The 68,684-nt window shown below is 50.5% G+C and overlaps 4 protein-coding genes and 1 pseudogene across 7 annotated transcripts in view; 1 reads left to right on the top strand and 4 right to left on the bottom strand.

Moving 5' to 3' along the window:
• P2RX6 (purinergic receptor P2X, ligand-gated ion channel, 6) overlaps positions 1–3,598 on the bottom strand; it is a 13,286-nt gene extending 9,688 nt beyond the window's left edge. Inside the window, exons 1-3 of the mRNA XM_006894610.1 lie at positions 3,465–3,598; positions 2,786–2,936; positions 1,168–1,239 (exon numbers count right to left, since the gene is read on the bottom strand). Of these exons, the coding sequence (XP_006894672.1) occupies positions 1,168–1,239; positions 2,786–2,936; positions 3,465–3,598 (357 nt within the window). The remainder of the gene's footprint in view (positions 1–1,167; positions 1,240–2,785; positions 2,937–3,464) is intronic.
• A 4,582-nt stretch (positions 3,599–8,180) lies between these two features.
• Positions 8,181–8,683, bottom strand: LOC102859202 (annotated as a pseudogene).
• Positions 8,684–30,881: 22,198 nt separating this feature from the next.
• Positions 30,882–32,592, top strand: THAP7 (THAP domain containing 7). The gene is made up of 4 exons (XM_006894572.1): positions 30,882–30,961; positions 31,317–31,472; positions 31,786–31,914; positions 32,034–32,592. Exons 1-4 carry the CDS (start codon positions 30,882–30,884, stop codon positions 32,590–32,592), a joined length of 924 nt encoding a protein of 307 aa, XP_006894634.1.
• A 1,816-nt stretch (positions 32,593–34,408) lies between these two features.
• LZTR1 (leucine-zipper-like transcription regulator 1) lies at positions 34,409–52,334 on the bottom strand. 2 transcript variants are annotated; one of them, XM_006894570.1, is made up of 21 exons: positions 52,130–52,334; positions 51,836–51,898; positions 47,385–47,441; positions 44,584–44,663; positions 44,083–44,191; positions 43,674–43,757; positions 42,933–42,990; positions 42,113–42,252; positions 38,863–39,064; positions 38,438–38,593; positions 38,043–38,153; positions 37,856–37,948; positions 37,639–37,734; positions 37,401–37,563; positions 37,111–37,280; positions 36,854–37,010; positions 36,061–36,187; positions 35,767–35,916; positions 35,071–35,176; positions 34,647–34,727; positions 34,409–34,537 (listed from the first exon to the last, which is right to left on the bottom strand). In XM_006894570.1, the coding sequence occupies exons 1-21, from the start codon at positions 52,327–52,329 to the stop codon at positions 34,421–34,423; spliced, it is 2,520 nt and encodes an 839-aa protein (XP_006894632.1). In that variant the 5' UTR covers positions 52,330–52,334; the 3' UTR covers positions 34,409–34,420. The 2 variants fall into 2 exon arrangements, with proteins under 2 accessions (XP_006894632.1, XP_006894633.1); XM_006894571.1 differs by lacking the exon at positions 47,385–47,441.
• Positions 52,335–59,194: 6,860 nt separating this feature from the next.
• Positions 59,195–68,684, bottom strand: part of AIFM3 (apoptosis-inducing factor, mitochondrion-associated, 3) — a 13,707-nt gene continuing 4,217 nt past the window's right edge. The window contains exons 2-20 of one of the 3 annotated variants that reach the window (XM_006894568.1): positions 67,054–67,267; positions 66,807–66,916; positions 66,505–66,614; positions 66,376–66,420; positions 66,080–66,176; positions 65,865–65,977; positions 64,656–64,742; positions 64,159–64,250; positions 63,946–64,076; positions 63,745–63,860; positions 63,565–63,636; positions 63,421–63,484; positions 63,019–63,095; positions 62,818–62,935; positions 60,518–60,616; positions 60,187–60,262; positions 59,741–59,845; positions 59,441–59,461; positions 59,195–59,234 (exon numbers count right to left, since the gene is read on the bottom strand). In XM_006894568.1, coding sequence (XP_006894630.1) covers positions 59,195–59,234; positions 59,441–59,461; positions 59,741–59,845; positions 60,187–60,262; positions 60,518–60,616; positions 62,818–62,935; positions 63,019–63,095; positions 63,421–63,484; positions 63,565–63,636; positions 63,745–63,860; positions 63,946–64,076; positions 64,159–64,250; positions 64,656–64,742; positions 65,865–65,977; positions 66,080–66,176; positions 66,376–66,420; positions 66,505–66,614; positions 66,807–66,916; positions 67,054–67,267 — 1,787 coding nt within the window. Of the gene's footprint in view, positions 59,235–59,440; positions 59,462–59,740; positions 59,846–60,186; positions 60,263–60,517; positions 60,617–62,817; positions 62,936–63,018; positions 63,096–63,420; positions 63,485–63,564; positions 63,637–63,744; positions 63,861–63,945; positions 64,077–64,158; positions 64,251–64,655; positions 64,743–65,864; positions 65,978–66,079; positions 66,177–66,375; positions 66,421–66,504; positions 66,615–66,806; positions 66,917–67,053; positions 67,280–68,684 lie in introns of all 3 variants that reach the window. The other 2 variants (XM_006894567.1, XM_006894569.1) reach the window with 2 other exon arrangements.

Here is a 68,684-nt window from a genome sequence, read left to right as displayed (position 1 = left end):
AAAGTAATTCTGTGCTGTTAAGGATTTACTGTTCAAAATGGCTTCCCTAACCATTGACATTGACTTTGACTTTGTCATGGAATATATGACTTTGACAGGAATATGTGACTTTGACTTTGACAGGAATATGTGAATAGGATGTGAAACTATCCACAAGGGGATTGGTTAGTCTTGTCATTAAAGTGAGCAGATTCAGTGGAAAAGGCTATTCAGAGGGAGAGGCACATCATACTTGAAAAGGTGGAGGGACAGTGAAGAAGAGGAAGCTCTGCAACCAGGTGGTGACATAGTGATTGCAGCAAAGGGATCCAGTGTGTCAGAGATTGTGAGGAATGCACAGGACGGGACAGGGTTCAGATACGTTGTTCGTAGGTTCGCTATGAATTGTGCTTGACTACATAGCACAGCACCTAACAACAACATGACCAGCAAAGAAAAAACAGAGACTGCAGCCCACCCTTCAGGGATCATAGGTTCTTGTGCCAGCAGGTCCTACAGGAGAGCAGCAGCAGGAAGCAGCAGAGAACCAGAGACCCAGCGTGAGATGAAGCTGACTTTGGGACTGCTACCCCATGAACCAGAGCAAGGAGCGTTGGCCCATGTTTGTTGGAGGACTGGGGAGTGGGGGAGAGATGCCATAATTGGAAGGACTGAGTTTTGTGACAGTAGCGTGAAGCCATTGAGCATGCTTCAGAAGCTATCATGAGGAATTACATCATGTTGCCTAATGGAATTATATCCTGTTAACTTCCATAATTAAAAACCCAAATTCACCCACGTGAGTATGATTGTGTGTTTTATGAACTAGTGCAATGGATTTGGGACTTAGCAGAGTAGTGAAATTGGTGCTGGAATTAGTAGTAAGAGATGCGGGAGCATAGGGGACATGTCTGATCTCACGGGAATTGGTTTTGTGCTGCGGTTGGTAACAGTGGAGACAGTTCCTCATTGAGTAGTGGTGAGGTCAGATATGGTCAGATACATGCTCGTTTTACACATTCCTACCACAGATGTTGTTTGCAAAGATGAAGTACAAAGAGTCACAGAGAAAGTTAGCCCAGTGCGTAGGATATATGAAAAATAATGAGCTCATGGTCACATGGGAAAGAAAAGAGGACATGACTGGGGGTGGCAGGAGTGTCCAGGGGAGGATTCCAGCAACCTTACCTCTGGGCACCTGCCTTGAACTTGGGGCGGCATCACAAGAAAATTGGTCACCAAGAAGAACACGTTTTCTCCCTAGGAGGTAAGTTGAAGCATTAATCCCTGCTTGGCTGCCTTCACTGGACAAGTCAGAGGCCAGCAGCCTGCTGTTTGAGGGCACTGGACTCAGGCCCAGATAATCACCAATGCTGCCTCCCCCAGGGAAATGCTTCCTAAAAGGCAGGCTGAGGTGGGGGCTAGGAGGCTGGCTGGGTTCAGGGCCATTTCTAAGTCCAGGGATCCTCAAGCCAGGACTCTTCTTTGAGATGAAGCTATTTCCTTTCATTCAAACTTCCTCACTCAACTGAAATTCTCCAGAAGCCTCTTGCTTCTAGATACTGGAAATCCAGAGCTAAGGTGGGCCTGACCCCTGCCAGGAGAGTCAGAGGGTAACCAGGAACATGGAGAAGTCTGACCACAGGGCTGTAGGGGGAGCTCTGCATGCCTCAGAGTGCATGACCAGGGAAGGTGGTGAGGGAAGAAAACAGTGGAGGGTATTGTAGTGGCCAGCAGCATGTGGCGGCCTTGGTAGTAGTCATTATGGAGGGCAGCAGTGACTGGCACCATCCTAGGCTGGCTGCTGTGGACACTATACCTGGGATGGGCATGGCCAAGAGGGGAAGTCAGGGACTCACTGAAAATCCACAGCTTCATCCTAGGCTAGCATGGGCAGTAGTGAAATGTGTCACTGTTAGGCTGCGGAGTATCTCTCCTTCCTTCCTTTTCCAGAACAGCCACAGAAATGATCAAAGCCGCAGCTGCAACTCCGTTTATCTCTGTCAGAGCTGCAAAACTATTCCACCTCCCTTTTCCACAAGCCCTGACTTGCTCCCTTATCTTGTACCAAGCAGTTGTGAACATCTTAACTTCCCAATTTCCTTGTAAGACAATATAAAATTCCACTCTAAGTAGCTGCTTTAAAGCCAGCCTGGCAGTTTCCCTTCAATAAACTGTCTTTCTTGGTCTGAACTGAGTTCTGTCCTTCCTTGATGACCTTACAGTCAGAAGATGTGTTTAACGTGAGAGACAGAAAGGTGTGCAGGCCATATCCCAGGTCTAATTTTGGCACTGGTGGATGTCACAGCCCTGAATGCATGAGGAAAAGGCAGCAATGGCCAGGATATGCCTCCTCTTTGCACATGTTACAGCTGGGAGGGTCTCAGGGGCTTAGGGGTTTAGGGAAATAGAACCTGGGGCTACCATTTGGGCATCAGCAGAATAGAGCTCACTATGCTGAGGGACGAGGGCACTCAGCGGCCGTAGCCCAGGGCAGGAAGGGAAGAGATAGAGCACAGGACCCCCAGTCCCTCCCAGCCTCCCCCTAGCTCAAACCTGCAGTTGCTCCCAGACATTCCATTCCCTCCTAGATGCAGACCTTCCTGCCTGGCTTCCTGGGGTCCTCTCACAGGTTCCCTGTCCCCCAAGAAAACTCCTACTTGTATCCGAAAGCCCTGACCAGGCATTACCCCAAGGAGATCCCAATGTTGGCACCTTAAGCTCTCAGACACACTCAGGAGCCTAGAAGGCAGTGACAGAGGATCTGAGGTGAGGACAGGGCCTGGCCACCAGACCCAGGGCTCACCTGTGGCGGCTTCACAAAGTCAGCCACATCCCACAGCCGGTTCCCTAGCTCCTTGATCTGTGTCACAGAAACGCCTTTGAGTTTGGTGATGATGGCAATTTGAGGGTCCAGGTCCCGTTCCTGGTAGCCTTTTCTGGCAAGAAGGGCCCACCTGGGGAGGAAGAACTGGGCAGTGTGGTGTATGCAGGACACATCCATCCCTCCCCACAGTCACATCCTTGTCTTTTCTCCCACACATTCTTCTCGTTGTCTTCTGCTCCAAAACTCTGGGCCAGATGACAGTGCTCTGCGCAGAAATGGCCCCACCACCACCACCACCCTGGCCCTGCCAGGCCCAGCTCCCTCCTAAAAATTCTCCTGGCCCCAAGCTGGAGTCAGTCTTCTCTCGGTGGGCAGGGGGCTCAGCAAACAGCCAGCACAAGGGTCCAGACTGCCTCCTGGCCTGCTGTGCTGCCCCCCCGCCCCAGGTTAGGGCAGGAACTGCTCTGCTTTGTGCTGGGCACTAAGGGGCAGGTGGGCAAAGGACCAAGCTCTTAGTTCACTTTCATATGCTGCCAGCCCCTGGTCAGAGGGATACATTCTATCTATCTGCACCCACCCAGTCACACCCTCCAGTTAAGCCCCTAAAGAGCTCAGGGTCCAAGCTCTCCAATCACCTAGCAAAGAGCACGTATCTTACCCCACCACATAGACTGCAACCCCAAGCTGTAGCAGCCTCTGCAGGACACCCACTCGCCAGTTCCTGGTCATCACATACTTCTCCGTTTTGTAATCCAGAAGCCCCCAGCCAGCCACGGTCCTGAGGGCACCCATGCTGCCTGTGCCTGCAGCATACTACTTGCCAGGACACATGAGTCAGCACAGCAGCTGCAGGCACAGCCTGCAGCATCCAAGCCGGGACAGGCTTGTGGTTATTAAAGGGACACTTGCACACGGCAGTCTTCAACCTCTACCCTCAGCCCTGGGTGCAACCCGTAGCCCCATCTTCTCCGGATTCCTCTGCAGGCCCTGGGCACTCAGGGCATCTGACAGCACCCTTACACCTGACCTCTGGTCAGAGGTCCCTCTTTGAGAAGGGAGGCTGATAGAGCTAAAGTTTCCTCTTTGTCCCAAGCAGAGAACAATGCAATAACTTAAATGCACACTGGAGTCAGCGAAATAAGGGCGAAGGCGAGCTTCAAGGAGAGGCTGAGAGACTGAGTGTTCTTAAGGCTCCCAGACACTGCGCACGTGGATCGTTCTGTGCAGTTAGCTACAGTGTGCAAAGTTCCCGGCTGGAGGTGGCCCGAGGCTACTTCTGCAGCAACAACAACATTGGTTACCCGGGAGACCGCCACGCGGAGCCCTGCGGCGCGCTCCTGTTCTTGGGAGGCTGCGCCCCTATTGGTGGGTACGTCCGGAATCCGGCTCACTCCCCTAGGTGTGCCCAGCTCACGGCCCCTGTGCGCAGGTGCATCAAAGGGGTGTAGCCCTGGGAGGTTCCCTGCAGGACACCTGATGCGAAGAAGGAGGCAGCAGGAGGTCTTTCAGAGGCCAGGGAGGTGGAGGAGAGTGTGGACATGGCTTCGAACTCTGACCAGAAAACGGAAGATGCCCTTGAGCTGGATAGATCAGGCCTAACTCCTTATTTCTAGGGCCTCTTCTAAGACGGAACAGGCTATGGCCGAGTGGGTGGGGATCCTTGACTAGCTAAGACCCCACCATCAGAGCACGCTACCAGAATAATTTTAGGATGCAAGAACTCTGCAAAAATGTGAAAGAGGTATTCCAGCCTGAAATGGATTCAGGACTGGATTTTCTCAACACAGAAAAAGAAGCTGAAGAATGTTGTTGTTATTGTTAAGTGCCAGCAAGTTGAGTACAACTCACAGGGATCCTATGAAGAGCAGACCTGAACTTTGTCCTATCTTGTGCCATCCACATCATCTTTGACACACTTGAGCCCATAGCTGCATTCACTGTGTCAATCCATTTGGTTGAGGATTTTCCTCACTTTTACCCTCCCTCTACCTTTCCAAGCATGATGTCCCTCTCCAAGGAATGGCCTCACCTAGCTACATCCCCAAAGTATGTGAGGTGACACTTTGTCATCTTTACCTCCAAGGAGCACTTTGGCTACACCTTCTCCAAGATATAATCTGTTCTTTCCACCCGTTCACGGGATATTCAACACACTTCTCCAGTATCTGTCTTCTGTCATCCTTATTCATTGTCGAACTCTTAACTACATAGCAACTGATTGGAAAGACCATAGCCTGAATAAGGTGCACCTTAGTTCTCAAACTGGCATCATTGCTCCTCAGTAATTTGGAGAGGTCCTTGCTGAAGACTTTCCTAGTGCCTTATGTCTCCTGATCTCCTGACTGCTGTTATCAAGTGTATTGATTGTGGATCCAAGTAAGATAAAGTCATTGGCGGTTTCATTGTTGTCTATCCGTCCAGTGGTGAGAATTTTTGTTTCCGTTTTCTGGTCAGAGTTGGAAGCCATGTCCACACTCTCCTCCACCTCCCGGATATTGTTGTTAGGTGCATGGATATTAGCATGGGCTCCAACTCATAGCAACTCTTGCGTACAACACAACAAAACTTTGCCTGATGCCGCACCATCCACAATAATCTCTCCAGAACTAAAGAAATGAATGGATAAAATTTACAATTGTTTCTGCCTCCTCTCCCAAAGTGTGCACAGATTATTGGAGACAACTGTCACCTTTCTAACATGCTTCTGTTTTGGCATCAAATAGGCCAGATCCTTGTCCTTCTATGCTACCTCCCAGTAGTGTTGCCTTCTTAGAGGGGACTTGCTTTTTCAGAGCCTTGATGCTCTCAGGCACAATATGGAGGCTATTCCTTGCAGAGGGACATCATATTTGGAACGATGGAGGGTCAGCAAAAGAGAGGAAGACCCTAACTAGATGGATTGATACAGTATATGCTGCAGCGGGCTCAAGTGTATCAGAGATGATGAGGACAGCACAAGATCTTTTTTTCATGCGGTTGCTGTGAGTCATACTCTACTTAACAGTACCTAACAACAACAACACTTGTATTGGAGTTCTGGTGGCCTAATGCATAGTGTTTGGCTGCTAGCTTACAGCTCAGCTTGTTCAAATCCATCATCAGCTCCATGGGGTGAGGATTGACAGCCTCAGAAACCTGGTGGCCATTATGAGTTGGATTCCACCCCATGAAAGTGGGTTTTGGTATTCCCCACTGGAAAAAAAAACCCAAAAAACAAAACACCCTGGTAACAGAGTGGCTAAAATGTTTGGCTGGAAACCTAAAAAGGTAAGTAGTTCAAACCTCGCAAAGGCCCTGTGGAAGGACGATGTGATAGGCTATTTATATAAAAATTAGAGTTGTGAAAAGTCTTTGTTATTCCCTCTCTGGCAGAGTCACTATGAGTTGGAATCAACTTGACTACAAAAAGTTTATGAGTATCCCAGAGATTGTGAAGATGGCACAGAACAGAGTTCAGATCTGTTGTTCATAGGCTTGTCATGAGTCATAGTCACCTTGCTGATACCTAACAACAACTACTGGTACAGACACATATTCAGGGGTGGTGATGGAGGCCAGGGATAGAGCAGATGACTGTGTCCAAGGTGGAGTCCATGTTTGTCCCTGTCTTCTCCTAGACACTGTGAGCTTGCAAACCTTGTCAAGGGGCCTTTCTACCTGAAGCCTCGAAGAGCTCACAATATCTTGATTGCTTCCTGCTTTGGGCACCAAGGGAACACTCCAGAACTGATGTTATGGCACTGTGGCCTGGGGCCCGGTACTTCTCAGGGACCCTGGGAGGCTGGCTCAGTGGAGTGGAGGCTAGCAGCTTTGGGAGGGCCTGTTTTCTCCCTGGGGGTTGTTCTGTATCCATCCTTTGACTCTTGACCTTCTTCTGTGTTGCCATGGCCCCTCTCCTACATCTGGAGCCACATGTGAACAAGGCTATGGCAAAGGTAGACACTATGGCAAGGGTAGATGTTAGAGCTGGGGAGACTGCATGCCATGCTAGGGAGTCAGGAAGGGCACTATGAGTGAGGTCTGGGTGGAGCCTAGGAGGAGAACTCTTGTGTCCTCAGCAACACTCCAGAATGGCCACCCACTCAGTGATCATAGAGAGGAGTGGGGCTTGAGGACAGCAGCCAAGGTCACGTCCAATTGTGTCTTCTCTGGTCCAGGGGGACCAGAATCAGGCTTCTGCATTGCTTTCCAGCCCCAACATCAAGCACCTAGACTTTCAGGACAATAGCTTTGTGCCACAGGAGCAAAGACCCTGGTCAGGATCCTTAGCAAATACAGCATCTCTGGTAGGTACCAAGCAGGGGAGAGGAGTAGACTTGAGTCTTTTCTTGCCTGGACATATTGGGTCTGATAGTCAAGGTTCCTGCTAGTGTTAGGTGCTATAGGAAAGGCTCTAGGGATGGGGGGGGGAGGATAGGGTTAGACCTTCTGAGGTACACCCATGCTGGGATCCTCTCCTGGCCTGCTCCCCTGCACACCTCTCTTCATCTACATTGCCTCATAGACTTCTTTTTTTTCTTTCCTTTTCTGAAAATTAATTTTAATGAAAGTTTACAGAGACTTTGGATTTCCATTTATTCATTGTTGCACTTTTCTCCCTGCCCAACCTCCCCTCCCCTAGTTCACTCTTCTCTTTGAAAAGTAAAAGAAAATTTCATTGTTATACAATCCCTCCCCAGAAGTCCACTCCACAAAGCAGCCTTCATTCTGGACTCCTGTCATGACAATAATACCTAATAACATATCCCTTTTAAACAGTTCTATCCATCACCTGTTTAAATGAAGTATGCATAATTTATCCCATCTTTCTTAGTCTCCCCCCAACCGAAATGTCAGTCCTGTTTTACAACAGTGGCACTATGCAGTATTTGTCCTTTTGTGACTGAGCATATTCACTCAGCAGGATTACCCATTTTGAATGATATTTCATTAGTTCCTTGTTTTTCAGTGCAGCGTAGTATTCCATTGTGTGAATATACCGGAGCTTCTCTATCCATTCGTTTGTTGATGGGCACTTAGATTGTTTCCATTCCTTGCTATTGTGAACAAAGTCATGATAAACATGGGTGTGCATATATCTGCTTAGGTGGCGGTTATGGTTTCTTTAGGGTAAATTCCCAGTAGTGGAATTGCTGGGTCAAATGGTATTTCTATTTGCAACTTTTTGAGAAAGCACCATACAGCCTTCAATAGTGGTTGCACCTGTTACAGACCAAGGGTAAAGAATTTTTTTTTGAGGGAGGAAAAAAGGTACTTTTCCGTTTGAAAGCCACAGTTTATCTTTCTATAATTAGATTAGGAGAAAATGAAGAACACACTGGTAGCAGGAAGAAGCAGAAGTCTTCTTAAGTCTGGCTTTTGATGAGATATTCAGTTACTCTGCACTTCCATTGTTTTTCCATGGCAGAACATATGGCAGAGACTTGGGAACTCGCATGCCTGAAGCCAGGTTACTCTTATGTTCTGTAACTATGCTGGTTACAGGGCTGTTGTTGCCACAGTAGTTGGCTGTGCCCCAGACAAATGGGGTACTGGTCTGTTCTCACAAATCTTTATCCCAGTCTTCATCGCAAGGAGGACACTGCCATGTGCTCTCAGTGAGAGTCTCTTGTCCAAGGTTCCTTGTCTGGTTGACAACATCCTGCCAATACAGCTCTTGTCATCACAGCTTGAGATATGATGACTGATTTCAGCCCGAGGAGCCTGGTGACAAGCATCGAAGGGACAGGTGGCTAACTTGTTTGCGACATCAGGATGATTCTTTCTGCACTTGATAAGATGATAAGGAAACCGGGAGGCCCTGATCTGGTGGTTTTTATCATAGGGGCACTGTAAAAGCTTTTCAGGGCCCAGGGAATTAGTGTAAGTTTCTTCCATGTTGGAAATGAAGGAGCCGAATCTTTTTCCTGTGATGCTTTTCCTTCTCTCCCCTCAAAGTTCCTATGCTTTTCAGTATTACACCTTGGTGAAATGGACAAACTATGAGAAGAAGTCAAGTGTGGGGCCTGGGTGTAGTTGGCTCTAAACAGAACTCAGGACTTCAGGAAAGGAAGCGGTCCTATTGTATTTTCTTCCTCGTCCACATGCTCTCACCACACCAAGGGTAAATAATTTTTATGATTATTAATAATGAGACAGACAACCAGGAATGAGATAGAACTGAGAGGTATAAACAGGAGGCCAGCAGTTCTTGACTTTCTCCCCTACAGAGCCATGGCATGGTCTTCCCCCGCCACCGCCACCTCTGCCTCCAGCTGCCAAGGCCACCCGCCTCTTCACTGCCTCAGCCAAGCCAAACCTCTGGCTGTCACGTGTGGCAGTGTTTCAGGAATAGATTCTTTTAATCTGCGGCCCTCAGGCCTGGTTTTAATTGGTTTTGGTCAAACATTCTTCTAAGTAGTATAGCACTGGTCTGTCCATTTGCTGTACAGAGGTAACTCGTGGTTGCTATGATGCTGAGCACTGTGACACTGATGTGTCAAATGTGATAATGGTTACCCATGGTGGACAGTGTTTGGTGGAGCTCCCTGAATAAAACAAGCTTGGAAGTAGGAGTTGTTACTGGTATCTCCATGAAAACTATACCCTTGAAACACCATCATTTTACACTCCCACCAAGAGTAAATAAGGGTTCCAGTTTCTCCACAACCTCTCCAGCATTTGTTGCTTGCTGTTCTGTTAAATTTTGCTAATCTTACTGGGGTGAGATGATATCTCATAGTTGTTTTGATTTGCATCTCTCTTAGAGCTAGGTATTGGAACATTTCTTCATGTGTTTGTTAGCCATCTGAATGTCTTCTTTGGTGAAGTGTGTTCGTATTCTATACCCATTTTTCTATTGGATTATTTACCTTTATCTTGTTGTGGTGCTCAACTATTTTATAAATTCTGTATATAAGTCCCTTATCTGACATGTAATTACCAAATACTTTCCCCCAGTCTGTGGCTTCCCTTTTTACCCTGGTGGAGAAGTTTTTAGTCTTAGTGCATAGGGATTTGATTCTTAGAAGGTCCCATTCATCTATTTTATCCTCTTCTGGTTGTAGACTCATAGACTTCTGAAGCCCCACTCCAAAATGTCATGGGGGGGGGGGCGTGCTAGGCAGTGTGGGAAGAGCAAGGTGAGACTGGTGTTGATGCAGGTTCTGCCCATGAGTAGGAGACCTGGAGCAGATACCTTGCCTCTCTGAATCTCTGTTTCCAGTCTATATGCGGTTGCTGACACTTGCACCCAAGGTTGTGCTGAGGACTGACTGAAAGGCCACTTGGTTTTTATCACCAGTCCTTAGAGATGCCAGTAAAGGCTTCTCTGGGTGGGTTCACCACAGCATGAATATCTCCAAAGGGACCTCTGCATCCTCATCACACTCACCACCACAGCTCCACTAGATTAATTAATTAATTTGGACCACTGGACACAGCAGGTTATAGACGTGCTCTGGACCCAGGTGATCCAGCCAAGAGGGCAGAGTTAGGATGAGACCTGTAGGGAGGAGCGCTGGGGAATATGCTGAAGGTGACCTGGCAGATGGGACAAAACAAGGCAGCCCAGCTTCAAAGCCTCCCTGACGCCTCAGACCTAGAGGTTTGAGAGGTGGAGGAAGCTGGAGGAGGCTGGTACCTGTGGCCCCTTGCCCTGTGTACCACCTACCAGCTAGTTTTGAATCCTGCTGACTGAGGAGTGCTGCTGCCCACAGAGGTGGACCTGTGGAGAACCAGTTGAGAGCAGTGGAAGTTCAGGTTCTCTGTGCTGCCCGAGTGGTAAACCCAGCTGTGCAGAAGGTGCAACTGGCCCAGAACAGCCTGAAGGACCAGGCATCCCACCACCTCACTGAGCTTTTGCTGGTCCACACAAGCCTGCATTTCCAGGGCCTGAGCTATAATGAATTGACCAAGCGGGTAATATTCAGGTGCCTCAGGCTTGGGTGGGTGGGGCTGGCGAGACTTCACTGTGCACCCCCAGAGAGAGCAGCTACCCTACTCCAGCCACACAGAACTTCTTACTCATCTTAGGGATATCCGTGTGCCTGGGGCAGTGGGTACTGAGGACAAATGCCGCCCCATTGGACCCAGCCTAAACAGAGTCCCTGCCTTCAAGGAACATAAGTTAACAAAAGTAATTTCTAATAACTGCTGGTGCTATAAAGAAACAAACACCGTGGTTCTAGCAAAGGGAGACCACAGCAAGGAAGTGACATGTGAACTGAAATGCAAGACTAGAAATACATTTCAAATAGAGTAGTGAACAAGAATTTCCTAGTAAGACAGATGCTCTGGACAGGCAGCCGTAGCTGTAGGTTGTTGTTAAGTGCTGTCAAGTCAGAACTGACCCATAAGTGACCCTCTGGCAGGTTTTCAGAAGCAGTAAATGACACGGGAGGAGATTGCCTATTTTTATTCCATGGAACTGCTAGTGGATTTGAACCGCATGCCTTTGGATTGCAGTGCAGCTTCTGACCACTAGGCCATCAGAGCTCCCTGTAGGTGATAGCAGAAGCAGTGAAGATTACAAATGTCTTGAGGACAGAGGTACAGCTCCTTGATGTCACCTGCCCCAGGGCTTTTGCATAGACTGTATGTCTTCCCAGAAACATTCATCTCTACGTTGTTGTTGTTGTTGTTGTTGTTGTTGGTTGTTGTTAGGTGCTGCTGAGTCAAGTACAACTCTAGCAACTCTGTGAACTCCCATCAGTTATAAGGATCTCCTGGGGTGCTGTGCTGGGTTAAGAACCAGACTCCTGGAGGAAGGCCCTTGCCTGGTGCTAACACCTAGGAGAGGTATAGTAAGGCTGGCTTGAGAAATGAAAACAGGAAGAACAATGAATGAATCAGAGTGCTCAGTCAGAATACACCATGACAGCTCTGCATCTTAATGAATGTCCCTGGATATTTGTCCAATTGGGACAGTTTGAGAATTGCTACTCTATCTCAAGACAGAATGGGAGTTTAGCTTCCAGAGGGCTTGTTTGCCTTTTGAGTAGAGGATTGTGAAAAATAATGACATGAAAAGAAAGGCTCTTTAGCAAGCTACTTTCAGGTGTAGCTTCATTAGCTAACCCAAGAGACTTCCAGGGGCTTCCAAGTGGGAAAGAGAGGGGTGCAGAGAGAGGGGCATTCACTTGACAAAGATTGACCTTGGTCATTTTGGTTTTGCCAATGTGAGAATCAGCTCAGTGCAGGGTCATGGGTTTTAACCAATAAGAACAGTTGTGTCAACTTCCTGGAATAGCTGCAGGGGTCATGGAGACCAGGCATGGCAGTTACAGGAGGCCAGTTTCAGGAGTACAGAAGGAAGACATTTCTCATCCCTCAGTGTTCTGCAAAGAACTTGCTGCTCTCTTGATTTCCCTATATTTGCTTCTTCCAGAATGGTGGTGTTATTGTTGTGTACCCTCAAGTGGAAACTGACTCACAACTGACCCTCCAGTCGGTTTTCAGAGGCAGTAAATCTGACATGAGAGGAGATTGCAGCTGGTGGATTCGAAGCATGTGTCTTCTAGATTGCAGCACAGTATCTTGCCACTAAACTACCAGAGCTCCGACTCAGAAAGATGTAAGGAAGGAGGAAAACATCCATATCTGAACACCTGGTACCAGACTGCATTGGATCTGCTCAGGAAGGCTGAGAGACAAGGGAGGGTTCCTGCTGCCCGGGAGCTCTCCAAGGTGCTGAGCATGTCTGAAGCAGATAGCATGTTCTGACCCAGCAGGCTCTGAGGGCAGTTGTTCCTTCCTTCTACCTTTCTTGTTCATTTGTTCAAACAAGCCTTGCTAGACCCACTCCAAGTGCTGGGACCACAGGCAGAGGGTGTCAGTACTCAGAATCTCCTGGCTTCTTGCTGCTTCTGTGAACGTGGAACAGAGGAGGAGGAAATGGGAACAAGGAGGAACTGGGGGCCCACAGTGCTTATAAGAACTGGTTCATAACTGGTCCTTGCCCTTGGGAATAAGCAAATACATGAAAACCCCACACTGTGCCTTCTTTCTCCACCACTGCCAAACTCTTTCTCTGCCCTAGCTACGTCTACCTGGTCATCTGGGGTAGTGTGAGCCAGTGGTCCCTCCGCTGCAGCCTTATCATCCTCTAAACCTGTTAGTAAGATTTCTGTTAGAATGTTACCCCGCCTTGTCATTTTACTTAAATCCTTCATAGAGCCCTCACGTCTCTGTGTTGTTGTTGTTAGGTGTCATCGAGTCAAGTACGACTCAGTAACAATCTTATGATCATCAGATCTGAACTCTCATCATACCTGACACATTGGAACCCACTACTGCAGTCACTGTCAATCCACCTGGTTGAGGGTCTTCCTCTTTTTTGCCTTCCCTCCACCTCTCCAAGCATGATGTCCTTCTCCAAGGAATACATGCCCAAAGTATGTGAGATGAAGTTTTATCATCTTTGCCTCCAAGGAGCACTCTGCCTACAACTTCTCCAAGACATATTTGCTTGTTCTTTTGCCAGTCCATAGGATATTCCATACTCTCCTCCAGTACTGCAGTTCAAAGTCATCAATTCTTCTTCTTTTTCATTATCCAGCTCCTTTTTCATTGTTCAGCTCCCAGCAACAGAACAAGTGATTGAAAAGATCATTGCCTAGAACAGGTGCAACTTAGTCCTCAAAATAACATCGTTGCTTCTCAATAATTTGGAGAGGTCCCTGACTCTGGATTTTCCCAGTACAACCTGTCTGCTTCTACTATTCTGGGTAGTAGAGGCAATTTATGTTTGATCACTAACCTAAAGGTTGGCAGTTCAAACGCACACTCAATGGTGTCACAAAAGAGGTCTAGGGATCTCCTATCATAAAGATCATAGAAAAGAGAACTCTACAACTCTACTCTGTAACACATATAACTACGGTGAGTCAGAACTGACTCAAGGGCACTGGGATATTTGTTTTGGGAGATCCTTGACACCTAAAGCCTGACAGTCAAGGCCTCAGCATATTGCCAGTGTCCATCACTCCTGCCTCATTTCATCAGCTTCCCGCTCATCACTCCACCTGGTCTGCATGTACTTACATGTGCACTGTGCTCTCTCCTACTTGTGCACACTCATTCTTCCTTGTGTTGAACACCTGTCTTCAAAGCAACCTTGGCCTCCACTTTCCTGAGCACTGTAGTAAGGTCGAGTCCCCATGTCTGTTGCCACCCGTGCCTATCTGTAGTAAACAGTCGCTCAGATCCCATTGACTTGCCTTGGTATGTTGTTGTTATTGTCAGGTGGAGTCGAGTAGTATGACTCCCAGTGACCCATGAGCAACAGATCTGAACCCTGTCCTAATCCTGTGCATCCTCAACATCTCTGACACATTTGAGCCCATTGCTTCAGTCACTGTGTCAATCCATCTTGTTGAGGGTCTTCCTCACTTCAGCTGACCCTCCACTTTTCCAAGCATGATGTCCCTCTCCAAAGAATAGCATCTCCTTTCAACATGCCCAAAGTATGTGAGATGAAGTTTCAAAGGAGCAGTGAAATTGAAAATGAATGGTGCAGCACCTTTGCGGAACACTGAAGGATGAGAAAGGCCTTCCTTTTGTATATCTGAAATTGGATTCCTGTAACTCATCTTTGGCTCCAAGGAGCATTTTGGCTCTACCCTTTCCAAGATATATCTGTTCATTCTTTTGCCAGGCCATAGAATATTCAGTACTCTTCTTCAACACCACAACTCAAAGGCATCAATCAGTTCTTTCAGAACTCAGATACATAGAAAAGCTTGAATCAGATGCACCTTAGTCTTCAAACTGACATCCTTGCTCTTCAGTATTTTGGAGAGGTCCCTGACAGTGGACTTGCTCAATGTAATATGATTTCTTGACTGGTGGTGCCAAGGGTGTTGATTGTGGATCCAAGAACAATGAAATCAGTGACAAGTTCAGTCCTTTCTCTATCTATCATATGTTGTCTATTGACCCAGTGGTGAGGACCACTTGATTTCTTGATGTTAGGATGTTATTGCCTCATTAAATGCAAGCTCTTTGAGGCTGAGACAGGGTCCATATTGAATTAATTTCTGGGGCCCTGTACCCAGAAAAGACCCTGGATGCAGCAGACATGAGTATCAACATTTTGTTTATTTTTTTATGTATATGGATATGACAAAATGCCTACCATGTCAACAATTTCTGCATGTACAACTCAGTAATGTTGACTGTATTTGAACTGTGCAACCATTCCTGCCATCCTTTTCCAAATCACTCTGCCATTTCTGCCCCTAAGCAAAATGCCCGTTCACCTCTCCAAGCCACCAATAATCTTTGATTTCCAAGTATTTGCCTATTTTATATAACTGAGATCATACTGTGTGCTTTATTTGTTTTGCTCCACAGTATGTTCCAAAGCTCATGTTATGTGGCATTGTTCTCCTTCTGGCAGAAAGAGTGTGCCTAGATCCCGTTCTGTCTATCCAGTTATGTCCAGATGGAGATTTCTTTGCATCCACTTTTGGATTGTTGTGAAGTGCTGCAGTAAATGCTGGTGTGGGCAGGTTTCCATTTGTACTTGACGTTTCCTTGTGGAGTGAGTGAATAGAAAAAACGAAGCTTCTCTTGGTGTTTCTAAAAGGGGAACTCCTTGGACCAACCCTGGCAGAAAACGCAGGACTCAGTGAGCTTAACATGAGCTGGAATCACCCCTGAGGCTCAGTAGCTGTAGCCCTTGCCAGGGGACTGGAGGTACGAGGAGCCCTGCCCAGTCTGTCACTCAGCCTGCTCTCTGTGGGGCAGGGTCTCCCAGGCAACAGCTCCTGCCTTTATAGTTCTTTGGATGCCGACTCTCTGGCTTCTTCATGCTGAACAGGGGCGTAGATGTAAAGGGGGGAAGGGAGGATGCTTTATCTCCTTACTGGTGGTCTTGGGTTGAAGCTGCTTGCCTTCTTGCTCTGTTAGAAGATATTTTCCTGTCATTTGCTCCCCTCTGGACTGCAAAGTGTTTTCTCAGGTGGGTCCAGTGGGGATGGCTGGTTGAACCCAGAGGCTCCATCCTCCTTTGCTTCCTTAGCTGTCAGCTGTATTTCCTTTTTGTCACTGGCACTGGGTTCAGGGTCAATTCTGGAGTATAACTCAGTGTTAAGGTTACCTATAGGAAAGGGAGCAAACCTAGAGAGAACAAACTTATGAGTTACAAATAGAAGGGCTTTGAGGGTATTGCTTTCAGGTTTACTGGGGAGGAGGGTGGCAGAAGGTGGCTTAGGTAACATTCTCTGGATACCCTAGGCATTCTTTTTTTTTTTTTCTTTTTTTCCCCTTCCCCACCCAGGGGTCAGATGGCACAATCTGGGGACTGAGGAGCTCACCCTTAGGGCCATGACCGCTCGCCCCAAGCCGGGGGCCGAGGGCAGCCCATCCTGAGCAGGGCAACACCCTCCAGGAGCTGGCTGGTATACTCCCCCTCCAATTGCCCCTACCCCAGACTGGTCCCCTCGCCTGACTGAGGACTCTGTGGTCAGAGATAGTGTCTCCCGTTTCAGCACTGCTACTTTTACACCCCTCATAAGTGGTCATACTATATTTTGAAGTAGGTGTCACTGCCCTCCCCCTTTATATATGATAAAGGGAACCTGAGAATTGTGAATAGACTCCCCTCAGGTCTAACCATCTTTTGGCAGAAGCATTCAACAGAACAAAATACGTGGTGCATTTAGGATGTAGGTCCTCTTGTGCATGCTGCCACTGTTAAGGTCATCAGACTCACAGTGACTTTCAGCAATCCTTTGTATAGGTAATTGTCTTCTTTGGCCTGTCCAAGGAAACCCAAACCTGCAGATGGTGGGCATGCATCCCATTCCCCACCTCCTACGCAGGAGGCCAGAGGGCGTGCCCCTCCTCCCCACACAGGTGGCCGGCGGGGGATGCGCAGCCCCCCTCAGGACAGGTGGCCGTTGGGGGCGCATCCCCCCACCCCACCGCACGGGCGCTCGGCAGGTGCACGGCGCCTCTTGTGCAGGCGGCCGGTGGGTGCCCGCTTCCCCCACTGCCACCATCCTAGCTCCAAGAATTCTCTCCAGAACAAGTCCACCTTGCGGCAGTGTGGTGGCTTCACTGTACCAGTCTTGAGGAGGACCGGTGCCCAGGATCCATCCTGGGTGAGGGAATCCATTGGTTCTGGCTGTGGAAGCCTCACGGAGCTGCAGGGGCTGTGCAGAGCAGCGCAGGCTCTGCGGGAGGGGGTTGGAAGCCATAAGACTCACCGATTCCTCCTTGGGAATCCTTGAATTCCTGTTGTTGAGCCTCGATCTTCACTGAGGGCCAATCATCAACTGTTTTAAGTGTTCAATTATCAATAAGCCGAAGTCTGTAGGAGGCCATAATGGCCCTGCTTTAAGTGTTCACTGCTCCCGCAGCTCACCACGCTGTCTCTGCCTCCGCTGCCATCTTGGATCTCAAGAATATTTCTAAACAGGGTCTCAATCCATAATAAGTCAAAATCCAAGAACCTCAACTCTGCTTCCCTCACTCTAGTTTGTTGCAGACCGAGGGTCCCAAAGAATGGAATAATTTTATAATTATTAATAAAGAGACAAACAGCCAGGAATGTGATAGAGCAGAGAGCATAAAACAGGGGGCCAGCAGTTCTTGACTGAAGACCCCAAGTCAAGCTTCTCTGTATCTTTATTGAAAATTATCAGGAAGTAAATCACAAAGAGAATTAAATGTAAATGAAGCCAAGCTCTTTCTATTGAAAACCTTCTGCTTGACTCAGGAAGGAGGGGTTTACAAATGCAAGAATTTGGTTTATCCTTAACTATTAACCTTGATGCCTCAGGGTGAACTCTAGCTCAGGAAGTAACACTCCCTCTGTAGGGGTCCCCTTGCTGTCTCCTGTCTTGCAGGGAACAAACAGCTCATTTTCTAGGATCTGCCACAAGAGAAATCCTAACTTATATATCTGTAATTCCTTCAATTCCTGAACAAGGGTTTTCATATAATGTTTGGTATAAAGTTTGGCTTCCCATACTAGTTCACTTATATTTGGGCCACATGGGAATAGCAAACACGTGTGTACAGCCCTGCCAGCAGAGCTGAGTGAGAGTGGGTTTTCTTTGTCTTGGTAGAGAAGTCTAGGTAGAGCAGGACAGGCTGTGATACCCGGCAGAGGACTATGGGAACCTGCTATGTGGGAGGTGCTACTCCAGGCCTGAAGGGGTGACCAGAGCTGGGCCACAAGCCTAGAGGAAATGGAATGGGCCAAGACTAGGTATGTTACCAAACCCAGCTATTGCTGTGAGAACCAGTCAGTGAGGTCAGACAAGTGTGGGCATGGCTCTTGAGACTGGCCAAGAGCAGTACTAAGGCCTAGTGTTTGGATTCAGGCGTTTGAAGAACCAGACTCAGGGTGAGAAGACCAGACTAGTGAGGATCGTCAGTGAAATGAGTCTGCAGGGCCAGAACGCAAAGGCCAGGGGCAGAGCATGGGGCAGGGATGTGACTAGAGTGTTTGCTGAACATAGGAACCAGGATAAGCCAGGTTCAATATCACCTTTTAGGCATTAACACAATCTGAATCCCTGGAGCAAGAATGGATGGAGTAGCAGATCTGTCTGACTATGCCTGAGAAAGAGGCAGATATGGGGCAACCCCTGACCACACAGCTTCAGGGAGCTTGAAACAACTACTCATCAGTCAGAGCCCTGAGCGTGAGTCTGGACCAGACGCTGAAGACTCTTGTGAGTGCCAGCCAGATGAGGGAGGCCCAGCACATCCCTGCACCCCTCCCTTATCACACCTCCCAGCCCTTAGTCGTGGTGCATGCTGGCCCCACAGCCCAGCTGGGAAGGGAACTCAGGAAGAGAGCCCGCAGGGAGCAGTGGGTCTCAGGTAAGGGCCTGGTGGTCTCCCCTTAACAGTACTTTTCTTCTTGCAAATATTCACCATCTCTCTCCACTGCTCAAGCCGTTGAGTCAGACTTGACTCATAGCTGATCCACCAGCAGCTTCTTAGAGGCTGTAGTGCATGAGAGGAGATGTCCATCTTTTCCCTCAGGCTAGACGTGAAGGAGGGGATTCAGGCTAGACGTGAAGGATGGGACTCAGCCTAGACGTGAAGGAGGGGACTCGGGCAAGATGTGAAAGAGGGGACTCAGGTTAGACGTGAAGGAGGGGGTTCAGGCTAGACGTGAAGGACGGGGTTCAGGCTAGATGTGAAGGAGGGGACTCAGGCTAGACGTGAAGGAGGGGGTTCAAGCTAGACATGAAGGACGGGACTCAGCCTAGACGTGAAGGAGGGGACTCAGGCTACACGTGAAGGAGGGGGTTCAGGACAGTCGTGAAGGAGGGGACTCAGGTTAGACGTGAAGGAGGGGGTTCAGGCTAGACGTGAAGGACGGGACTCAGCCTAGACGTGAAGGAGGGGGTTCAGGCTAGACGTGAAGGATGGGACTCAGGATAGTCGTGAAGGACGGGGTTCTGGTGGCTTAGTCCAGAGGGAGCTATGTTGCTAACCCAAAGGAGGTGCCTCTCTGGCTATTGGAACCCACCAGCTCCAACAAACCCATCCTTCACATGTGGTCTGGTCCAAGTCCTGTCCCAGACTCTCCTGTCCTGAGGCTTCTCATTCCTCCCTTTCTTCCATCAGACCTGCTTCAGTACTACTGGGGGCTTCCTCTCATTCTGGAATAATCCATCTTAAATTTTGTTTTAAGAGGTGGTTCAAATCCACCAGCTACTCCATGGAAGAAGAATGGGCTATCTCCTCTAGTGAGATTTAATGCCTCTGAAAACCCACTGGAGGGTCAGCTATGAGGTCAATTCCAATTCAATGGTATACAACAAGAAGAACAACATAGAATGTTGGGATTTTTTGGTATACAGCATTAATTTTATTGGTCTTTTTGAGGGTGAGGTGCTAAGGCCTGATGCAGCATTATCAGTTATTTTAACAAAGCTGCTAGTAGTGTGACCTTGTCAACATTCGCTGGTCCTTTTTCATGCTGCTGTTGGAGAGCCAATTGTTTCTGCAGAGGTTCACGGGAAAGGTTTCTTGGGAAGTGTGAAAGTTCCTTTTGTATATCTATAAAAGCGTTATTTACTCTGTTGGTTTTTTCATTATGTTGTTATGTGCCATAGAGTCGCTTGCGACTCAAAGCGACCCTATGGACAACAGCCCTAAACTCTGCTCTTTCCCGTGCCAATCTAACACACCTACCCCCATTACCTCAGTCACAGAATCAATCCACCTCATAGAGGGTCTTCCCCTCCTGCACTGTCCCTCCACCCTCCCAAGCATGATGTCCCTCTCCAAGGACCGGTCCCTCCTCACAACATGTCCAAAGTATGTCAGACGAAGCCCCAGAATCCTTGCCTCCAAGGAGCAGCCTGGTTTAATCTTTTCCAGGATGAGTCTGTTTGTTTTCCTAGTAGTCCATGGTACACTCAATACTCTTCTCCAGCACCAAAGCTCAAAGGCATCAATTTTCCTTCTAACCTCCCTAAGTCATTGCCCAACTCTCTAATGCATAACAAGTGATTGCAAAGACCATGACCTGTATCAGATGCACCTTAGTCTCCAGAGAGACACCATTGCCCTTCAGTACTTTGGAGAGGTCCCTAACAACACACTTTCCCCATGGCAATACCTTTTTAAATTTCCTGGCTACTGGTGCCAAGAGTGTTGACAGTGGAGTCAAGCAAACTAAAGCTGTGAACAATCTCAATCCCTTCACCATCTATCCTGATGCTGCCAGTTGGTCCAGTGGTGAGAATCTTTGTCTTCTTGAACATTGAGCCTCAACCCATATTGGAGGCTACAGTCCCTGACCCTCTGCAGCAAGCTCGTCAGGTCCTCCTCATTTTCAGCAAGCAGGGTTGTGTCATCTGCCTAATGCAGATTGTTGATAGATCTTTCACCAATTTCGATGCCACATTTCTCCTCATAGAGCCCAGCCTCCCAGATAATCTGTTCTGCATACAGGTTGAAAAGGTATGGAGACAGAACACATCCCTGTCGTATGCCAATTTTGAACCATGCAGTGTTTCCTTGCTCTGCTCTGATGACTGCCTCTTAATCCAAGTATAGGTTTCTCATTAGCACCATCAAGTAAGATTTGTAGTGTCTGGCTTGACTTTGTTTTTAGCCTTCAGGCTCACTATCTGAAACACATTCCTGGCCTTTTGCTCTCTTTGTTTATTCTTAGCCATTGTCTTGGATAAGTGCACCTAGCTGGCTGTTCAAGGACCTGGTGCGCCACCCTAGGTGCACAGGTACAGAAACTTCCACAGGAGAGTGGTTGTGACTGAGAGTTGTGCTGCCAACCCAAAGGCAGGTAGTTCAAACTCACCTGCTGTTCCATGGGAGAAAGATGGACATCTCCTCCTGTGTGATTTATCATCGAAAAACCTGCTAGTGGGGCAGTTACGAGTTGGGTCCAACTCAATGGTACATAACAACACCAGCATAGAATTTGAATCTTAGACACATTTTCCCCTCTAGGATATAGCCATGGAGTCTTTACCGGCTAGAGGTCCACTGTTCTTCCCCAGCTTGCTTAAATCCAGACCCTGGAAGCTTGGCTAGAATTAACAGCCCCTTTCTGGGTGATCTCCCTGTAAGTCCCACAGGCAGGTCAGACACTGGCAAGCCCAAGAGAACTCACTTCACCCAGAGAGCTACCTCTCTAGCAGTTCTAGTCCCTGATACCTTTCTGCCCCTTAGGATTATTGTTATGTGCCACTGAGTCGCCTGTGACTCATTGTAAACTTAAGTACAGCAGCTCTGAAGCCTGCCCTGTCCTGATTCAGTCTCACTGACTCTGACATACCTACCCTCATTACTCCAGTTACTGTCTCAATCCATATCATCCAGGGTCTTCTTCTGTACTGACTGTCCACCATTCTGAGCATGATGTCCTTCTCCAAGGACTAGTCCCTCCTGGCCACATGCCCAAAGTATGTGAGATGGAGCTTCAAAATCCTAGCCTCCAAGGAGAGACTTGGTTTCACATATTATTGCCAAAATTATTAAGGCATGCATTTTTAAAAATGGCTGTCAGAACAAAATGGCTTGTCTAATGCTAATATACAAAACAGTTTCTCTAATGATAACAATCAACACTTTTGGCACCAGCAGCCAAGAAATTAAAAGATGTTTTGTGTTGGAAAAGTCTAACGTCAGAGACTTCTCCAATGTACCGAAGAGCAATGATGTCAGTCTGGAGACTAAGGTGTGACTGACACAAGCTATGGTCTTTGCAATAACTTGTTATGCATCAGACAGCTGGACAATGACTAGGGAGGATAGAAGGAGAATTGGTGCCTTTGAGCTGTGGCGTTGGAGAAGAGTATTGAATATACCATGGACTGCTAAGAAAATGAACAGGTTCGTCCCAGAGAGGGTTAAACCTGGCTGCTCCTTGGAGGCAAGAATTCTGAAACTTTGTCTGACATACTTTGGACATGTTACAAGGAGGGACCAGTTTTTGGAGAGGGACATCATGCTTGGGAGGGTGGAGGAACAGTGCTGGAGAGGAAGACCCTCTATGAGGTGGATTGATTCAGTGACTGGGGTAATGGGGATGGCTGTGTCAGAGACATAAGATTGGCACAGGATAGAGCAGGGTTTGGGCTGTTGTACATAGAGTCACTATGAGTCACAGGTGACTCGATGGCACATAACAACAACAACAATGCTAACATGTAAAATGACTTCTCTAATGCTTAGCATATGAGCAATTACAAATAGGACTGGAGGTGAGGACAGCCTTCAGCATGTGCTCACAGGCACCTCAGCCTTCAGCTTCACAGCTTTGGGCTCTTAAGTCCTGCCAGTTAGGGCTCTTTTCCACTCCCACCCCCCGGTCCTCCAGCAATCTTTGGCCACCTCCTCGCTCTGGCTCTATGGGGTAGCAGTGCCAAGGTTGGCTCTACTTCATATCAGGTCTGGTTCTCTGCTTTGGCTGTTGCTGCTGTCCTGTAAGCCTGGCTGATGCAAGAATTCTGACCCTTGAAGGGTGTGATGCATCCTTTTGCTCTTCTTTGCTGGTCATGAGATTCTCCAAGTTTGCGTTTTGACCTGCAGTCAGGTGACCCTCTAAAACCACTCCCTGCTTTTAATACTTCAGCACTGTCTTCAGGGCCCAGCCAGCCTTTGAGCCACAACTACTGCATTATGTCTACCTTTCGCTTCTTCACTCTCAGCCCAAATGACACGGTGCTGCTTCTCACCTTACTTCCACCTTTACTCCAGCAGAATGCCCAGCCTGGCCTACCCTCCTCCCCTTATAACTGCAGCAGTGGGTTCAAACATGTCAGGGATTGTGAGGATGGTACAGGATAAGACAAAGTTCAGATCTGTTGTTCTGAGGGTCATTATGAGTTGTACTCAACTCAACCACACCCAGCAACAACAGCCCCTGTAAAACTCAGCTCAGATGTAATTCCCACTCCCAGCCTCCAGCGTTTTTATGTTTTCTTTTCCCCAATCCCTCTAACGTTTGGTCTTTTCAGGAGCAAGGATGTGTCTCTCTGTCTTCATGATGTCTTTTGCACAGAGCTCAGCAGAACAAGGTGGGCTTAGTCAGTGTCCATTTCCTTTTCTTGTGTCCTGGTCGGCATCCTCGATCAGGATATTCTCTCAAATGAATGCACCTTCTCAGTGGAATTTTGGGATGACCATGACCTGATCATCAGACAATCCCTCTTTCTCTTTTGAGTTGCTCTCTCGGCCTCCCTGCCTCAGATCCTCTCAAGTGTGTGTGTGTATTTCTAGGTATCCAGAAACCCCATGCAAGCAGTGAAGGCCGTGTTGGTATTCTCAAACCAGGGTAATCTGGGTCTGTGTAAGTTTTTTTATAAGCCTCATTTCCCATCATCATTCCTACCTTCCCAACCTATCCCTGTGGAGTATCTCACTGTCAAAATAATGGAAAAAAGAATGAAAAGTATAGGTTTTTATTCAAGCTGTGGAGCTGTGCAGGGAGAACTTTGTTCAAAAACCTTGTGGGTGCATTACAGTGAGTTTTTAAGGAGAAAAGAGAAACCGTACAACAGAAAAGTAACCAACTGACTAGCCGTGAATATTCTTTAGTGACTGACTTATGTTTGTGTTGTTTTTTGGTTCCAACCACTCCTGTTAGAATGCTTCTTAAAGACATTTCATCATTTTGCGTAATTTATAAGTTTCTGTAAATAGAAATTAAATTTCATTAAGCAGAGTTAATTGTGGAAGTGAGAACTGCCAGGTCACTGACATTTTTCAAACCTGGTGGCCATGCTGTCTGGTACACTTAATAATTTCCAGTGGCTCCCTTAGTCATCTTCAGTTTCACAGTAAAATATTTACCAAAAGAAAAACATGTATTTTGAGACAAGATTATAGACTGTCAACCTCTAAGACCTATTGTGATTATCAGGCTAAATCTCATAGTCCGACTTCGGTTCATTAACTTTGTAGCTCCTTTGTTAACCCCTCCCCCCACAACACCTGACTCTACCCATGTGAAACCTATACATCATACAGGAAGCAATCATCAAACAGAGCAAGGAAACAAAAATCAGGAAAGGAGTGTGTCAGGGATGCATCCTATTTCCATACCTTTTCAATCTATATTCAGAACAGTTCATTAAGGAGGCTGGATTTTATGAGGAGGAATTTGGCATCAGGATTGGAGGAAGACTCATAAACAGCCTATGTTATGCAGATGACACAACCTTACTTGCCAAAACTGAGGAAGACCTGAAGCATTTGCTTCAGAAGATCAAGTACTGTAGTCTTAAATATGAATTGAAGCTCAACATCAAGAGACAAAGATTCTCACCACTGGACCAACTGGCAGCACCATGATAGATGGAGAAGAGACTGAGTTTGTTAAGAATTAAATGTGACTCAGTTCCTCCATCAACACAACTCTTGGTACAAGAAGTCAGGAAATCAAAAGACAAATTGCATTCAGAAAATCTGCTTTCAGGGACCTCTCCAGAGTGCTAAAGAGCAATGATGTCACTCTAGAGCCTAAGTGCGCCTGATGCAGGCCAGTCTTCACACTTACTTGCTATGCATCAGAGAGCTGGATGATGACTAAGGATGATAGAAGAATTGATGTCCTTGAGTTGTAATGCTGGAGAAAAGTATTGAACATACCATGGATGGTCAAAAGAACAAACAGGTCTGTCCCAGAGAGGATGAAACCAAGTTGCTCTCTGGAGGCAAGGATTTTGATGTTCCATCTCCCATACTTTAAGCATGTTGCCAGGAGTGACCAGTGGTTGGAGAAGGACATACTTGGAAGGGTGGAGGAACAATGCGAGAGGAAGACCAGGATGAGATGGATTGACACAGTCACTGTGGTAATGGGGATAGGTGGGATTATCCAATAGTGGGATTATCGGAGGGTAAGGCAGGGTTCAGAGCTATTGTGCATAGGGTCACTATGAGTTGTAGTTGACTTGATGGTACATAACATTTGATTTACTGCTTTAAACTATGCTTCAAACATGAGCTATAGCTGTCACATTATGAGCTCCAGTGCATCCATCTGTAAAGTGGTGGGTAGTTGGGATATTCCAAGTTCCATTATTCCAGTTTGAAAATGACATGTAATAATGCAACAGAAATGTGGGTCTTTCCCCATTTGGATTTGCTAGCCTGACCACACACAACCTGTTTACTTCTTGCTGTCTGACAGCTTTTTATTTCTGCCACCTCTGAAGATTTATTTTCCAAGTGACTCAAAGACATGGGTAAAAACTACAACAGATTTCATTGACTTGAAAGTATTCATTAAATCTTAGATACAAGATTCACAGATTACAGGAAAGTAATGAAACATTCTATTCTGTGTTGAATTACCGTATCTTTTGACTTAAGCAGACTTTTTTTGAGGGGGTGAAACTTTGCAAGGTGAGAACGAGAAACTCAGCTGGGAGGCATACTTCGGAGGCGTGTGGTGGTGTAGCTGGGCCCCCTGGCTTTTGTGAGCTAGTATTGCAACCAGGAAGTTGAAATGACACAACCTTGCTTGCTAAAACTGAGAACATGAGGCTGAGGCGTTTGCTGCAGGTCAAAGACTTAAGTCTTCAGTAAGGATTGAAGCTCAACATCAAGAAAATATTCTCACCACTGGGCCAATTAGCAGCTTCATGATGGATGGAGAAGAGATTGTTGATAACTTCAGCTTGCTGAGTTCCACAATCAACACTTTTCACCAGCAGTCAGAAAATCAAAAGATGAATTGCATTGGGAAAAGTCTGCTGTCAGAGACCTCTCTAGAATACTGAAGAGCAATGATGTCAGCCTGGAGACTAAAGTGTGCCTTATCCAGGCCATGGTCTTCACAATTACTTGCTATGCATCAGAGAGCTGGGGTTGTGGTGCTGGAAGAGTGTTAAACATACCATGGACTGCTAGACCAAATGGGTCTGTACTGAAGAGGATGAAACCAGGCTGCTCCCTGGAGACAAGGATTTTAAGCTGTCTCACATACTTTAAGCATGTGGCCAGGAGGGACCAGTTCATCATTCTTGGAAGGGTGTTAAGTGTGGAGGGACAGCACAGGGGATGAAGTCCCAGGATGACATGGATAGCCTCAGTAACTGGAGAAATGGAATTAAGTCTGTTGGAGACAATGAGATTGGCTCAGGATAGGGCAGCTTTCAGAAATAATGTACACAGGGTCACTATGAGTCACAGGTGGCTTGATGGCACAAAACAACATACCTACCCTTTACCAAGATTCCTATACATATAATATGCAACCATACATTCATTTTTGGGGACATAGTTAGTGTTATATCTACAATAGTTTAAGCCAGGCTCACAGCTTTATTTTTTTAAAAAACTATCATTATTGAGACCTCTTAAAATCTTGACTTTTCCTTTGTCTGACAGGTGAGCATTAACTACCAGTCCCTGGGAGGGGCATAGCCAAGGTGCATGGGTCATGTGCATGCTGAGCAACACTACAGCTACCATCAAGTCCTGGGTGTTGCAGACCAAGGGTAAAGTGTATTAATAAGTAATAATGAGACAGAACATCAAGAATGTAGGAGAAAACAGAGGTGAAGCAGGAACAATTGAAGTGAACTGAAGCACCGATAGATATTAGTTTCCCTGCGTCTTTAATGACAACTGCCTGGGAAATAATCACCAAGAAAATTCAATGCAAATGAAGCTAAGCTCTTTTTATTGAAAACCTTCTGCTTGACTCAGTAGGGAGGGGTTAGCAAATACAATGCAAGAATCCTGCAAATGCTTAAGCAGTGCCTTAATGTCTACACCTGTAAACATTTAAGGATTGCCTTAGTGCTCCAGGGTGAATTCTAGCTTATATCTGCCTCCCTCGTAACTTGAAGTAGTATTTGGTTTATTACAAATATTTAGTATGCCTACAACCAGGAGAAGATAACATAGATGAATGGGATCTTCTAAGACTCAAATCCCTATGCACATCCAAAAACTTCTCCAGTAGGGTAAAAAGGGAAGCCACTGACTGGGAAAAAGTATTCGGTAATAACATATCAGATAAGGGACTTATATCCAGAATTTATGAAATACTTGAGCACCACAACAAGATAAAGGTAAATAATTCAATAGTAAAATGGGCACAGGATATGAACAGGCACTTCACCGAAGACGACATTCAGATGGCTAACAAGCACATGAAGAGATGCTCAAAATTCCTAGCCCTAAGAGAGATGCAAATTAAAACAACTATGAGATATCATTTCACCCCAGGCAAAATAGCAAAATTTAACAGAACAGCAAGCAACAAATGCTGGCGAGGTTGTGGAGAAACTGGAACCCTGATTCACTGTTGGTGGGAGTGTAAAATGGTGCAACCCCTGTGGAAAGCAGTATGGCGCTTTCTCAAAAAGTTGCAAATAGAGATACCATTTGACCCAGCAATTCCACTACTGGGAATATACCCTGAAGAGACCATAGCTGACATCCAAGCAGATATATGTACACCCATGTTTATTGCAGTTTTGTTCACAATAGCAAGGAGTTGGAAACAACCTAAGTGCCCATCAACAAACGAATGGCTAGAGAAGCTGTGGTATATTCGCACAATGGAATACTATGCTGCATTAAAAAACAAGGAACTCATGCAATATTATTAAAAATGGTTGACTCTGGAGAACATTATGCTGAGTGAAATATCCCAGTCACAAAGGGACAAATATTACATGATGCCACTGTTGTAGAATGGGACTGTCCTTGGGGTTGGGGAGAGACTGAGTAAGATGGGTTCAATGATGTGTGCTGCACTGAGGCGGAGGAGGGAGGGAACTGTTTAAAAGAGATATATAACTGGGTGTTTCTGTCATCACAGAAGTCTAGAGCGAGGGCTGCATGGTGGAGGGGACCTGGCGGGGGGGTCTGTGGAACAATGAAAGAATCTTTTCTTTTACTTTTCCATAATTTTTGACTCATGTACTTATAACTTGTTAGTCAAATTTGTGTCTTCTAGGTTGCAACACCCCCATGATACATCTTCAAGGATATGAACATGTATGGCCAAGCACAATCAGTAAGAGTGCACCTAAATTCCAAAATCAATCTCCATAATAGTCTATGTGTTTCCTACTGCCAAAGGGGCCCTTTAGAGTAGTGAGAGAAGATCTTCACCCTGAAACCCACAGCGTCCCTTTTCAGCAGGAAGTAGCTAAGAGAATACGCCATCCCCTTTTCCTTATGACTCGGGTGAAGTCTCTCTCAGGGAGGAGTGATAGGGAATGGCAAAGGACACACTGACAAAGAAGATTAATCAGAACTGGCTTTGACAAGCACTGTGGCATTTGGACAAGAACAAACTGGGAGGAGGGTAGAGAGAATGGTGCCTCGGTGTATGAATGGAAACCCAAAATCTCTGTAAATGTTTATGAAAATTAATAAAATATAATTAAAGAAAAAAATAAATATTTAGTATGAAATTTGGCTTCTCAATCCTGGGCAAGCCTGAACCACAAGTTTTATCTCATGTGTGCCAGGCATGACTTTGTACACTGGTACATGGGCAAAGACATGGAGGAAGGGCATGAGAGGATGTGGCAGCATTGGAGGAGGATTATGAAGAGGGAAGCGTGGACTCTGTGGAAGCAGAGGCTGAGGAAGGGTTTACCTATTAAAATTCCTTTCTCCATGGTGTTTCTTTTTGACAAAATTTCCACTCCGCCTAGGTTTCATAGAGTGGTTTCTGAGAGGGGCAAATAATTTTTTTCTGAAAAAGAGTAGACATTATTAAGCATGTCTATGCACATATTAATTTGGTTACTACATTATTCCTCAAAAGACCTCAGAAAACTCAGCTGAAGGAAATTTGGGGGGATATAGTCTAAAATAAACATCTTAAACCCTTGTTGTTTGCAACTGAGTTGGAACTCACCCATAGCAGACCCTCCAACAGGGTTTCAGAGGCTGTAAATCATTGGAGACTGGCCATCCTTCTCCCACAGAGCAGCTGGTAGATTCAAACTGTGTGTCTTTGGGTTCACAGCACAACTCCCTACCACTAGGCCACCAGCGGTGTTAACTCTGCATGTTTGGTGGTGTTTGGCAAATAAAGATAGTGGAATTTGTCCAGAGGAAAATACTTAGGGTCACAGCGTGGCTTTTCAACAGGCTCATCAGGGAAGCCTGGCTCGCTCAGGTGCAGCAGATTCTGATGACCAAATAATATGAAGCTGCATTGCAAATGCAGAGGTACCGAGTTTGAGTCTGCCAGCTGCTCCTTGTGATTTGTTATCTTCAAGTCGCTTTCATAGTGACCCCATGTACAATAGCCCTGTATCCTTTGCCAACTTTACTGTCTCTGACACACCTACTCTCTAGTGAGTCTAGGGATTGATTGACCAGCGTCCTGACCGCTAGTAAGATTAGGGTTTCCTGTGTTGGTGTGTGATTACGGCCGTGACAAATTAACCAGGTGAGTAGCCCTCCTTGCCCTGCGAGTCACTGAATCAATCCATCTCATCAATGATCTCCCTCTCTTTCTCTGTTCCTCCGCCCTTCTAAGCATGATGGACCCTTCCTTGTAACATGACCAAAGTATATCAGACGAAACTTCAGAATCCTTGCCTCCAAGAAGCAGCCTGGTTTCACCTCTCCAGGACGAACCTGTTTGTTCTCCAGGCAGTCGATGGTATGTATATTCAATATTCTTGTCCAGCACCACAGCTCAAAGCCATCAATCCTCTATCATCCCTAGTCATCGTCCAGCTTTCTGACACAAAGCAAGTAATTGCAAGACTATGGCCTGGATCAGGCGCACCTTATTCTCCAGACTGAGGTTGTTGCTCTTCAGTACTCTGGAGAGGTCCCTAACAGCCGACTTTCCCAGTGCAATTCACCCTTTGATTTCCTGTCTACTGGTACCAAGAGTATTGATCGTGGAGCCTAGCAAACTAAACCTGTTAGCAATCTCAGCCTCTTCGCCATTCATCATGATGCTGCCAATCAGCCCAGTGGTGAGAATCTTTATTTTCTTGATGTTGAGCTTCAATCAAGAATGAAGGCTAAAGCAAGCGCTTCAAGTCATCATCAGTTTCGGCAAGCAAGGTTAACGCAGGTTAATCAGTCTTCCTCCAAACCTGATACAGCCCTTGGAAAAGCGACTGGAGGCTGACTGGGTTGACTCCGACTCGAAGGCACACAACTACACCACCACTACGGTGCACCTCAGTTTTCCCGACTTCTCCCCATTCTGCAGAGGTTCCCTCCTTGCAGTCAGGTACCGAGGGGCACCTCCCCCTTAACCTCGGCCTGTGTCCAGAAGCAAGTTCCTGGCGCCAGCGACTGACCGGCGTCCTGACCGCTAATAAGATTACGGTTTTCTGCGCTGGTGTACGAACGCAGCCCGTAAGCAACGGAAAAAAGAACCAGGCGAGCAACTCTCCCCACCCCCACGAGCACCCCATCGCTGTCTCAACCCCGACTTCCGGCGCTCCCGCTCTCGCGAGATTTCAAGGGTATTGCCATGCCGAGACCGTGAGTACCGACAGGGGTACCGAAGCTGGCCCGTGGTGAGGTCGCGCTAGGAGAGCCCCGACAATCCAGGGGCCTCGGATACGGAGCGGCGGGTGGGGGACGAGTTCCCTCCGGGCCCGGACCGAAGCCGTCGCCCGAGCTCCCGCCCCTCCCCCAGATGCCGCGTCACTGCTCGGCTGCTGGCTGCTGCACACGGGACACACGTGAGACGCGCAAGCGCGGCATCTCCTTCCACAGGTCAGCGTGCGCGCTGGCGCGGGAGAGCCTAGTGTGCGCAAATGGCGGAGACCCGCCCCGCGCGTCGGCTGCGCGTGCGCCTTGCTTCTGCTGGGGCGATTCTCAAACTCGGGGTGGGGGTTGGTGCCAGCCGAACCCGGATGAGGAAGGGGCGGGAAGTGCAGGCCTGCTCCCCTCCAACTCGCCGCTTGATGACGCTGGACCGGCTGCTGGCCTCTAGACTCCACTGCTCCGTGCCCGGGCGGGCGGTGTTCCCCAGGGCTGTGCGCTGCGCCTGTGCATCCTGCCTCGGGCCTCGGTCGGCATGAGCCCATGCAGCGGGCAGCCGGGCACTCAGGACTGTGTGGCTTCGCAGACTCCCCAAGAAAGACAGCCCCCGGCGAGGCTTGTGGTTGGCCAACTGCCAGCGTCTGGACCCTAGCGGCCAGGGCCTGTGGGACCCGGCGTCGGAATACATCTACTTCTGCTCCAAACACTTCGAGGAGAACTGCTTCGAGCTGGTGGGAATCAGGTGGGCCTTCTCGGGGGCCCCCGGGATTGGGGGTGGGAACAGCGATCTGAGGGCGACCCTAGGACAGCCTCCTAGGTCAGATGTCCCAAGGACTAGCGTGGCTCCCACCGTGATCATAGCGCAGGGACACAGAGGGGCATCACTGGGGAGTCTACCCCATCACATGCACCAGGAGGAGGGAGAGACTGTCCACTGCGCAACTTCATCCTCAGATCCTGCCCCGCATAGCGGGGGCTCTCGGGGACTCTGATCCAGGGTCCAACCATGGGGGTCAGGGCCTGCTCTTCGTTCATCAGGGCTGCTTTTTCTACAGCGGTTATCACCGGCTGAAGGAAGGGGCAGTTCCCACCATATTTGAATCTTTCTCCAAGTTGCGTCCAACAGCATCTAAACCCAAGGGCCGTGGCTACTCGGCAAATCGGCTCCCGCGATGTCCGAAGCGGTATGTATGTGCTGCGCACTTCAGAGGGTGTGCTTTCACTTACCATCTGGCCTCTAGGGTACGCACCCTGGAGGAGCTGTGCACCTGAGCCCCGCCTGGCAGATTCTTTCTCCCCACAGCTGCTCTGAGGGGCAAGGACACCCAAGTCCATTTTCCCCACCACTGCCCGTGGACGTGCCGTGCTTTCCAGTGGAAGAGGCCTCAGCCCCTGCAGCTTTGTGTACCTCGCCAGCTGGAAGGCTGGAGCCTGGCCTCAGCAGCCCCTTCTCTGACCTTCTGGGGCCTCTGGGCGCCCAGGCAGATGAAGCAGGCTGTAGCACCCAGCCCTCTGAGCGGGAGGCTGATCAGCAGCACTCTCCCCTGGAGCCTCGGCCCGTGTCCCCTTCCGCCTACATGCTCCGCCTGCCACCCCCCGCAGGTGCCTACATCCAGAACGAGCACAGCTACCAGGTGGGCAGCGCCCTGCTGTGGAAGCGCCGGGCAGAGGCAGCCCTTAATGCCTTGGACAAGGCCCAACGCCAGCTGCAGGCCTGCAAGCGGCGGGAGCAGCGGCTGCGCCTGCGCCTCACCAAGCTGCAGCAAGAGCGCGCGCGGGAGAAGCGGGCACAGGCCGACGCGAGGCAGACTCTGAAGGCCCATGTCCAGGACTTTGCCATGCAGCTGGGCAGCCTGGCCTGAGCGATGGGTACCTGGGCCCAGCTAACCGAGGGCAGTACCAGCCTCTATTCCTTCGTTTCCGCCTAGAAAGGAAGGAGGGACCTGAACTGAGCCATGCCCACCAGATTTAACCAAATTTCAAAATAAAGCAGATACCAGGACACCTGCTATCTGGCTCCAGCCAGCTTGCCACTTCCTTCCCTTTGGGTGGTAGGCTGCACCTTACAGTCCATGGTGGTAGAAAGCCTTTGCACCCTTAGGGACGGATTCATGCTGGAGCCCAATATCTTGACACTGATACTAGGCCCTCAAGCCTTCCTAGAGCTATGCCTTTTGTCCCCACACTTGTAGCCCACTGCGGATCAGGAGAGTGTACCAAGTCCTAGCTCAAGTATGTCCTGTCCCCTCCAAATCCCATGTGGGTCTGAAGAGACAAGGTATTCTAATTGCAAGGGCAGCTCCAAGCACTTTATCTTTGGGCTCTAACACTGCTTTGATTTTGGCAAGCTGGCCCCTCTGGAAGTACAAAGCCCAGTCCACACACCACCATTCTCTAGTGGTTTTCACCGTCCATGGGTACTGGACATAGCAGTGTCTGTGTGGGCCTGGTATCCCACTGTGTCCCAGACTCCAGGCCAACCCCTACTCTCTACCTGTATCCCTCCGTCCAAGTCTCAGGCTGTACTGGCCAAACAATGAGGACTCTACAATGGCCTTGTTCTTAAATGTCAGTTGTATGGACTGTGTAGTGGTCCTGGCCTCACCACTTCTGTTGTCACTGGGAATCCAGGCTTTCCTCTTAACGAACAGCCCGGTATGTAAGGTGGGAGGTACTGTATATTCAGACTAGTGAGTACCATGTTCATGCAGGTGCTGGGAGCGGGGAGGCTGTCCTGGGTGTAAGGTTTTTGTAGGGTTCCTGGTGGCCCATCTGTCATCCACTCTGGTCAGCAAGAACTCCTGTGATTGAGAGCCCCCTGCTTCCCACTCCATTTTCCTTCAGTGTGTGACCTACGACTGCTGCCCACCTTCCCATCCCCATTCCTCAGATCTGCTGGCTGCCAACCTTGGCTCAAGGATCAGTGAGCTCCCAGTTGTGGGTCCTTTCATGTTGGCTGTGGTATTAGAGTACATCAGCCTGTCAGGGGTCAGCCTGCCTAAGATAAGGTTCTGGTTCCCAGATAAGAGTGCACCCACAGGGCCCCTGTAGAAAAGTGAATCCAACCACCTAACTCCAGCTTCTTAAATAGACCCTCCGCAGAAACCAGGTGCTGGCATAGGAGCAAGGCTGCCCTGAGCCCAGGCTGGGTTCTGTTCACAGTCCGCCCTCATGATGAGAACGGCACTGACAGGCTGGTCCCAGCTCTGGGAAGGAGGAGGCAGAAACATGGTGCCATGCAGGGGTACTACCCAGCTTTAATGTAGCTATCTGTTAAGGGAAAGCTGGAAGAGATGCAAGAGCGGGGGCACACCCTTCTGCAGTCAGGCCTAGGTCACCTAAAACTCATCACTGGTTCCACTTGAGACTTGGGGGTAGGAAGCCACCCAAAACCCTTAAGGCTCCAGCTTTCTGATTAGACACCCACCCCCGCTTCAGACTTCTGACATATCCCTCCTCATGCTGCGTAACACCCAGGCCTTGCTTCCTCCTGCCACGTCTGGGGGACCCTTCATCCAGGCTGAGAGTCCAGTCAGGCATGTGCATCAGGGCCTGTGAATGAGGTGTCAGCCCCCCCACACCCTTCAGTTCTCTCCTGGGTTCTGGGCACCCCGCCCAGCTGTTCTAACTCAGCTGCTGTCGGTGACATGTAGCTGTTGGTGACCAGCAGTGTCTGCAGCAGGTGGGGCCTCATATATCAGCGCCCAGCTCTGCACACTGCTTGTCAGAGATATGAGAAGCCAAGGAGTCTATGATGTCGATGAGCAGCTGCTGGCTTAGCAAGCGCAGTGTGGGTAGCTTGGAAACCTGTGGAGGTGACAATGTGCTGGTCCAGGGCAGACCCAGGCCCGAGAGGGGAACCAATGAGGGCAGTGTGGCCATGGCCAAGGCCACCACCATGAGAGCAGAACCTGACCTTGGTGAACTGATGCACGATGATGTGGAGGCAGTGCCGCTTCATGTCCAATGCCTGTGTCTTATCAGCTGCCTCCAGGATCTGGAACAGCAAGTATACTCCACTGGTGCCCCCAGCACTACCCAGGTCTTGGGGGTTTTCTGTGGGCATCCTTGCTGCCACCTAGACCCTGACGGAGTGTCTGCCCCTGCCGCCCTTAACCCCGGGGCCCATGTGGGTATCCATGGGTATCCCTGCTGCAGGCTCTGGGGGTGTGTCCACCAGTGCCTCTGCCACCTTCCAGGCCCATGGGGGTGTCCAGACACCCCTGCCACCACCTGGACCCCAAGGGGGTTTCCAGGCATGCCTGCTGTGGGCTGTGTCTGCGGGCATCCCTGTCCCCACCCAGGCCCTGTAGGTATAGGGAGGCTGGCCAGCTGGTCACCTGCAGCACATTCTGCACAGTTACGTTCATCTCCAGGTTCTGCTTGCAGTAGGCCTGCAGCCGATTGTTGTAGAAGCCATAGTAGTAAGGGGCGGCAAACAGGTAGCTGGGGCTTGTTAAGGAGCTGCCAGCAGAGACTGCCTCCCCCCCACACCGCCTATCGTCCTCCCCCAACAGCCCAGCTTGAACCCAATGCCCACAGAACACTGGGAGAGGGGTCCTAGCTCCCCCTGCTGTCTGCCCAGAGTCAGCAGAGCTCCCCCACAAGGATGACTGGCCTTGGCTCCTTGGGGTGGAGGGGTCGGGCTAAAGGCCCAGTTCAGATATAAACTTGCTGGAGACTGTTCAGAACCAGTTAAGGGCTCTGTAGGACTCAAGATGGAGAGAAAGCCAGAGTCTTCCATGTGGAAGAACGTCATTGCATCTGCAGGCAAGGTACAGCCCCAGCTCCACAAACACTACCAGCTGGTCAGCCAGGACTTGCCTTTTCCTGGCACCTAGAGACGGGACAAGGTCCAGCCAGCCAGCCTTCCTGTCAGACTCTCCCTGCAGTACTCTCTGACTTCATGGGTCCCTCAGTGAGTGCCGGGTCCAGTGCCAGGCATTCTCTGGAGAGTGGAGGACCACCAGTCCAGCCAAACAGTGGGCCCCAGAGACCCCACCAGTGATGCCAGAGCCCCACATGAAGGGGGATACAGCGAGTCTTCAGGTGGCATGTTGACCTCGCCGTAGTAGATGTAGCGCAGCATGGACTCAAAAGCCTGCTTGCTGGGCACCATCTCCCCAATGGAGATGTTCACCTGGCCATCCTCAGGCATGAAGGAGCGGAACATGGCCTCGAAGTAACTGGGTCCAGGGCAAGGACTCAGTTCAGCCAAGGCCAAAGGCCAGCCTTGCCTCCAACACCCCACCCACCTGGCGCCCAGCCCTGGCCCCTCCCACACTCCCTCATCAGGAGCCCAGCCCAGACTTCTCCCACACACCACACACCTGGAGCGGGCGGCTAGGATGGCCTTGTGGGCTGGCCGTGGGTGACCATCCAGCAATAATGTGATGTCACAGAACTCGGCACCGGCTCCCTCTAAATATGCCTTCATGTCCTGGATCAGAGATGTGCCTGGGGGCAGATAGGGGCCCTGGGCAGAACCTGCTTGGCCAGGGACCTCACTCTACCCTGGGACTCCTGAGGGTGTGACCCTAACATACATGGCTTTCATTCCCTCCTGCCCACGTGTGAAGTCCCTTGGCCCCAAAGCTCTGGCTGCAGGTAGCATGTGACTTCAGAATCATCCCAGGAGCTGGACTCCAGCACAGGTCCAGCTGAGTCAAAGAGTGGTTCTCCTCTAATAGGCCCAGGGCAGGTGGGCCCTGAGGACAGCAGATCAAAGGTTGGTGCACTGTCTCCCTGGGCATGTCACTGACCTCAGAAGTGTCCAGACCTGACCACTCTACCCAAGACAGGCATGTTTGCAAGAGGGCTGGCTCGTCTTCACTACCAACGTGCTCCGGCCACTACACCCACTGGCATAGCCCACCACGGCCAACTCTGTAGACAGTCCACTGTGGTCAGCCTACCGTGGCCATCCCTGTGGCAGTGGGTCATCACAGCCACACTGTAGCAGGTGTGCCTGGAAGACACTCTGGGTTCCCACTGCTGCCCACTCCCAGTCCTGAGGGCTTGGCAGACAGCATCTGTGGTTCTACAGCCTCCTACCCATGACAGATATGCTCAGCCGGCACCTCTGAGGGAAGAATGGCTGAGGAGGTTGGGGAGGCTCCCTACCAATGTCCACAGGCTGGTCAGGAGGTGCCCTTGGGGGCGGCTGCTGCTTGCGCCGTACAATCTCTACTATGAGTGGGGATGAGAGGCGCTCGAACTCCTTCATCATGATCACCTGGTTGAAGTGCGACTCCTTCACCACGAAGTTGAGGCAGTGCTCCTGGAGGGACAGGCCGGGGAACAGTGATGAGGCCGGCTGGTGGGCTGGCATGGGCGGGGGGGGGGGGGGCAGTGGGCCCATCTGCACCAGGCCCGGGTACCTTAAGCTGGCCCAGCTGCAGCCTGGCGGCACTCTCACACACCACCAGCACGTTCTGCAGGTCCACCGAGGCCTCAATGTACTGCCGGCACAGGTGTTCCAGGCGGCACAGCTGGAAGCTCAGCGCCAGCTTGTACACGTCCATGATGAGAAGCACATCCTCCACGTGGCCTGCACCATGGGAGAGGCCCTGAGTGCAAGGCGGGCACGCCCCAGCCTTGGGGGTGCCCATCATGCGGGTGGGCAAGGCCCACTTGCCCGCTCACAACCTCTGTACCCGCTTCGGCACACCTTTCCTGGGGTACCGGATCTTGTCAGTGTATAAGAACTGCATGAGCACCTCGAAGGGTCGGGCCTCGGCCTCACGGATGGCCACAGGCAGTAGGGACGGCCGGGCACCACCTGCAGCCTCGCCGCTGGCCTCCCCGGGGGCAGGGGGCACGTCCTCCAGCTTCTGCGAGGAGAACTGCGGTGCTGCAGGCTGAATCAGGGCCATCTGTGCAGGTGCCCCACACCCAGCCAGCCTCACCTGGGCCAGTCGCTCACATGCCTGCACGATCTTCCTGCGCAGCCAGCGGCATCGCGCTGTGACGATGGCTACGTGGCCCTGCACACACTCCTCCTTCTGTGGCAGGGACAGCATTCAGGGAGAGGACAGCACCCCACCTTGGGACGCAGGCCTGGCCAGCTGGCGGGGCCTCCTCCCTCCCCGGCATGCCAGGTAGGGTCTGAGGGAAGGCACCCACCTCACCCAGCACAAACTCCACGTCACAGAACTGTCGGCTTTCCCACAGACGCCCATAGTCCTCATGCAGCGTGCACTTGGGGTAACAGGAGAACTGCAGGGGTATATCAAGAGTGGGCCTGTGCTGGTCACCAAGCTGACCCCCAGAACCTGCAGCTCTGGGCCTGCCCTGCATGCCCCACACACACCTGGAACCTGTACATCTCCCCACTGCGGATGTTGTTGTCCATTGTGCCCCCAAAGATGTACATGGCATCAGAGATCACGGCGGCTGCATGGAAGAGCCGTCCACTGGGCAGCTGTGGGGCAAAGTCAGTGGGTGGCACGCAGCATGTCCTCTAGAAGTGGTGGGGGCCAGGGCTGGCCAGGGAGCACAGCCCCCTGACAAAAGGGTTAACAGAAGCAGTCGAGGATAGCACCCACAGGAGATGAGGCCCACTGAGGCTGTGAGGCCCAGGGGTGCAATTGGCACAGGAGGCTTGGCTCAGGGTTGGACTGTCCACCCTGGCTCTGCTCAGCACCCACCACAAGAGAGCTGACAGTGGAATTACCCGGAAGGTTGGAGTTGGCCTTGCCCCCTCACCTCTGAGGCTGGCTGGGCTGGCTGCTTGGCTGTGGTGGAGCCAAAGTCCAGGCCAAACACATCCCGGGACTTCTTGAAGCCACCCCGCTCCTCAGGGGCCAGAACAGGTGCCTCATCAGAAGTATATGCTCGTTCTGGCACTTCAGCCCCACCGACCTGGCAAGAGGGCATATAGAGCCTAAGCCTGGGGAATGCAGGCTAGAGGCCAGCCAGGCTCGAACCTCGGCCACTGGTGCCAGGCTGCAGAAGAAGTAAAGGATGGAAAGGTGGCTATCCTAGGACCCCGGAAAGGAGCACAGGGGAGCTGTGACAGGCACAGGAAGTGACAAATCCCCTTGACAACATGATAAGCCCCCTCAGCTGCAGAGGGTGGACAGGCCAGCGGCTCCTGGTGAGGGGGGGGTTAGCCTTGCTCCCATGTACACCTCACTGTCAGAGCTGGGCTGAACCACTTCCCAGGTCTGGAAGTCCACATCGTAGCAGTGCAGTTCATTGGGCAGCGTGTTGTCTGCTGCTCCCCCAAACACGTAGAGGTGGCGGTCGAAGGCCACCATGGTGTGCCCGTAGCGCCGCTGTGGGGGTGGTGGGGAGCCCCGGAGCAGGTGTTCAGTAAGGATGCGCGTCCACCTGTGGGCACAGGGCAGTACGTTAGTGTGTCCACAGCCCCCACACTATGCCACTACAGCTCAGTGACATCCTGCTCTGGGAGGAGGTCCCACACAGCTGCACAAAGGGGAGCCAGCATGCCTCTTCTGCCTGGCCCCTCAGGAGCTGCCCACGCCACATGATGCTCTCTGCTATCCCTCTGGCTCCAGCATCCCCAGCACCTTATGCCTACTTGGTCATCCATCCAAGTGGGCTATGAAACCCATCCACAGAAGAGCCGACTGCTAGGGACCACCAGGCCTCCCAGTGCCTGCCCCGCCTAAGAGGATTCCTCCTCCCCACCGGCTACACCACCACTCACACTGCCCGCCCATTTCCCAGGCTGCTCCAGGGTGGCCCTGGCCACCTCAAGCCATACCCTAGAGTCCCTTGCCCTCACCTGTGGGACCCTGGGAATCGAACTGTGTTATCTTCTCCCAGAACCAGCTGAGGACACTCCCCCCACCCCAACCTTATCAGATTCATCCCTACAATCTGCCTAACTCAGCTGTTCTTGTCCACCCTCCCCACACCTGGGTGTTCCAACCTCTGCCATCACCAATCCTCCTGCTGAACACAGACCTCCATGGATTCCCTTCCCAGGCTGTTACCCATACGTGGCTGCAGCTCCCCACATCAAATCCTGACCAGGCCAGTTTGCTATCCTCTGGCCACCCTGGAGACCTTGACCCCATGCTTGCCCAAGGTAGTACCCAGCTTCACTCTGGCCAGGCCTTGATAATTAATCCCTGCCCAGGGCAAGTGGACGGTGCATTCTGGGAAGGAGGCTGGAGGCTGCAGGGGCTGCACTGAGCAGTGGGACACAAAATGAGAGAGCAGGTGGGCTCAGCTGTGTCAGCCCAGCTTAGATGTCAATGAACAGGGACTTCCAGAGTCCAAGCTGAGCTGCAGTGTTTGCCCAAGAGGGTGGAAGCAGGCTCCCAAGCTCACTTGGCCAGACACTGTAGAAAGAAACACATGGCAGTGAGGCAAGAACTATAGCAGCGGGCCTGCGGGCAGTACCACCGCTGAGCAAGGCCTAAAGGCAAATAGGGAACAAGACAGCAGAGTTCTGTTGAAGAGCTGAACAGAGTTGTACCCTCACTGTGTGTCTTAAGCAGTGAAACAACCTCCTAAACAGGGAAATTCTCTGCCCTTGGCCCAGAAGATCTGACAAAAGCCCTAGCCTCCAGGTCAGCTGGTGGTTCTAAGAGTTCAAACAAGGTCAGGGAGGGGGCAATGACGAAAGACATCACAGCCTGAAGGCCCCAGGCCTCGTGGTGCAGCAGACAGCTCAGAGTGGCTTTCCTAGCCATTGGCTTTGACTATAAGGCTGGGTGGTTGTGGTGTTGGTGTGTACCACTGAGTCAGAACCAACCCAGAGCTGACTCTCCTTCCCAGAATGCTCTGTCCACTTGCCCTGGGCAGGGAGGATTAAGATGCTGGTTTTTAGAAGCAGTAAATCACATGGGAGGTGATTGCCCATCTCTCTCACACAGAGCAGCTAGTGGATTCAAACCATGTGGCTTTGCAATTGCAGCACAACTCCTTACCCCTAGGCTACCAGATGTGAACAAGATAAATGGCAGCTTTGGGATGGGAACAAGCAGATAAAGTGTGTAGACTACTAACAAGGGTAATGATCAGTCTGGCCATCCCACCAGGCTTAAGTTGAGCATGAACTAAGTTCAGGAATCTGTCATCGAGAAAGAAAAAGCAGAGAGAGAGAGAGCTCAGTGCATTCGACTAGGCCAGAGAGCTTTGCTCAAGACAGACTAAAACCAGTGGAAGCAGAGGTGGTGGACAAGCAGAGACCCACATGACCCAGAACTGAACTGGACCTGCCATCCCACAAAGCCAGAGCCAGGCCTTCACCCAAGCTCACTGGAGGGTGAAGGGAGACGCCATGGACAGCAGTACTGAGAGAGCTTGAACACTGACCCAAAGTCACAAGGCTGGAGGTCGGCAGGTTACCAGCACCCCTGAAAAGCTGTTCTGACTTAAGAATTGGATCCTATAACCAAGCAAGAGGTATTTAAATGTTCAAAGGGGGAAAGGTGGAAACCACTAGTATAGCAGAGGTTAGTGGGCAGAGGGCAAGGTGAGCAATAAATAAAAGACCCAATGAGGACTTGGAAATATGGAGTAATAATAAACAGAGATCAATGGTAATTATACCAAATACAATGTAAATGAAAGATTGTATAAAACACAATGTACACGAATGAAACAACATGTATTAATCACTATACACAAACTAATAAAAATATTAGAAGAAAATGGAATATTTACAGATCATTTATGATATCCATCAAATATTTTAAGGTTCTCCTTGCATGTATTCATCATCAGCCCCACAATAGAAAACTGTCTGGGCCCTGCTAACATCTCAACATCACAAAACAGGAAACTGAGATACAGAGAAGTTAAAAAAAAGAGAACTGAATCCCAGTTCCTGTTTGAATTGTGTAACCTGCTTGCTTCCCTGGTAAACCCCATCACTGTGGGCATAGCCTGTGAATTCTGAGCAGCCTCTGCCATGGATTAGCATCCCAGGGGCAGAGCAGTGCTAACCCTGGGAGGACAGTTGTGTTGGAACTGAAAAAGATGCAAGAGCATGGTGGCATTTCCAGTGGCCTATGAACAGGTTTTGTGGTGTGGATGTTGTCAATGCGGACCACTTCACTTGGTGGAGGTTGGCACGGCCGTGCTCACACTGCCAGCACTGTTGTTACAGTGCTGTGTGCCCCTCTGCTCTCCCATAACCCATAGAGATCGACCCTGACCACAGATGGGGTCGGTCGGGGCCCTGCCCAAGTCCTTTCTAGGACAGGTGAGTCCTTCCCCCTCAGTCAAAATAGCAAGCCACAGCAAGAAGGCCCGGGGCCTCATGCCCTGTCTGTACAAGGCATAGGTTCAAACCCTGCTCAGAGAGGGCAGGTGGCCCTGCCATGTCTGAATAGAGGATACAGACCTTGAGGCTGACTAAGGAGGTCACCTGCCTGACGCCCTGCCCACACCACCACTCACATCTTGTCTTTGAATTCAAACTGGAAGAGGTTGTTGGTGATCTTGGCTCCACTCTGGCCCGAGAACACAAACATCTTGTCTCGGCACACGGCCACCGGAAAGTTGCAGCAGGAGGGCGGGATCTCGCCACTTTGGGCCACCTGCGGGTGGAGGGCTCTCAAATGGGGTCTTTAGGGACCTGGCCCAGACTCTTGACCTTGGCCTATTTTTGCTTTTGAAACTGCCATCAATTAAAGTTTGCCATGCATTTTTGCAAAAGAGCTTAAAGCAGGAGGAATGGCGTTAAGAGGTTCCATCTCTCAAACCAAAAGCTGAGTCAGCTGCTGTCAAACTGCAGCTCATGGTGACCCAGGTGTCAAGCAGAAACCAGGCCCCACGGTGTTTCAACTGATTTCTTAGGAAGTAGATCAGTAGTTCCTTCCAAAGCGCTCCTGAGTGAACGTGAACTCCCAAACCTTTTTTTTCTTTCTTTTTCCCCCCAAGCTTTTAAATTAGTGGCTGAGCATGTCTGGCCATCCAGAAACCTAAGCCTGGAACAACTAGAGCTGAAATCATCATAATAGGGAAAAGAAAGAGCTGAAGAGGACAGGGTATCTGTTTAACAGCTGGCCTGAAGCTCCAGTGCCAATGACACTAAAAAGTTATGGCCTAGACCAAACTGGCATTTGTCCTTTGTGACATGCTGCTCACCCACAACACTGAGACTGGGGAGAGAGGAACTCTCTGTGTACCTGCCACTAAAACTGGGAGAGGGGACAAGGCTGGGGATGGGCAAGGCACAGGCAGTGGTCACCTACCCCAGGCCCTCCGTGTCCCTCACCTCCTCCCAGCATGTGAGCTCCCGGTCCTGGAGGCCGATCGTCCACATGTCGTTCAACCTGCATTACACAGGGCCTGGCTGTCAGATGGTGTGGACCTGCCGGAGCTGCCCCAGGGATGCATCCATCCCAAGAAGCCAATCAGGACACATGGTCAGGACCGAAGGTGGAGAGGGAGGCCTCCTCTGGCAGAGGGATGCGGAGATAGCACACCTGCCTCCATGCGTTCCATGTGGGCCCTCGCCTGACTAGGCAGCTGTCCCCAGTACTGGCAAGGACCACAGGGAGGCCCTGCCTGTGGAGACCAAGCAGGGTTTCTGCAGTCTCACCAAGCGTGTACCTCTTTTTATAATCAGAAGGAGAAACAGCAGAGCTGTTTTTTCTTCATGAGGAGGAAAATTCCTGGGATGGGGCATTAGTATAAGGCTAGCAAAGGCCAAGTTTCAAGCCCAGTAGTGCCCCCTCAATGGGACTTTGATTGATCTGGCCCCTTTTTTCTAGGGACATGCAAACTCAGGGACTAGCACATGCAGACATCTGGCCTAACACCTTTCCTCACCAGAGGACTTGGAGCAGTCCTCTTGTGGCTGACCCTTTCCACAAGCCCATCCTCCCAACAGACTCTTGAGATGAGGTAGTCCTCAGGCCAACCAGGTTGACTTTTCCCATCCAAGACTTCCTGGACACTCAGTGGCATACAGGGTGCCGAGAAAAGGCTGGTGCATGGGGTGGGCACCTCCTACCTGGCATTACCATCGTAGCCGGCAAAGATCCAGAGCTTTTCACTATACACGGTGGCACCATGAGCAGACCTAGCAACCGGCAGCCTGGACAGTTGAGAGGGCAGGAAGTAAGACCAGGCCAGAGCCACACCCAACCCTCCCAGCCCACTCCCAGTATGTGGCTACCACCCTGGGCTGCTGGGGTGGTTGATCCCCATGTCTGCTTGATGCCTGAGCTGGTAGAAATGGCACCAGGGTCATGGACACTCCTGGGTAGCTGGTTTGGTCTTCTTATCTGAACCAATTCCTAGTTCCCTTCCCCATGACAGATAGGCTACGGGGGACAGCGGGGGGCCACTACATCTTCCCAGCCTCAGATCCCAGCGCAGTGGCCTCAGACACCCCTAGAGGGCCCAGTCATGTCCCTCACCGTCCTTCAATCTTCCATTCAGTCCACTGGCCAGTTGCAAACTTGTATTCAAAGAGGTCATTTTTATTCTTCAAGTTAGAATTAGAATAAATGTCCCCAGTGTAGCCCCCTGGGTACAGAGCAAAGAGCCGTTAGGAGCCATAGGCCCTGGAAGTGTGAAAACAGGTAGACTAGCCTGCTGACTGCTTTCTGGGTCTCCTCCACCTGCCACCCGCCTGCCTCTGGGAAAGGCTCGGCAGGGACAGATAAGCAGGGCATTATACCCTGTCCTGTAGAGAGGAGGCCATCTCCTGCCTATCACAGATAGAGGCAACCCAGAAAGATGGGGACAGCTAAGGAAAGGGCTTCATGGGATGCTGGGTGACTCTGCACAGCTCAAAAGACTAAAGGACTCTGGCACAGGATGGGCAGCCAGGGGTCCCCAGACAGGGAACCTGGATCCACAGCAGGGCAGGAGGGTGGGGTTGGGGCCAGGAGAGGGCGGGGCGGGGGGCAGCTCACCAAATACGAACATACTGCTCCCATAGACGACAGCTGAGTGGTGGTACCTGGGGGCCGGTGGGGTCCCAGTCGTGAAGGCCCTAGGGCAGCATGGGGGACATGAGGGGTAGTCAGCACGGCATCTGCACACAGCAGCCCCTGCACTCTTACAAGCTACCTCTTTTTAAATTAAAAACCAAACCAAAACAACAACCACCACCACCCAAAATAATGCCAAAATTTTGAAGGTAACACTTGGTCATTACAGACCAATCACTAAGAACAACAAAATGCAGGACCAAGAACTGACAAGGGTGCTCTGGTGGCTTCTTATTGTTGTTGGGTATCATTTTGTTGAGTACAACTCACAGTGGCCCTATGAACAGCAGATTTGAACCCTGTCCTATCTCTGACACCCTCAAGCCCACTGCTGCAGTCACTGTGTCAATCCAACTGCTTGAGGGTCTTCCTCTCCTTTGCACTCTGGCTGCACCTTCTCTGTTGCTGTTGTTAGGTGCCACTGAGCTGAATACAACTCACAGTGACCTGACCTAATGAACAGAGCTGAACCATGTCTTATCCTGTGCCAGTCTCACAATCTCTGACACACTCAAGCCCCTTGCAGCAGTCACTCTATTAATCCATCAAGTTGAAGGGCTTCCTCTCTTTTGCTGACCCTCCATCTCTCCAGCACACTATCTCTCTCCAAGGAATAGCCTCTTCTAACAACATGACCAAAGTAAAGGAGATAAAGTTTATCAAATCAGGCACGGTAAGAAAGTGTGCTGCCAATGTGAAAGTACATAGTTTGAATCCACCAGCTGCTCTACAGGGAAAAGTTGGACAATCTCTTCCTGTGCAATTAAAACTGCTGGCAAATCAGCTCCGGGTCGGTTCAGACTCAATGGCACACAGCAAGAAGAACTAACAAAGATGAAGGCAGGACACAAGACTCAATGAATGTCACTGGGAAGGCTGCTGACACTTCCCATGTTTTGTTACGTATGTATGAGCTGTAACAACACGGTGCGCCAAACACACGTGTTCACCAGAAATCAGTCACTTCTGGAGGCCCCTGCAGGCCACACCCGAGTCACTTCTAGAACAGGCTCATAGTGTAGATATCTTGTTTCAACTCCACAGTAGCTGAGACTCAGTCTTCCTGCCACTCTGGAATCATTGAGACCTGGATCAGTGGCCTCTGCCAGGACCCTACAACACAGTACACCTTCCACTTCAATTACTGACTTACACACCTGACTGTACTGTGTTGTCCAACACTGCTGCTTTCCAAAGTTTCTTTTGATAATGAATACATTCTTAGCTAAAATTGGTAAGTTCTTCAGGGAAGTTTTAAAATCGAACCTGTGTTTGACAAGTTAAGGGTAGGTAAGCTGGCACAAAGAATAAGGAGGTGCCTAGGGCAGCTAAGTCTCTGAAAAGCCTGGCCACTGGTCCTGGGATGGCTCTTTCTCTTTGATGCCCTGATGTCCACCCTTCTCTGCCCCCTGTGACAGAGGACTGCTGGTGCCAGGAGGCTGTGTATAAGCTCCAGCCTAGAGTGTGGCACTGTGAAGACTTGGTGAGTTTGTAGTCAGGGGCTGCTCCAAATTATTGAGGAGCCATGATGCCAGTTTGAGGACTAAGGTGGGTCTGATTCAGGTCATGGTCTGATCTTGGTGGCACAATGACAGAGATTGGAGCCCTCTTCATGTGTTATCCCAAGTCCATCTCTGTCCAGTTCCTGGGAACTGCTCTTGAGGAAATGGCTGGACTGGAGCAGGTGGTACAAATACCTGGGCCGGGAGAAGGCGAGTGTCTGGCCCAGTCACTCATCTAGAAGATATCTGTCAAGAAGAGGCCACCCAAGGGCCTGGTCTCTGGCAGAGGGTGGACCCATGGGCCAGGAGTGGATCCTCTGCTGCCAACACTGCTCCTTACATAGGTCCTGGCCCATGGTCAGGCCTGGTGACACAGGGCTCTTCTGGAGCATTATCTAGGAACCTACAGCAGCACCCTAGAGAGCCTCTTAGGAAGAAGATTCAGGATTATGTACCAGTATTTGTTGCTGTTAAGTGCCTTTGAGTATGACTCATAGCAACCCTATAAACAACAGACCTGAAACCTGTCCGATCCTGTGCCATCTTCACAATCTCTGACACACTCAAGCTCATTGCTGCAGTCACTGTGTCAATTCATCTGGCCTTCTTCTCTTTTGCTATCCTTCCACCTTTCCTAGGATGATGTTCCTCACCAAAGTGAGACACAGCTTCATCATCTTTGCCTACAAGAACCACTTTGGCTTCACTATTCCCAAGACATCTGTTTGTTCTTTTGACAGTCCATGAGATAGTCAGTATTCTTTTCCAGCACCACACCTCAAAGGCATCAATTCTTCTTCTGTCATCCTTATTCACTGTCCAGCTCTCAGATACATAGCAAGTGACTGAAAAGAGCATGGCCTGAGCCAGGCACACCTTAGTCCTCAAAGTGACATCATCGCTCCTCAATAAAATGGAGAGGTCCCTGACTGCAGACTTTTCCAGTGCAATAAGTTTCCTGATCTCTTAACTGCTAGATTATGGAGCCAAGTAAAATAAAGCCATTGACAGTTTCAATCTCTTCTCCATCTATCATGCACCAGTCTAATAAACTTAGGAATTACAGGAAAAGGCGAGGGGTGGTTCTGGCCATGGCAGCTGAAGCCTGTCAAACCCTTCCAGCTTCCTGGGTTTCCCGTCATGAAAAGGTGATCCTAACTGTGGGAGTAAGCAAAGGATTATTGTTCTGTAAGGCACTTCGGGGTCTCAGAGCCTGCTCACCTGCACCAGGAACAGTCCTTCACGTCGAAGCGCAGAAGGTCATTGAGCATCGTCTTCCTAAAAGTAACCAGAGAGAGGTGCTGACCCTGAGGAACCTCCTATGTAAGCTGCAGAGAGGAGGGCTAGGTTGTAGACCCCTCAGGAAAGGGCCTTGTCTGGTGCGGGCAATCAGGGCAGTGGGCAACCACCTGGGTTGGGACAAAAGCATTATCTAGCTGCTAAGAGCCCACCCAGGGAGCTCTGGTAGCTTAGTGGTAAGAAGCTGAGCTGCAGTTCTAAAGGCACACAGCCCAATTCTACCAGCTGCTCTGTGGGAGAAAGGCGGGCACTCTCCTTCAGTGCAATTTACAGCCTCTGAAAACCCTCTGGAGGGTCAGTTCTGACTCGACAGTACACAACAGCTCGCTCAGCACCCCATTTAGCTGCTATATGGAGACCAGATTGGCCAGAACTCAGCCGGGCCTTCAGGGTGCATTTTTCACACAGTCACTGAGGCTGTGCCACCAGAGTGGGGTGCTCCCATGCACCTCATGGGAGGCTCTATTTCTCCCTTAGATTCTCTTGGCCCTCTTCAGTGTAGAAAAACACAATGCCCACCTGCTATCAGAAATGCATCATAGTATGCATCTATATCTGTAGCAGCGTTATTCACAAGAGCAAGAAAATGGAAACAGCCCAAATAACCGTCAACAAATAAATGGATAGAGAAACTGGTAAATTCACAGAATGGAATACTATGCACTACCAGGGAACAATGGTTTTGTAAAATACTATATAACGGTGAGAACACAGAGCATTATGCTGAGTGAAATAACTCTGTCACATAAGGATAAATACTGGACAAGACCATAACTGTGAAAATATGTATAAATGTTCAAAAGGGAAAGGGAGAAGAAGGGGCAGAAAAAGGAGAGGGGAGTAAAATCACTAGGGACAGCAGAGGTCCAGGGGCAGACAGAGGGATGGAGAAATAGGAAAGACTCCACGAGGACTTGAGGAGAAGGGGTGATAACAGGCATGTTGTTGTTGTGTTCTGCTCAGTTGGAACTGGCTCACAGCTGACCTTCCAGCAGGTTTTCAGAAGCAGCAAATCCACAGGAAGAGACTGCCCATTTTTTACCGGTGGAGCAGCTGGTGGATTTGAACTGTGTGCCTTTTGGAATTGCAGCACACCAGGCCACCAGAGCTCCATGAGAATAGGCACACATTATATACAACAGAATGTATAAAAATTATTTTATTTAAAAAAATAATTTTTATAAAACACAATGTATATGAAGGACTATAAGCAAACCAATTTTTTAAAAAGTTTCTTGGAAAAAAAAATACTGCACAAACCCACTGACCTCCCAGGGCCTGGAGGGATGAAGGGTCAAGCTGCAGGAACCCACAGGGTTGTCACTGACTGATTTTCTCCCTTCATCTGAAGGTTCCACTGAAACCTAGTCAGCATCAGAGCCACCTGCACCCCCTTGTGATAGACAGGTAGGTAGGTGGCCCTAGTGCAAGAAGAGCCCAGGCTGGGAACTGAACCCATGCCTCCGACATGAAAGGCAAGGATTGTCCCACACTGCTCCTCAGGGCTTTCCTAGCCTGCCTGGACCCAGCTCTCTCCTTGCATCTTCTGGATGAGGGTACTGGGCCTGGACATGCCTGTGTGAGGGCTTGCAGCCCAGACACAGAGTTTGCACCTTCCACTGTGAATGAAGTGTCCTGTGAGAGCAAATATACTGCCACTTGTTGCTATAGTTGTCACCCACACACTAGGTGGTGGTTGTTACGTGCTGTCGAGTCGCCTGTGACCTTATTTTATAAAAGCTCTGAAGCTGCCCTGTCCTGAGTCTCACTGATGCCAACACGCCTACCCCTCTTTGCCCAGTTACTTTATCAATCCATCGGGGGTCTTCCTCTCCTGTGCTGTCCCTCCACCCTTCTGAGCATGATGTCCTTTTCCAAGGACCAGTTCCTCCTGGCCACATGCCCAAAGTATGTGAGACAGAGCTTCAAAATCCTCCAAGGAGAAACTTGTTTTACCCTCTCAAAGACAGAACTATTTGTTTTCTTGGGAGCACAGAGTATATTCAACACTCTTCTCCAGCACCACAACTAAAAGGCATCAATTCTTCGTCTGTCATTCTTAGTCATTGTCCAGCTCTCTGATGCCTAGCAAGTAATTGTGAAGATCATGGCCTGGATCAGGCGCACCTTAGTCTCTAGACTGACACTGTTGCTTCTCAGTACTCCGGAGAGGTCCCTGACAGCAGAGGCCTGGAGCAGAAGCTCAGGGGCAAGAACATTTCCCCAGTACTGCCTAAGACAAAAACCCCTCCCTGAAACTGATACATGGGATTTGGACTTAAATTCTTCTAAACATGAGATAGAAATAATCATGAGAGAACAGCAACATTGTGAGGTGCAAGAAGATATCACCGGAATGTGTGGCCTATGCCAAATGACACACTAGGCTACATAGCACTATTACAATAGGGCCTTCATACTCTCCTTTGTGACCATTCTTACTTTGTGTCTCCTCCCATCTGTCCCCACACATCCTGTGCTTGACAGCACCAAGACCTCTCTTGATTGGGGATGGAGTTGACATTTCAGTGAACGTTGTAGGAAGAAGCTTCTTTCTGATTCCACTGTGCGTGTGTGTGTCTGTGTAGAAAGGAGTGGGCATGGATGCGGCAAGAACTGAGCTGTCTGTGTGCACGTGTGCCTTGTGCAGGGTAGAGACACTCAGCTAGGCAAGTGGGCTTAGAAGGTCAGCTAGGCAAGCTAGGATGCTGGGCTTAGAAGGTCTCCTCATTCAGGCAATATATCCTTTCCGGGAAGACAGACACTCCCACCACCCACTTCCCTCATTCTTAAGACCCAGGATCCCCAATGCGCCACAGCCCACACCAAAATAAAGTTTTCCTCTTCTATGAAGGGCCAACTCCTGGGGGATGGAAAAAAAAAGGAAACTTGCTGGCACAAAGACATGGCAACATGCTCCTATAGCTATCTTAGCCATGGAATCCCCTGGGGCAGTTCTGCTCAGCCCTGTGAGGTTAGTTAGCTGGAAATTACTCAGCCACAGGCATCTCAGAACAGCACAGGATGGAGTTCTCTCCTCACAACAGGGCCACAAGACACACCATGAACGCTGCTGGTCCTCTGTATTTTCATTCATGTTGGTCTAGGATTTAAAGGAGCCATCCTTTCTGCCAAGGAGCTCTTACATATGGCATCTGTACTAGCTGGGTTAAGGAAGGAGGGCAAAACGGGGGCATGTTAAGGCAAGAGTGGGGAGCCCTTTCCTGCCACTGGTCCTTTCACGGGTCTTCTGAGACCACAGTCCTGAGTAAGGAAGGCTGCTTTCTGAGGCAGGTTTTGGTTCTTTTTTTTACTGTGTGTGTGTGTGTGTGTGTGTGTGTGTGTGTGTGTGTACCGTTAAATCAGATCTGACTGGCATAGGAGGAGACTGCCTCTCCTTCTCCAGCAGAGCATCTGGTGGATTCAAACCTCATTCCTCTGGGATTATAGTTCAGATTCTTGCCACTAGGCCACCAGAGCTTTCTAGATTTTAGTTCCTGACAAATGTTCTATACACTTTGTCCTGGAGACCTGGGGAGCATGTGTCTTAGTGAATGGTGTTAAGTATATTGGAATTTACTGAGAATCTCGTTTGTAAAGACCAGTTAATTATTACTGTGTTTTCTTACCAAAACACATATTTTGGGAAATGCCACTGTCAGTTAAGTGCTTTGGTGTAAGAAAAATAAAATGAAACACCTCATTGATCAGGGAGGTATTAACTTTGGCTATTATCTTTTGCCAAAGAGTGCCCCCACAATCTTTACAGTCTGTGGGATAGAGATGTGCTCATCAGAGAGCGTGGGCTCACAGCCAGAGTCTATTAGAACGTGGGAAAAATCCTCGTGGAAAGGGAGCCTTCTGGAAAATAAGACGCAGCCTCCAAGCCCTCTCAGCTGCCCAGTGCCAGAGGCAAGACCATGACAGAGGGAGGTGCTGAGAACTGCCTGGCAGGCTTGGTGGCTGGCTTCCTTTCAAAGCTGTGTCCACTCACTCAGCACAAGAGGGACATTTCTGGGTGCTCCCCACCACACGGTTTGAGGAGAGATGTTGTCGGATCCAGGTAACCAGCCCGGCTTTTATCACAGAGCAAGTCCAGAGTAGAGCTGGGGCGGGGGGGAGGGGGGGGCGGGGAGCGCAGAAATCCCACTGTCAGCACTTGCTGCTGAGTGTGAGAGGCGCAAACAGCATCACCGACTAGCCAGCACATCGAATCCTACCTGAAAACATACATGTAGTTTGACAAACTGCTAAGGAGTAGTTACATGTAAACCTCCCAGCACATGCAGACAGGTGAAACTGCCAGAGGCGCCATTGCACTCCCACCCCCATGCTTTTGTCTGCTCCCACGCCCCGGGTTCAGCCTCACTCACCCGTTGTCCCCTCCAAACACGTAGATGGCATCTTTATAAGCCACCACGGTGTGCTTGCTGCGCCTGGAGAGGAAGGAGAGGCAGGGGCGGTGAGCCAGGTCCCTCCCGCGGGCACCGAGGACATCATCCAGAGCCACTCGCTAGGGCCCTAATCCCTGAATTACACCACACTGAGATCCCTGGAGCTCCTTCCCAAGCCCCGGCCCACGTCCGCCCCCCGCCGCCGCCCACCAGGACCGTTCCTGCCCCGGCTGTGCCCCCGGGCCCTGTGCCGGACCCCAAACTACATCGCACCGTGCGCCCACGAATTCATCACAGGGCGGGAGGCGCCGCCAGCGATGCACTGTCTCGAAGGGCCCGAAGTTGAGAGTCAGGTACTCCACGCTGTCCGAGCAGCTGTGATCAAAGTCCACGCTTGGGGCCACCTTGGACCTCGAGCTGCCCACCAGGGTCCCTGCCCCAATAGGGCCCCCGGAACTGCCGGGCCCGGCCATCCCGGAGGCACAGCCACTCCCCCGGAGCCACAGCACGTCCCCGGGACGCGCGGCCACCGCCCCAACATTCCCCGGGACTGCATTTCCCGGCCATCCCTGCGCCGACAGCTAAGACTACATTTCCCGGAGACCCTGGCGCAGACCGCGCTAAGCCTCTCCCGGAGACTACATCTCCCGTTGATCCGTGCGCCAATTGAGACTACATTTCCCTTGTACTCCTGCGCAGATTTTCCCCTCCCCCCCATTACATTTCCGGGAGGAACGTGCGGTCACCAACACAAGCAATTCCGTGCGACGACACTTCCCAGCTATCCCGAGGCCGACCGCCTGACAATTCCGGCTAGCACCTCGTTTTCGTCAGCTCCAGGTCTCTGAGCGCAACAGGCAAGAAAGCAAAAGAAAACTAGTATTTCTCTGTGACAGAACAATTGAGGGAGGCCACGTTATTAGATTGGAGCTCTTTATCTTTTTATCCTGTTGTGTGTTGTCCAATCGGTTCGGACCTATAACTGGCCGTCCAAGTGGGTTTTCAGAAGCAATCAATCCAATGGAGATTGCCCATTCTCCCAAGGAGCAGCTGGTGGATTTGAACCGCATTTCTTTGGGATTGCAGCTCAGCTCCTTACCATCACAGTTGTGGAGGTGTACCATTGAGTTGGAACCCACACCCAGCTGACTCTCCTGGCAGGTTATCAGAGGCAGTTAATCATCCAGTGGAAGGAGATTACCCATCTTTCTCCCACGGAGCAGCTGGTGGATTTGAACCGCGTGCCTTTAAGATTGCAGCACAACTTCTTAACCATAGGCTACCAGAGCTTCTGTCATTTCTATTCATTATCCAGCTCTTAGATGCACAGCAAGTGATTGGAAAGGTCATGGCCTTAAGTAGGTGCACCTTAGTTCTCAGACTGACATCACTGTTCAGTAATTTGGAAAGGTCCCTGACTGCAGACTTTTCCAGCACAGTATGTCCCTGATCTCCTAACTGCTGGTACCAAGGCTGCTGAATGTGGATCGAAGCAAGATTAACTCATTGACAGTTTCAGTCTTTTCCCAATCTACCGTTATTTTTTACATTAAAAAAAGGCCATGGTCTTCGCAATCACTTGTTATGCATCAGAGAGTTGGACAATGACCAAGGAGGATAGAAGGAGAATTGATGCCTTTGAGCTGTGGTGCTGGAGAAGAGTATTGAGAATACCATGGACTGCTAGGAAAACAAAGAGATTTGTCCTGGAAAGGGTTAAACCAGGTGGCTCCTTGGAGGCAAGGATTCTAAGGCTCCGTCTAACATACTTTGGACATGTTGTGAGGAGAGACCGGTCCTTGGAGAAGGACATCATGCTTGGGAGGGTGGAGGGACAGCGCAGGAGGGGAAGGCCCTCTATGAGGTGGATTGATTTAGTGACTGGGATAATCGGGATGGGAGTGTCAGAGACAGTGTGATTGGCACAGGACAGAGCGGAGTTTAGGGCTGTTGTACATAGGGTCGCTATGAGTCGCAAGCAACAACCACCGTTATTTTACTTAACGATCCAGTGGTGAGGACTTTTGTCTTGTTGATGCAATCCATATTGAAGGCTGTAGGCTTTGAATTTTATTTTTTTTAAATTTTTCTGTAGCAAGTGTTTCGAGTCCTCCTCGCTTTTCGCAAGCAAGGTTGTGTTATCTGCATAATGCAGGTTATTGATGAGTCTTTCTTTTTTTTTTATTTTATTATTTTTTTGTGTGTGTACCATCAAATCAGATCTGACTGGTACAGGAGGAGATTGTCCCTCCTTCCCTGGCAGAGCATCTGGTGGATTCGAACCGTGCCCCTCTGGGATTGTAGTTGCAGCTCCTTGCCACTAGGCCACCAGAGCTCCCCGATGAGTCTTCTTTCAATCCTGATGCCACATTTCTCTTTATAGAGTCCAGCTTCTTGAATGATTTGCTCAGTACACAGACTAAATAAGTATGGAGGAAGGATATAACCCTGATGCACACCTTTCCTGTGGTGTTGGAGGAGAGTATTGAATATACCATGGACTGATAAGAAAACAAACAGGTTCATCCTGGAGAGAGTTAAACCAGGCTGTTCCTTGGAGGCAAGGATTCTGGGGCTTCATCTGACATACTTTGAGCATGTTGCAAGGAGGGACCAGTCCTTGGAGAAGGATGTCATCCTTGGGAGGGTGGAGGGACAGTGCAGGAGAAGACCTATGAGGTGGATTGATTCGGTGATTGGGGTAATTGGGGTAGGTGTGTGGGAGACAGTGAGATTGGCACAGGATGGAGCAGGGTTTAGGGCTCTTGTACATAGGGTCGCTATGAGTTGCAAGCAACTTGACAGAACATAAAAACAAGAAGAGTGTTCTCTTGCTCTGTTCAGACAACAGCTTCTTGATATAGATAGAGGTTTCATATGAGCATAATTCAATGTTCTGGAAATCTCATTGTTCTCAGTATTAGCCTTAATTTGTTATGATCTACATAGTCAAATGCCTTTACATAATTAATGAAACACAAATGGACATCATTCTTCTATTCTCTGCTTTCAGCCAGTATCCATCTGACATCAGCAATGACATGCCTTGTGCCACAACCTCTTCTAAACTCAGCTTAAACTTCTGGCAGTTCTCTATGTACTGTTCTAGTAATTTTTGGATGATCTTCAGCAATACTTTGTTTGCATGCGTTATTAATTATATTGTTTGATAATTTCCATTCTGATGGACTGCCTTTCTTGGGAACAGGAACTAATATGAATCTCTTCCAGTCAGTTAGCCGAGCAGCTGTTCTCCAAACTTCCTGGCACAGACTAGTGAGCACATCCAGGACTGCCTCTGTTACCTGAAACATGTCAGTTGGTAGCCTATCAAATCCTAGGGCCTTTTTCTTTCTTTTTTTTTGCCAATGCCTCAGTGCAGCTTGAACTTCTTTATTTGTTACCATTGGCTTTTGTTCATGTGATACTTCGTGAAATTTTTCAGTGTCAGCCACATAAATACAGAGAACACACTGAAATACAGTGACTACAATTGGCAGCATTATGATAGACAAAAGATTGAGGTTAACAATTTCAGCTTGCTTGGCTCCAAAAACAACACTCTTGACACCAGCAGTCAGGAAATCAAAAGATGAATTGCACTGGGAAAATCTGCTGTCAGGGACCTCTCCAGAGTGCTAAAGAGCAAAAATGTCAGTCTCGAGACTAAGGTGCACCTGATTCAGGCCATGGTCTTCACAATTACTTTCAATGCATCAGAGGGCTGGACAGTGATGAAGGGTGACAGAAGAATTGATGCCTTTGAGTTGTGCTGGAGAAGAGGCTTGAACATAGGTAAACCATCAGGAAAACAAATAGGTCTGTCTTGGAGAGGATGGAACCAGTTTCTCCTTGGAGGCTAAAAATTTGAAGCTCTGTCTCATGTATTTTAGGCATGTGGCCAGGAGGGACTGGTCTTTGGAGGAGGACATTATGCTTGGAAGGTTGGAGGGACAGTGTAGGAGAGGAAGACCCCTGATGAGATTGATTGATACAGTAACTGGGGCAATGGGGGCAGCTATGTTGGAGTCAGTGAGACTGGCTCAGGACAGAACAGGCTTCAGAGCTGTTGTACACAGGGGTCACTGTGAGTCGCAGGCGACTCATTGGCACATAACAACAACACAGAGTTGCTGTATTTTTTTACAAATTCCTTCTATTTTCTTTTAATGCTTCCTGGATCATTCAAGATTTTGCCCATCTCTCTATAAAGTTGAAACCAAAGTGATTCCATTTTGGTGACTTTCTGACCTGGATTCCCTCTGTGTTCCAGGAAATAGTAAATAATCTGATTAATGTTTACCCTTAAACATAGTTTTATAACCCACCCCAGAAAATAAAACAGAATTTTCTGAGATGGAAAATGGCCTCTGGACCTTGAAACTGCTTTGACTACCCCTAACTTATCAATATAGAATAGATAAATACCCTACTCTTCTTTTAGTTCAGTGCTGATGCCAACTAAGCCTCAGCTCACTTTCACTGAAGTGGACATTCTAAATAAAGCATATTTGCTATATACTCAGCTAGTATTGCTTCTGAACTTCATAGTGAGTTTGGACCTTTCACTCTCAGGATTGCAACTAGTGGCTTTAATTTCTTTTTCAGTTCTTTCAACTTGAGAAATACTGAGTGAGTTCTTCCCATTTTATTCTCCAGCTCCAATTCTTCGCACATTACATTGGAATACTTTACCTTCTTGAGCTACCCTTTAAAATATTTTGTTCATCTCTTTTATTTCTGTTTCTCCTCTTTGAATTGGCTTCTTGATGCTCTAGTGCTATTTTCAGAATCTCTTCTGACATCCATTTTGATCTTTTCTCTCCTCTTTCTTTGAAATGACCTTTAGTGCTCTTTATGGATTATAGCTTTGAGATCATCCTGTAAACCATTTGATCTTTAATCATTAGTGTTCAATGCTCAAACCTATCCTGGGGATGCTTTTTAAATTCAGGTGGGATAGACTCAAGGACATATTTTGCTTCTTGTGGGATTGTTTTAATTTCCTTAAGCTTCAAATTGAACTTGCACATTATTAATTGAGGGTAGGTTCCATAATCAGCACCTACCCTACTTCTAACTGCTGATATTGAGCTTCTCCAATTTCTTCCACAGATGTAAGTCAGTCTGATTCCTGCCCATCAGTCAGGTGAAGTCAATGTGCAGTTACAATTTAAGTTTCTTTAAAACGGTATTTGCTCCAGAATGAGTTGCATAGTAAAGTGGTCCGGGAGGGGGACTGTATAACAATGAAAGAACTTTTTTCCCCAAGAAAAAAGCGAACTGGGGGGGGGGGGAACCCGCAGGGAGGAAAATATGCAAAAATCAATTAATGGAAAGCCAAGATATTAATGTTCATTAAAATATAAAAAAAATTTCTATGAATATATCACTTACTGTTCAGAATTCAATCATAATGTGTCCAGCCTCGTTTCTGTCACTAAGACCGTATTACTCTATTGGCATCCCTTCCTCACTGTGTCCTCTTACATACTTTGGGCGTGGTGTTAGAAGGTCATCATGCTTGGAAAGGTGGATGGACAAGAGAAGACGACCCTCAGAGTGACTGCAGGAATGGGCTCAAGTATATCAGAGATGATTAGGCTGGCAAAGACAGAGTTGAGAACTGCTGTTCACAGGCTATCTATGAGTCATACTAGACTCTAGGGCACCTAACAACTCCCTTTAAAAAGAACCCCGCCTTTCTCTCCAAAATGCTGAAATAAAAAATAGTTCTTTGCCCACTCATATTTTAGGGATGATAGAGAATTGATCCTTTCGGGCTGTGGTGCTGGAGAAGGGTGAATATTACCATGGACTGCTAGAACAAGTTCGTCATGGGGAAGGTGCCTTGGAGGCAAGAATTCTGAAGTTTCGTCTGACAGGAGGGAACTGTCCTTGGAGAGGGACGTCATGTTTGGGAGAGTGGAGGGACAGCGCAGAAGACTCTCGATGAGATGGATCGATTCAGTCACTGGGGCAATGGAAGTAGGTGTGTCAGAGACAATAAGGTTGGCACAGGATAGAGTAGGGTTTAGGCTCTAGTACATAGGTTCGCTGAGTCGCAAGCGACTGGACGGCAACAACATCGCTTTTAAAGATCTCTGAAACCAGGCCGATCAATTTGGAAAGCTCATGCCTGGCCTATCTGCTTCACTCAACGCATTCGAGTTGGAACTGAATCATAACCGACCCTCCAGCAGGTTTTCAGATACTGTAAAAAGCACGAGGGGGATCCTGACAAAATATACCGAGACAAATGCTCCCGGCTCCGAAGCGCCACTCCTAGAAAGCCTCTGTCTTCTGAAAAATATTTCCCTCGACGCACTGACACCTACTTCCCCCGCCAATGAATGGTGACGGTCTGTCCTAAAGCCCGCCCTCCAGCTTCCCTCTCCAATGAACGCGGCCTCTTGTCCCAAACCCCTCTCACATACCCCCTGGTGCTGGCCAGGCGCATGCGGCACCGGAAACCTCCTCTGGCCGGTAGTTCCAGCATGCTATATCTGCGCGCGTGTCTTGCTATAAGTGTTCGCCACTCTCCAGACCCCCAGATGAGAGGTTCCATGTAGGTGGCGTACCCTACCTACCTGCATCTCAGTTTTGGCCCTGTGGGTCTATCCGGAGCATTCTTGTTGCCTGACAAGCGACATGACAGGGACTGTGTATTCCCAGCCTTGCTTTTCTACCTCATAGCCAAACTCACAGTACTTTGCCTGTAAATTGGAGATTCAAGTATCTCAGGGAGCAGAGGGAAGAACAGGGTCTGTCCTAGAACCTAGCCCTTAGTCTAAAGTGGGCAAATGCACCTAAATGCCACCCACTCACCTCTGTAGAAGTATTTACTGTCTCAAATCCTTTACCCTTCAAAGTTTACATCCAAAGCACTCCTTGGAGAGGGCCCCAGCCACAAAATCATCTGCTGCCCCTCCAGATGCCCACAGGTTGAATAGCCTTCATGCAGCACTGAATATTTTCCCTCTGTGTTTGCCCAATCATGCTGGAATTCATTGAGATCAGCAAATGTGTGCTTTTTAATTTTGAGTTCCTGTCTAAGATGTTGTAGGGTTCTGCAGGGAAGCAGTTCTGAACAGGGAGAAGCAGCAGAGACTAGTCCGTCTCTGGTGTTAGCCGTCTGTGGCAGCTAAGGCATCTTCTTGAAGCTGAGGCCTCTCCACTGCCGAGTGGGAGGAAAAGGCAGCTGAAGGCAAGCACCGGCAGGGCTCATCCTCTCCTGGGATAATCTGAAAACACGGAGGTTGGCACCTTCCCTGGAGAACTTGGCCTCTGTCCCTTGTGCCCCAGCCTGTCTGCCCAGGTCTCCTCAGATGTGTGAGCTCAGGATCCTTTCCCTGTGAGCCAGGACATGTCGCCAGTCCTGCAGGAATGAGGGGAGGAGAGATCAGGGGAGAAGAGGACAAAGTTCCCTTTTCCAAGTGCGACAAACAGTGAGCTTGTGAGGGCAGCATGAAGCCCACTTCATGCCACGCCCTAGTGTCAAGGGGTATATATTTGGGCAGAAAGGGATACACAGAGGTGGCTCTGGACTGCAGTGAGAAAATACAGAATGGTCAAAACACGTACTTGCTGTGCAGCACAAACAGCCTTCACGAGGGCAGGATGGGGAGACAGAGAAAAAAGCCAGGCAGAGGATTCAGGGCTCCTCCACCGTGACCAGCTGTCGCTCCCCCTCTTCCACCCTGGGATCCCAGCTCCCTGTCTTGTCTCTAGAGTCTCACCCTTGCTAGAGGCAGTAACTGTCCCCCCAGCCCCCTTTCCCGCTCGCATCCCAAATTACAGGTCATAATGCAGACAACCCTGGGAATGATGGGGCTTCAGGCCCCTCTCCTTTCATCCCCACCCCCAGACCTCTTCCCTACTCACTCCACTTCCCGCTTCCGGATGGTTCGGCCCGAGGCCAGCACCTCAGCCACCTTGGACACGATAGGGTCGTAGTTCATGCTGGCCACAGCAATCACCTCATCACCTCTGTTAGGAGGGGGTTGCTGCACCTGAAGTTGGCTTCTCAGCAGACCCCACCTCAAAATACCCAGACCCCGTGTTCTATCCACCTGGGACAGGGTATGGCTGTCCACTTCCCTGGGTGGACAGCAGTGGTGTCCCAAGTACCCAGCTCTCCCAGCTTCTCACCTTCAGTTCAGGGATGAGCCTGTCCCAGATCACCCCTCTACCTGTTCAACCTTGAGTGTTGTCCTGAGGTGACAGGTGGAGCTCCTCGCACCTGTACTACATTTGTTTCACAGTAATCCTGTACCTCCCTCTGCCCTTGACCAAGCTCCCACTGCCCCCCTCTATCCAGTTGCTCTCACTTGGTGTAAAAAGCCACAAACTTGAGCTCCTCCAGGTCCCCCTGAATGATGACATCATCGAATCCTTCTCCATAACCTGTGGGCCAGGCAGGTGGGCAGCCCTGTATGAGCCCCCAGAAGGGCTAGGGCCCATCTGTGGGGTTCTGACTTTCCCAGGACCCCTCACAACCCTGCTTCCCACTTTGTTTCTTTGATTCTTGTTCCCACCCCTCAGCGAGCTCCTAGGTGCTCATTTCTAGTATGGTCAAGGCCTTACCTCTATTTGCTTAACTGGAACCCTGAACTCGAGCCTAGCCTTTCCTCCCACCCTCCCACCCACAGACCCCGTTACCTGCATAGCGCAGGCTCTTGCCAAACATGGCAGTCCAGAGGTAGGGCACTGTGCTGATCTCTGCCTCCTGTGCCAGCATGTTCTGGGCAGCCACCCGTCCTGCAGGACCAGGGAGTGAGGGCCAAAACCACTCCATGCAGCCTGCTGCCAGGCATACTCTTCCCCTGTCCTTGCGGCCCTGCTGCCCTGCAGCATTAGTGACAGGGAAGGGCAACCTGTGGCAAAGCTAACCAACTAGATTCCTCCTCTGGGGAATTTGAAATGAGGTTCCCTGGGCCCAGAAGGTCTGTTTCCTGAGGCCTTGGACAGACCTGAAGTGAGGGCAAAGCACCAGGTAAGCAGAAGTGACCACATGAGGCCTGGTGCCCAAGAATCCCAGCTGCGAGTTTCTGTGGACATCCTCTGGGTCATCTCAGTGAAACATATAACTCCTCCTGACCTCGCAGCGCCTTTGGACTTTGAACTTGATAGTTTTCATGCAGCAGACCCTCAGATAAAGTGAAGACAGAGGGAAGAGAAACGAGGTGCAGGAAGAGTTAATGTCCTAGACTGGGAGTCAGATAGTGAGGTAGCTAACCTTCTGGCACCCAGATTTTCAGGGTCTACACTATGCACATAGAGTAGGTAAGGCTTGGTGGGTATATGGATTGAACTGTGTCTCCCTAAAATATGTGCTTCAAAGTTACTGTATGTGGCTCTCTGGTGGATTAGTGGTAAGGAACTACACTGCTGAAGCTAAAGGTATGCAGTTCAGCACTGCTCTGCAAGAGAAAGATGGACAATCTCCTCCTGTGCAATTTCCTGCTTCTGAAAACATGCTAGAGGGTCAGTTATGGGCCAGTTCCGACTTGATGGTAACAATGACACATTTGAAAATAGGCTTTCCTTTGCCATGCTAGGGAGTGCTGGTGACTGGTGTAGTCCCTAGGGAGCTTCACTGTTCACACAAAGGAGGTAACTCTAGTGGTTCAAATTGATCAGCTGCTCTGTGAGAGAAAGATGGGCAGTCTTCTCCTACACAGTTTACAGCCTCTGAAAACCTACTGGAGAGTGAGCTATGAGTGGTTTCAGCCCAATGGTAATGAGTTGAGTTTCTGCCATTTTGTTGTCATGTGCCATTGAGTGGGAACAGATTCATAGCTGACCCTCCAGTGAGTTCCTGGAAGCAATAAATCACACCGGAGGTGGTTACCCATCCTCCCATGGAGCAGCTGGTAGATTCAAACTGCGTGCCTTTGGGATAAGAGCAGGTTACACACAGAATCGAGCAAAGACAGGGAAAAACAGATGTCACACAGTGTGCCAAGGAACAAAGGAGTGCCAGGCGGAAAAGCTGAGAGGAGGGAGCTCCTCCTAAATCAGCACCCTGAATTCAGATTTCTGAGGAGGGAAGCTCTGCTGGTGTAGTGGTAAGAGGCAGCACTGCAAGCTGTACTGCAAGGTATGTGGTTTGCGGTTCCAGGAAAGGATGGGCTCTCCTCCTGTGTGGTTCACTGCCTCTGAAAACCCACTGGAGGGTCAGCTATGGGTTGGTTCTGACTCCATGGTACACAACCATAGCAAACTGTGAGGAAAGGAGCGCTAGAGGTGTAGCCCGTATGGGGTTGTGCTGCTAAACCAAAGACAGCGCCTGTCTAGTGGTTCGAATCTACCCTCAGCAATCCTCCTGCACACACCACAGCCCCTTGTCAGCCCCCCGAAAACTCCCTAAAAGGTCAGCTGAGTTGGTTTCCACTCGATGGCAGAGAATTGGGTCTTTTTCAGTAAACTGAAAACTCTTTTCTGTCCTTTAAAGCCCTGTCCCACCATGTGTGATGTTTCTGTCACCGTTTTTGTACTAGGAGACTCAGAGGCATGGTGGCCTCTGATAGGAGGATGCTATTCCACAGAAATTGACACCTGTCCCTACTGAGCCAAGGTCCCCAGGTCCAGATGGGCCCTTCCCAAGGGCCAAGGCAACTGAGCTCACAGAATCATCGCCCAAGGGGGACTGAGGCCCTGAAAGACACTGGTCAGACAGTTTTGGTGGAACTGTTTAGGCCACTCAGAGAAATCCTGCCAGTCAAGTGTCCTTGAGGACATAAGATAGAAGGCGAGGCCCCTGTGTCATCTGTCACAGCTGGGCCTTCCATCGGCCTCATCTTCTATTTTTGGGGGGATGGGCCGTGGGGCTGGCACAAACACCCTGATAAAGCTGCTAGACAGCTGTAGCAGAGGCATGGAGGGCCCAAGAATATAGCCAGGGACTGAGGCCAGCCACTTGCAGAGGAGGTCTAGGGGCAGCCAAGCCCCTGTCATACCCTGGGCATGTGCCATCTGCCAGTGTGGGATGTTCACTTTCCTGTTGTTCCTCCAGATGAGGGGGAACGTGACAGCATCTCCAGCTGCAAACACACCTGGAACACTGGTCTGCATCATCTGAGAGGAAAGGCCAGGCAATAATGTGGTGAGGGAGCTCAGACCTGGCCCTCTCCACTCCACCAGCAGAGCCCAGCCCCCACCTTATTGACTGGGATGAAGCCTCGGGAGTCCAGAGAGATGCCACTCTGCCTCAGGAAGCCAGTGGCCGGTGTCGCACCTGGGCAGAAACACATGTCCATGCTCCAGTCCCACAGAGTCCCCTAGAGAGGTTGGGCCCCAGCCCCAGAGCTGACACCTCCCAGCCCAGTCCAGAGCTCAAGCAGGGTCTAGTTAGAGAACACTCTGCTATCAGAGGTCTGCATAAGTCAGGGCATGAGGCCACAGTGGGCACTGCCCAGGCCAGGCCCAAGTGTCAAGTGGGCACAATCAAGAATCCACATTTTACAGATTGGGAAATGGAAACTCTGGGAGGGGGAAGCCTATGGTCACCAGGGCCTGGCCCAGTGAGGGTATGCTGACAGTCCTGCTGCCTGCTCACTCACCGATGCCCACCACGCAGACATCTGCCCGTACCACCTTGCTGCTCTTCAGCACGACCTCCTTCAGCTGTGGGGAGGGGGTAAGCAGGTGGGCCTAGCTCCAGAGCCAGAGGAACAGAGGGCCAAAGGCCTGGGGGGAGCGCCCACCTTGCCCTCCTGGGCCCGAAGTTCAGATACTTCCGTCTGCATGTAGAACTTCACCCGGTTGTTCTCAAACATCTGTTTGGGCAGGTGGGCTGTGCGTGAAGGGCCTGCTGGAGACCAGCTGGAGCTCCCTGAGACCCAGGAGCCCTACAGGGCTGGACAGTGTGTGGTGGGCATACATACCTTCATGAGGGCCCGACCAACACGCTCTCCCAGGAACCGCCGGAAAGGGGTCTCCTCCAGCTCTACCACAGACACTGAATGGGCCTTCTCAGTCAGGTAGGCAGCCACCTCCATTCCTGGGGGGGGGGGGGGGCAGGACCAGAAAATGACCCCTGACACCTCCCCTGGCATCCTGGCCACCCCCTGCCGCCGGCTGCTCACCCAGGAATCCAGCTCCCACGATGACAGCATTGCGGCCCCATGCCAGCCTCACCACGCGGTTGGCATCCTCGGGGGTCCGGATGGTGAACACATTCTCCACCTCCTTGCCCCTGCAGCTCAGGGTCTTTGGGCTGAAACGGTGGGGATGTTGAGGAGTGTCCCCCCAGCCAGAGCCCTCATGGCCCTAATTGGCCCCTCTGCCTGGTATCCTACCTGCTCCCCGGTGCCAGCAGCAGCTTGCTGTATTCCAGTTTGAAGCCATCCTTGAAAACTACTTTCTTATTCTTCACATCAACAGTAACCACCTGGGGGTCACCGTCATAGGCAAGCTTGGGCCTGGGCAGACACTGGTTTTGCTGCCCACCCCATCTGATGGGACTCCCTGAGCCCAAAACCTCCAGCCAAGCCCACATGGGATTTTGCTCCTACATCCAAGGCGGTCTTTGCTCCCTCTGCCTGTCAGCTCCTCATTCTTTATGCTCATTTCATTTCCTTGTGATCTCAGGCTCCTCCTCGTTCTACATCTCAGCCCTGGGGCTGCTGTCTCCCTATATGCCAGGGCTCTGCATGTGACCAACCAGAGAAAAGGCCTAATTCCACACCACACCACACCCACACCCCCCCACAGGCCACCTTAGCAGGAGGTCCAGAAGGCTCCATGCAGCCCACAGCCTTCCTTGGACCTCAGTTTCCCCTGCTCAGCCACACACCTGGGCCTCGGTGAGCACCTCGATGCCATAGGTGCGGAAGAATTCCTTTGGCCTCAGAGCCAGCTGCTCCGGCTGTGCATCCAGGGACTGCAGGAGACAATAGGCTCAAGATGGAGCCAGATGCCTCTACTCTGTTTTACAGCAGAGTACAGGGAGCCTGGAGTGCCTGGAGCTGGGCCCTGGGGTCACACAGAGAGGACACAGCACCAAGGGGCTTGGAGCTGAACCCGGGGTTGGTCACTTAGAAGGGACATGGGGCCCAAGGGGGCTTGGAGCTGGGCCGGGAGTTATACAAAAAGGACATGGGGCCTAGGGGGGCCTGGAACTGGGCCAGGGGTCACACAGAGAGGACACAGCACCAGGGGGCCTTGGATCTGGCCTAGGGGTTGGTGACACAGAAAACACGTGGGGACCAAGGGGACCTGGAGCTAGGCCCTGGGGTCACACAGGGAGGACATGGGGCCCAAGGGAGCCTAGAGCTGGGCCAGAGGTCACACAGAGAGGACATGGGGCTCAAGGGGGCCTGGAGCTGAGCCAGGGACCACACAGGACATGGGGCTCAAGGGGGCCTGGAGCTGAGCCAGGGGTCACACAGAGAGGACATGGGGCTCAGGGGATCTGGAGCTGAGCCAGGGGTCACACAGAGAGGACATGGGGCTCAGGGGGTCTGGAGCTGAGCCAGGGGCCACACAGAGAGGACATAGTGCTCAAGGGGGCCTGGAGCTGAGCCAGGGGTCACAGAGGACATGGGGCTCAGGGGGTCTGGAGCTTGCCAGGGGCCACACAGAGAGGACATGGGGCTCGGGGGGTCTGGAGCTTGCCAGGGGCCACACAGAGAGGCATGGACCCCAGGAGGGCCTGGAGCTAGACCAGGGGTCACACAGAGAGGACGTGGGGCCCAGAGGGGCTTGGAGCTGGGCCAGGGATTACATAAAACTTGGGGGCTGAGGAGCCTGAAGCTTGGACGGGCATCACAAAGAGAAAGAGAACTCAAGAGTGTGGGGAGCCTGAAGCTGGGCCCTGAAGTCACACAGAGAGACAGCTGATGGGACTGGACACAGCTCTGGTTTGTTTGGTTTTTTTTTTTGAGCATCAAGATTGAGTGGAGTGATGGAAAAGACGGCTGGCCCAACTCCCAGTGGACTTGATTGGGGCTGGGGGAAGAGGGGAGCTCACTCCTAATCTGCCCACAGCTGCCCCTCCCCACACCTTGCTGAGCTTGGGCCGGTCATAGGGAAGATGCCGGTCCAGCGTGCACAGGATGATTCGGTCGGAGAAGCCCTCCTGCCGCAGGGTCTCAGCGCACACCAGGCCAGCTGCGCCTGAGGGGAGGGGCCGGAGGCCGGCAGACACCTCTCGCCACCCGCCCCTCCCTCCCTTTCCACTGCCCCGCCCCTGCCCTGCCTCCTGCCCCCACTACCAACCTGCGCCCACAATGAGCACATTGGTGCTGCCGCTGTGGCCAGCACTTGGCGAGATACACTTGGCCATCACCTTGGTCCTTCGCTGCAGCTGCAGGGCCTGGCAATGGCCGGGAAGAGCAGCGCCTGGGTGCTAGGCAACTGCCATCCATGCAGGGGTCAGCCTCAATCCCCACTACACAGCCTTTAACTCTCTCCTGCTTTGTGCACTCAACTACCCCTGCCACAGGCCTCTGCACATGCCATTCCAGGGCCAGAACACCCCTTCTTCCATCTGAGCCCCCAAGGCAGCACCTCACCTGCTTGCTGGCCCGCACATACACCTTCTCCTTCTCAATCTTCACCTGTAAGGGCCGCACTGTTCAGAACCAGACCCCAGAGGACTCAGGCCCTCAACCTTGAACCCCTGAGCCACATCCTAGCCGCACCTGGAACTTGTGCAGACTGTCCAGGCCTGGGAAGTCCTCCAGGTCCCCGGTGCTGATGTTGAAGCAGGCTCCATGCCAAGGGCAGCGCACCCGGCCGCGGGACAGCACACCTGGGACAGGTGGGACAGGACAGGGCAAGGAGCCTCTGTTCCAACATTCAGTGTCCCTCCCTATAGCTCACAAGTTCCCCCGCAATTGATGAGAGCCCTGGGCACAGCTGACTGGGTGGGGTGGCAGTGAGGTGTGACCAAGTTAGAGGCAGAATATCCATGGGGGGGTGGCCTGTGCAGCCAGCTTCTCACCTTTCACCAGGGGTGCCCCGTAATGTGGACACTTGTGGCCCAGGGCGTGGAATTCGCCATTGTCCTTCACCAGTAGCACCTTCCCCCAGCCCAGCTCCACCTCTCGAATCCTGGTAGGGTTGTACTGAGGTGGTCAGACTGTGCATCAGGCAGCAGCTGGCAGCCCCCAGGTCCTGCCCGCCAGCTGGACTCAGCCCTCCCCAGCCTGCGCCCTCCAGTACACCCCTGCCCAGGGCTCAACACCCACTGGCCATTCTCGAGGTCCTTGATGTGACAGACAGCTGCCTCCACGTAATCCTGGGCGCCAGGGTAGGGATGTGGGCTGGGCAGTCGCTCCTCAGCATGGAAGTGGCGGGCTGTGCTGTTGCCCTGGTAAGCCCGGGGACTGCCCTTGGTGCTGGCCGCCAGCTCCTCTTTGCTCCGTTCCTTCTCTGGAAGCACCACTTCAATCTTGAGCTCCACTGCAGGTAGGGTGGGACAGTGAGTGGGGTCCCTTCCCCTCCACAAGTTAAGTTCCACCCACCAGCCTGTGAGGGATCTAGCCTGGACCTCTGCGGAAAACCACCTACATCTCCCACAAAGAGGCCCAGAGCAGAGAGGGTTAGCAGGTGCAGCAGGGCTAATAAGGGAGCCTGTAAATGATGCTTCTTCCATCCCTTATGATGCAAATGATTAAGGGACTCAGCTGCTAAGCAAGAGGCTAGAGGTTCAAGTCCACAGTTGCCTCAGAAGAAAGGGACAGAGCTGGAATTGCAAGAATTCACCATGAGGACCCTGGAGGGCACAGCTCTGCTGTGGGAGGTGGAGTGGCCACTGGGACTTCCAATCATTCCTGCCTTCCCAGAAACCATCCTGGTGCTCTAATTCTCACTCTGACTCAGGAGCCCCAGACTCTGGGGACACCAAGAACTCTGCAGTCTTCAGAGGCTCAAGAGATTGCATCTAGGGTGTCCCAGCTGTGAGCAAGTGGCTCTCGAGCCAGGTGCTGCCCTGCTCACATCTCTGCACATCATAGTGCAAATTTCTGCACTCACATCCCACTCTTGCAACTTTCCCACAGGCTGGCTAGTTTTCCCTTGAAATTAAAAAAAAAAAAAAGCACGTGCCCAATTGACATCATATTGTTTTGGCTTCTCAGAGTGGCTATTCTCACCGAGATCCAATCATTCATCACACCCAACACTAGGGTTCTGGTGGCTCTGAATGCAGAGTCAGGCCCTCTAGGTGCACATGGGTGTGTGTGTGTGTGTGTGTGTGTGTGTGTGTGTGTGTCTATGACATGTGGGATACGTGTGTGTGCGCACACCTGGACAGGTATCTGTGTGGAGACTGGGTCCAGGAGATCTTGCAACAGCCTTCCCCTGGAAGACCCTTCCTCACAGCCCATGAAGTCCACTCAGCGAGGAGCAGGTGGAGACACACTTTCTTCTACTTGTCTGCATTTTCCAAATTCCCCACAACACATGGTGGGTATTTTTCTAATTAGAACAGAACAATAAACAGGGTTCTCAGTGGAGATAATCCTGCCTCCTGGGCGGCTGCTGTTGGAGGAGGCAGCAGTGAAATAAGCTAAGCCCCTGGTGCCACATGGGCAGGGGGCAGCTCTCCCAGGGCACCCAAGCCTGCAGGCCACTCCTCAGCCTGATAACTCAGAAGCAGAGAACTCAGGGCACAGGCGCTAAGCCACCCCAACTTCATCCTTCCTAGAACCTGTGCATTCATAGGTGGGGGCTCCTCAGTTGGCCCAGTCCTTCCTTCCTGCTATGGCCATACCCCTACCCTGGTCTAACCCTGGAGCCTGAGGGATCAGACTCCATGCCTTCTTCCTCATCTCAACCCCTAGCTGAGGCCAGGACACCACAGGGAACTAGGCACCTG

Source organism: Elephantulus edwardii, unplaced genomic scaffold (assembly GCF_000299155.1).
Source record: "Elephantulus edwardii isolate Elephantulus edwardi_28Jun2011 unplaced genomic scaffold, EleEdw1.0 scaffold00146, whole genome shotgun sequence".
Lineage (NCBI taxonomy): Eukaryota > Metazoa > Chordata > Mammalia > Macroscelidea > Macroscelididae > Elephantulus > Elephantulus edwardii.
Note: the sequence above shows the minus strand (reverse complement) of the source record. Positions and strands in the feature narration are given on the sequence as shown.

Coding starts and splice junctions, on each gene's coding strand:
- LZTR1 (XM_006894570.1), bottom strand. CDS start 52,329: ATGGCCGGGCCCGGCAGTTCCGGGGGCCCTATTGGGGCAGGGACCCTG. Junction 44,664..47,384: donor AAGGACTGTTCCTGGTGCAG/GTGAGCAGGCTC, acceptor ATGCTGCCCTAG/GGCCTTCACGACTGGGACCC. Junction 35,917..36,060: donor ATCCTAGCCGCCCGCTCCAG/GTGTGTGGTGTG, acceptor CCCTGGACCCAG/TTACTTCGAGGCCATGTTCC.
- THAP7 (XM_006894572.1), top strand. CDS start 30,882: ATGCCGCGTCACTGCTCGGCTGCTGGCTGCTGCACACGGGACACACGT. Junction 30,962..31,316: donor CGCGGCATCTCCTTCCACAG/GTCAGCGTGCGC, acceptor GTGGCTTCGCAG/ACTCCCCAAGAAAGACAGCC. Junction 31,915..32,033: donor CTCCCGCGATGTCCGAAGCG/GTATGTATGTGC, acceptor TTCTCCCCACAG/CTGCTCTGAGGGGCAAGGAC.